The 69,292-nt window shown below is 56.1% G+C and overlaps 2 protein-coding genes across 3 annotated transcripts; one reads left to right on the forward strand and one right to left on the reverse strand.

Moving 5' to 3' along the window:
- Positions 1 to 6,075: 6,075 nt before the first annotated feature.
- On the reverse strand, positions 6,076 to 37,034 carry LOC128782071 (uncharacterized). Of its 2 annotated transcripts, XM_053932197.1 has the most exons (7): positions 36,967 to 37,034; positions 34,062 to 34,329; positions 21,555 to 21,697; positions 18,453 to 18,534; positions 13,052 to 13,182; positions 7,803 to 7,863; positions 6,076 to 6,622 (listed from the first exon to the last, which is right to left on the reverse strand). In XM_053932197.1, the coding sequence occupies exons 3-7, from the start codon at positions 21,573 to 21,575 to the stop codon at positions 6,234 to 6,236; spliced, it is 684 nt and encodes a 227-aa protein (XP_053788172.1). In that variant the 5' UTR covers positions 21,576 to 21,697; positions 34,062 to 34,329; positions 36,967 to 37,034; the 3' UTR covers positions 6,076 to 6,233. The 2 variants fall into 2 exon arrangements, with proteins under 2 accessions (XP_053788172.1, XP_053788173.1); XM_053932198.1 differs by lacking the exon at positions 36,967 to 37,034 and having other exon boundaries at positions 34,062 to 34,391.
- Positions 29,525 to 32,361, forward strand: LOC128782070 (serine/arginine-rich splicing factor 4-like). The gene is made up of 2 exons (XM_053932196.1): positions 29,525 to 31,879; positions 31,991 to 32,361. Exon 1 carries the CDS (start codon positions 29,658 to 29,660, stop codon positions 31,311 to 31,313), a length of 1,656 nt encoding a protein of 551 aa, XP_053788171.1. The 5' UTR covers positions 29,525 to 29,657; the 3' UTR covers positions 31,314 to 31,879; positions 31,991 to 32,361.
- Positions 37,035 to 69,292: the final 32,258 nt, after the last annotated feature.

Here is a 69,292-nt window from a genome sequence, read left to right on the forward strand (position 1 = left end):
TGGAATTGCTGGCACAGGGTGCCCAGAGCCAGCCCGAAGCATTCCCTGATTCCATGAAAGGAGGCCCTGAGTGTCCCAGAGGTGCCTGGCAGGGACTTGGCAGAGCTGGCACAGCCTCTGTGGCACCTCGTGCGGCAGAGCAGGAGCCAGATCCCTGTTTGCCTTTTCCCTCTCCGCTGCCCACGAGTGCAACCCGGCAACTGCTGACTGGAACGTTTCTATTGTGGAGTTTATGCTAAATATGCATATCTTAATTGCATTAGTCAAAATAATTAGCTAATATATTTTTGCATAATGACGAGGTAAGCAAATATCACCAGAGCTCAGTGCTTCGTGCCTGAGTAAATTTGGGAAATTAATAGACTCCCAATTTCCTAATTATCTGTCTTTTATTCCAAACTCAAACAATGAAATGCTCCTGCGTTTTGTCATTTAGTTTGCGCCTTGGAAAATTTTAAAGCACCTGTTTTTCCAATCTTTCCCCCTCACTTTAGCAAGGAAATGGGAATGATCCTTCCTCCCCTTCTCTGTTTTAGGCACTCAGAGTGGAGGATCACAAAGACCTGAGTTTCCTGATTTCCAGGGACACTGGGAAACACCCCGACAATTTCAGAACCAGGCAGTGTGAGCAAAACCCCTGCAAACTCCTTCCCAGGGGAGGTTCAGGGAAATAATTCCCTCCTGAAAGAGCGAGAAAGCCTTGGATCAGGCAGGATTAAAAGCCCTGTGGATGTGGCACTTGGGGACGTGAGTCAGTGCTGGGAATGGTTGAACTTGGGGCTCTTGGAAGGCTTTTCCAACCTGGACAACGGAGCCCCAGAGCAGGAATCCCTCTGCCTGGGGGCCAGCCGGGTTTTCCAGGCTTTCTGCAGGAATCTGGGGCCGCTCTCCTCATTGGATGCAAACGCTCCGCAGGCCCGTGCTCGGGATATCGCTGTCAGGAACCGTCTCGGGAGCTCGTGCAGTATAAATGAACCAGCTGGCATTAGGGGAAGTGTGAAGCTCCTTTCCCTCCGTGGGGCTGGGGGAAGGGAGGGGAGTGGGTGTGCTTCGAGGTTTGAGCAGAGATGCCGTGCTCGGGAACGTCGGGAACGCGGCTCCGCCACAGGCCGGCCTGTTCGGAGGGGTTTTCTTGCTCCACCAGCGGGAAACGTGCTGATCTGGTCGCGCGCTCACTCGGCAGCTGTTCCTCAGCCCTGCGGCACGATTCCATGGCTGAGGTCTGCTGGGAATCCCGCTGGGAAGCGCGGCCCCGCCGCCCAGCCTGTCCAGGGACCCTGGGCATGAGCTGGTCCGTGCTGTCGCTGCTTTTGGGTCGTTTCCTGCTCTGGGAAAGCCGGAACAGCCAGTCTGAGCAGGATGTTCTGAGAGAAAACCAGAGCTGAGGGTGGAGATCTGGGGCTGAGGATGCTGTGGATGCACAGGGAGGTGCAGGCCCTGCCCTCTGCAGGGGGATCTCCTTTGGATCTGCTCTTCCTGCTGCCGTGGAGAGATGCTGGGTGTCCCTAAACCCAGCAGTCACTGGCTGTTTTCCTGCTGCCGTGGAGAGATGCTGGGTGTCCCTAAACCCAGCAGTCACTGGCTGTTTTCCTGCTGCCGTGGAGAGATGCTGGGTGTCCCTAAAGCCAGCAGCCACTGGCTGTTTTCCTGCTGCCATGGAGAGATGCTGGGTGTCCCTAAACCCAGCAGCCACTGGCTGTTTTCCTGCTGCCGTGGAGAGATGCTGGGTGTCCCTAAACCCAGCAGCCACTGGCTGTTTTCCTGCTGCCGTGGAGAGATGCTGGGTGTCCCTAAACCCCGCAGCCACTGGCTGTTTTCCTGCTGCCGTGGAGAGATGCTGGGTGTCCCTAAAGCCAGCAGCCACTGGCTGTTTTCCCGCTGGGACAATCAGCACAGGGATTAAAATGCTCCACGCTGCTGTGGGGGATCCACACGGGGGTTGCCTCCAGCAGGTCCCTGTGGCTCCTTTGGGATGCTTGTGCCATGCTCTCCATCCCAACTTGGATGCGATGGCTTTGTCAGGTGCTGGGTGGGACAGAGCCCCGTGGAGCTCCTGGAGTCACAGCCCATCCCGAGCCCATCCCGAGCCCATCCTGAGCCCATCCTGAGCCCATCCCAGCAGCCCTGGCTCTGATTTAGAGGCGGCTGCTCCGATGCCTCCACTGGAAGTGGTGCTGTCAGCAATATCACACGAGTGATTTCTTTATCAAAGGTCATTAGCAATTATTTTGTAAAGAACTGACGCTTCGGTAATGGCCTGATTCGATCTGGTTTTTATGTAGGTCATTTATATTTCATTATTGTCGTGTTATGGCCTATCTGCTCCCGACGAGGCACCCATTAAACACAGCGCCGTCGCCTCCGTGGCGCGGTTATGGCCTCGTATTTCATCTCCCACTTTATCTCCTGCTCTGGAGAGCATCACTCCCTGTTAGTTAAAGTGCTGGATAAACACACACACTCCTGCCAGTGCTTGCCCTCTGCGTTTCCCCTCCGTCCCTGCGGCCAGCAGCGAGGCATTTCCCACTGATTCCCAAGGCAGGGCTGCCTGCAGGTGCCTGCATGTCCCTACGTCACATCCCTGTGAGAGGAGCCCCGTGCTCCCACAAGGAAACGCTGCAATGCTTTTGGCTTTGCCTGTGGGATGATGGGAATGTGATTTATTTTGTTTAACCCTTGGCATAACCACAGGTAGGTCCTGCATCCCCTCCGTTTTTGGGGTGCTCATACTGCTGTGGCCAGGGCCTGTCCCCATGGGGCCACTTTTCCAGTGGGAAACTGAACACAGCAGCAGGCCACGGACAGAGCTCTTCTCCCAGGATTTCTGTGTGTGGCTGTGGCAGGGGAAGTGCTGCTATCTGCTAAAGCATCCCCACGGATGCACAGCCAGGGAGGAAAATAGCTCCCCACACACACGAGTTCTCAGGCCCAGCTGGGATCTCTCAGCTAAAAACAACAGCGACAAACCCAAAAAAGCCCCCCCCAAGCCAACCCCTCAAATCTCGGGAAAGACAGTAATTCCCACTGCAATCTGTTCTTTCCGTGCTGCCTGGTTTATTATTAACCACCACCACTCCTGATTTCTCGTGGCATCGCACCGAGTAGCGATTCCCTGAAGGAATGTCTGGGCTTGGAAGCTGTGTGTGAGGTGTATGCAGGGGGAAGAGGGCCAGGCTCCCCCTCTGACCTGCTGTCACACTCAGGGGTTCAGGACAGAACCCATAAATGTGTCAGCTCCGTCCTTATGAAATCCTGCTGCCTCAGGGACTGCTCTGCTGTTTCTCACACGGTTTTCCAGCTTATCCTGACTGTCTCCTCCACATATGGGGGAATGAGTGTGGAAGGGAAATGGACTCAGGCCATAGATATCATTTCTGGGGTTGTTAAATGAGCACACACAATAAAATGTATTTATTTCAGGCGCAAAGCAATCAGAGCCAAATCCTTTCCCTTTGGCAGCTTCCTCCTGGGTGGGGATGGAAGGGTGGGCATGGAAGCAAGTGCCCAGCTGCAGCGAGGGAGAGCAGCTGAGTGCTGCAGAGAGGGCAGTTATCCCAATCAAGGACAGATCTCAGCAGAGCCCTGCTCGTAGGCTCACTGTGCAGTGGGGCTGCTGCTGCCAGCATTCATTCCCCCGCTGCTGGCGGAGTGTTCAACAACCTAGGGAGCATTTCATTGTCATTCCTGAGGAATTCCAGCGCACTCAGCAGGTGGACAGCAGCACCTGACAGGGCCTGGCATGGGGGAGCTGGGGCTGCCAGCAGGACGGGGACTGGATCCCGATCCGGGCAGCTCCCGGTCCCTGAGCACGGCTCGGGGTGCCTGGCCCGGCCCCTGCGCCCCTGGCTGGGGTGACACGGGGTCCAGCTGCCACCCACATGTGCATCTCCCAGCATCGCCGCGCTCCTGTCACTGCTCCGAGCGGTCAGAGAGTTAATTAATAGCAATTCTGATTAGGCACGGGAGCAGCCCAAAGAGGAGCTGTGACCTCGCCCTTCCTGCGGCGGGGCGCCAGGCAGGGACATCCAGGAGCGCTGGCAAACAGCGGGAACGGCCGTCTTTGCCAGGTGTGTGCCCGAAAGCCCGGCGATGTGATGTGATGTGACAGATAAGGCGGCGTGGCGGCTGCCCCGGGCCGGGCCGGGCCGGGCCGAGCCGCTCGGCACGCCGGGCACGCAGGGCTGGCGGGCCCCATCAATCAGCGGCTCCCTCGCAGCGTGGCGGGCTGTGCGGAGCAAACAGCGCAGGGGTGAGCTGACAGATGCCGGGAGAAGGTACGGAGCCAGGCTGCGCGTGATGGATGCTGCGGGTGCCAACGGGAGACGTGAGACACGACACCGGCTGCGGGAAAGGGGACAACGGCTCCGGCGGCGCGGCAGCCGGGGACACAGCCGCGGGGAGAGGGACAGGGGACACGGCCCGGCCCGAGAGTGGCTGCGGGACAGGGGAGTGGGACAGGGGACACGGCCCGGCCCGAGAGTGGCTGCGGGACAGTGGAACGGGACAGGGACACGGCCCGGCCCGAGAGTGGCTGCGGGACAGGGGACACGGCCCGGCCTGAGAGTGGCTGCGGGACAGGGGACACGGCCCGGCCCGAGAGTGGCTGCGGGACAGGGGACATGGCCCGGCCTGAGAGTGGCTGCGGGACAGGGGACATGGCCCGGCCTGAGAGTGGCTGCGGGACAGGGACACGGCCCGGCCCGAGAGTGGCTGCGGGACAGGGGAGCGGGACAGGGGACATGGCCCGGCCCAAGAGTAGCTGCGGGACAGTGGAACGGGACAGGGACACGGCCCAGGCTGGGAGTGGCTGCGGGACAGTGGAATGGGACAGGGACACGGCCCAGGCCGGGCGCGGCTGTGGGACAGTGGAATGGGACAGGGACACGGCCCAGGCCGGGCGCGGCTGTGGGACAGTGGAATGGGACAGGGACACGGCCCAGGCCGGGCGCGGCTGTGGGACAGTGGAATGGGACAGGGACACGGCCCCGGCCGGGCGTGGCTGCCGGCGCGGTGCCGGCGGATCCCGGGGGGCGGCCCGGGGATGGCCGCGGCTGCCGGGCACTGCGGGGAGGCTCATTTTATGCATAGGTGACTCTGCCAGACACGTCTCGTGCTCTACTTAGCATTTCGCCTCCCCTGCCGCCGTGGCATGTGCGGGCGCAGATGGTGCCATTTATCTTTCATTCCCTTTCCCACTGGCAGCTAGGGCGGGACACGGGACACGGGACACCGGGCCCGGCCCCTCCTGGCCCTGCCCCTGCAACGGGCCCTGCTCCTGCCCTGCTCCAGACAAATCTCCTCTGGGAAAAGTTGTCCTAACCCAGCGCCACGTCCAGGCCTGCCCTGGACACCTCCAGGGCCAGGAAGTCCCTCCCGAGCCTCCTTTTCTCCAGGCTGAGCCCCTGCCCAGCTCCCTCAGCCACTCCTGAGGCTCCAGCCCCTGCCCAGCTGTGTTCCCTGCCCTGGACACCTCCAGGGCCAGGAGTTCCCCCCTGAGCCTCCTTTTCTCTGGGCTGAGCCCCTGCCCAGCTCCCTCAGCTGCTCCCGGGGCTCCAGCCCCTGCCCAGCTGTGTTCCCTGCCCTGGACACCTCCAGGTCTGCCCCGTCCTGAGGAGCCCAGAACCACCTGAGGCTTGGCCTCGGCGCTCCCTGGGCCCCTCTGGCCTCACAGTTTCAATTTCCACGAGACAGCCCTAGAACACACACGGGGCTGTAGATAACAGCACCTCACTTCAGCTCGGGCAGGACTGCGGTTGTTGCAGCTCCCAAACTTTGCAACTAACGCAGCAATTTCCCTGCAAATGGGTCCCTGTTTGATAACTTCATGAAGGCATTTACCCAGCTTAATTAAAGCAGCAGCCGTGCCTTGTCCACCAAGTAAGGCAAAGAGTTTTCAAATATTACACTCAATTATACTTATAAATCTTGCCCAGGTAATGAACATATTCTTTGGATTGCAGAAGAGCCGGACACTTATCTTACTCCTAAAGATAAACCACCACATCCATATAATGCATTGCTAAGCCTCCCTCTTCCCAGCCGCAGCGCCCGGAATCCCATTTTCTATTAAATAATAATCATTGTAATTAATAGACTGGTTATTTTATCTCCCTAATCTGGTTACAGCCATTTATCAAAGGTATGTAAATGAGGGCGGCAGAAAGCCGTTCATTATGATTTTCCAAAGGGCCCGTGTCTCTCGCTGGAGCATGGAAAATGTAATTCTCTTGAACTTAATAAGATACTTGACTTCGTGTCATTCCCGGGAAGCAAATCCAGTCAAGACTTGGCTTTTTTTTTTCTGTCACACTCAATTTGTTTGCCTCGCAATTCTCCATCAGTTCAGGCTGTTTCCCACGTGTGCTTCCCTTCCCGGGGCTGGCAGGGCCGGAGGGAGGGGATGGGACAGGCCAGGGCTGCTGCGGTGTCCCAGGGGAAGGGCATTCCCCGCGTGCCAGGCTGGCACAGCCTCTGCCAGGCTGGCACAGCCATCCCTGGCAGCGTTCCAGGCCGGGCTGCACAAGCTGCTGCGGTGGAAGCGTCCCCAGCCCAGAGCCCCCGGTGACCACTGCGTGTGTGTGTGTGTGTGTGAGAGATTTCCACGCTGTTAATTCCAAAGCACCTGGGAAGGAGAAGGAAAACATTCCAAGGTGTCACAGCTCCCGCTGAAAGGGAGCTGATTAATGACAGCCCCGGAGATAAGTGGCACTTTAACCAACTTTCCCTGTTGATGTATGATGACATAATGTCCCCTCCAATTAATGACAGGGACATAAAACACCTGGATCGAGTGGAGCAGATGTTGCTTTCCTGGTTTAGGGCGTGCGGAGATTGGCTTTTAAAGGATCAGTGGGACCATGGCTGGTATCTGTTCTCTCCTTACTCCCAGGAGCTCACCTCGGAGCACGAACAGACCCTGCCACGGATCTCCAGAGGCTTCTCTCCCAAAGGAGCCCCGAGCCACTTGCAGAGGCGTGGAGAGGGTTTGAGACACCTCCAGGAGCGGCGTCACCCGGACAGAGCTGGGAATGCCCAGCCTGGGGAAGGGAAGGGAAGGGAAGGGAGGGGTGCCCAGAGGATCCTGCCTTGTTTCTGCAGTGTTTGTCCCCAGCAGAGCCAGCAACAGCGCTGCATTTCCCCCCGGCAGGCAGCGCTGTCCTTCCCCTCGGCTCGGCGCTGACGAGCAGCCCGCACTTGCGGGAGTGCCCGCGCCGAGCCTGCGGCGCCTGGGAGCGCGGGAGCTGCAGATGGGCTCCACCAGGAGTTATTTACAGAGCACGAGTGCTCCCAGCCCTCCCGATGCACTGCGAGCCGTGCCACGTTAGGCTCAGCTCTTAGAGGCCCAGCTTCTGAGGCTCCCGAGGGTTCGGGGGAACCAGGAATGTGGAGCAGAGGAATGCTGCGGGACTTTTCCTGGGAGTGCAGTGACCCTTCCCTCCTCCTCCTCGCGGCATCACAGCAGTCACCCCTGGCTTATGTCACCTCCAGCCCGGGGGCACTTGCAGTGGCACCAGCTCAGAGGTGCTGTTCCAGACCATTCCTGCCAGGATTCTTTGGGAATCACTCCCTGAGGAGCTCTGAGGGCTTTTCCGCGGTGCCACTGCCCCAGGATTGTCCCCATTAGTGAACCCCTGTAACACCAAATAACCTGGAATTACCTGCCACTGGATTTGCCCCTTTTGCCTTGGTCTCTGCCACAGAATTCGACACCAAGGGTAAAAACTTTTCCTTCACTCCTCTGCTGGATCCAACAGGCAAAATCACAATTTGTTTTGGGGTTTGCCCCGTTCTGCTGCACTCACCCTTCGCAGATCCCGCTCCAGCACCTCGTGGAGGCCAGAAAGCACAGGAACATCCCAGCTCCTGGACAAGGAACAGAAATCATGTCCAATTATCACAGCTTTCCTAAAGAACCTAAAATACTGCTTCCATAAGTCAGGCTGAGGCAGAGAATTACATTCATTTCAGCCTCCTGAGATTAGAGAAGAAGTTCAAGTTTCTGGTCGAGATAAATAAGATTTCCTTAAAGCAGCTTAACAGCTGCACCAAAAAAAAAAAAAAAAACTGGGAGGAAAAAAAAAAAGGGAGAAGTGAAGACATCCATTTTCTGCAATCAGTGGCAGGTGCAAGTCAAGGGCATGGCCTTTAGCAGGACCCAGGGCTTGGCCGGAGCTCTGCCAATTAATCATCCAGCAAAATGCACTTGACAGCTTGGAGAAGGCTCCGATTCCTTTTCTCATGATTGCGCTGCTAATTCGGTCTTGGAAGTTACGGAGAGCAGCAGAGACTCGGGGAAAAGCTGTCAAGGGCTTGGGTACTGGGGGCTTTCAGCATTTTGAGCTTCCTCAGGCACTCAGAGCCCACTGGGGAAGGATTCCCCCGGAGCTGGGAGTTCTCCCCACTGTTAATCTCTGCCAGGTTTCTCTTAGGAGTGACAGAATTCCCTCTTTTGGTTCATCCCCCTGTTTTATTTCAGAGCTGCTGAGGGCTGATTCCCGAAGGCACAGCTGGAGTGCCACAGGCCAGGTGCAAAGGGGACACGCCGCTTCCAAGAGGTGCTCAGGTGCTCTCTGAGGCATCCCTGAGATGGATTCCAAGGAATCAGAGCTGCCTACAGACCAGTGGGGATCCCAGGCTGTCTCGTGTCCCCCTAAAACTCACGGGAAAAAGAGGAAGCAGCCGCTGCTGTGTGTGAGTGGTCATTGTCACACTGAGAGGGGCAGCTGAGGGTGAAACTGGGCTGCAGTCCCCATATGGGAGTGGGGTCGTGCTGCTGTGGGTGTCCTGCAGGACTGTTTGTGTGCAGTCCCACAGCCCCGGAATGCCCCGTTACCTGCTGGGAAAGCCCCCAGGGGAAGCTGAGGGCGGCTGACCCCCACGCTGCCCTCTCTCCTTCCCCGAAGCTGTGCGGTGGAGCGGCTCTCGGGGGACTGGGGCAGGGGCTGGCACATGGCGCTGCTGCTTTATGTAAGGGCTGGCTGCAGCTGCTATTTTTAGGCCCGTTAATAAAAAGGATTGTTCATCATTATAGCGGCTTAGCGGGCACAAATCACAGCGCCGGCGAATCTTCGGGGGAAGCGAGGTGATCCATCCCACTAATCCCGCAAAGTCCCCTAAATCCCGGCTCCAGTAAGTGGGTTGGAGGCCGAGACCTCCGGCTTCCTCTCTCCACCTGCTTTTTGGGATGGCAGATTTCCTACTTGTGTTCCTATTTACCCCCCAAACGCAGAACCCGAGCCCTATGGCACCACCTAAACCTGAGCTTAACTGAGTCGAACATTCCTAAGGTGCAGCGTAAAGAAGCACGGGGAGGGAAAGCTGCTTTTTTCCCTTCAAACAGAGAACTAAAGATGAAAAATGCTTGGCGCAGCAGCAGTGAATTATCCCGGCAGCTGGGCAGGAGGTGGGAATGGGGCTCCCTCCTCCCAGGGAAACACGGACAGCCAGTGGGGCAGGAGCTGGGAGGGCTCAGAGGGAGGGAGGGAGGGAGCTGAGGATATTTACTTTGGCACCAAGGCAGATGGGTGACTAAATGACCTGGGGTTGTCTCCGAGGCTGTTCTTGGTGGAGATATCCAAGTTTCCCACTCACCTTCCAGCTTCCACCAGGACCCATGCCCTGGGGTGAAAATCCACCAGTGTCCCTGAAATTCCCTTTCTGCCCCACGTGCCCAGCAAGGCTGTGGGGTCACTGCCATGACCTCGGGAACACAAAGGGAATTTCTGGGAAACCCTTTCCTCCTGAGCCCCATGGCTGTGCCAGCACCACATGGAGACCTTCCCAGTGCAGCCCTGCCCCTGCGCCTCCCTCACCAGCTTCCAGTCAGGATTAAATTAGGATTACATTTCTCAGCCTCTAAAAAAAACCCAGGAAAGGATGAAATGTGGGATTAACAGTCTGGGGAAATCTGTTGGTTGCTCAAAGATCTTGACCGGGTAATATGGAGATTTTGGGAAATTAGGAGTTTGAAGTGCTGCGGAGCAGCCTGAGCTGGGTTTACAGCTAAACCCCCTAATCCCTCTGATTCCCAAGTCCACGCGAAGAGCTGCAAGGTGCTGCAGGATCCCCTTTCTTCCAGAGCTCTGTATTTTTTATAGGATGCTGCATTTCCCTGTGTGGTGGCTGTGAGCACTCGGGGGCTTCTGGAGCAACCTGGGCTGGGGAAAGGCGTCCCTCCATGTGTGGGGGAGGAATGAGGCAATCCTTAAAACCCCTTGCAGCTGAAACCATTCGGGGTCCTGTGGCTCGGTGACCTAAATCCATCCGCAGTCCATGAAGCGGTTAAACCCTCCTCTGCCTCATTACCAGCGGCTGCACTGCGGCCCCAGGGCAATGGTGATAATGACAAGGATAACAGTAACAGAGCCCAGGTGCCCGGGAAGGGGACATGGACGGGTATGGATGGACAGGGATGGGTATGGATGGACAGGGATGGGTATGGATGGACATGGATGGACATGGATGGACATGGATGGGTATGGATGGACATGGATGGACATGGATGGGTATGGATGGACATGGATGGACATGGATGGGTATGGATGGGTATGGATGGACATGGATGGGTATGGATGGACAGGGATGGGCGTGGATGGGTATGGATGGACATGGATGGGTATGGATGGACAGGGATGGGTATGGATGGACATGGATGGACATGGATGGGTATGGATGGACATGGATGGGTATGGATGGACATGGATGGGTATGGATGGACATGGATGGACATGGATGGGTATGGATGGACATGGATGGGTATGGATGGACATGGATGGACATGGACGGGTATGGATGGGTATGGATGGACATGGATGGGTATGGATGGACATGGATGGGTGTGGATGGGTATGGATGGACATGGATGGGTGTGGATGGGTATGGATGGACATGGATGGACATGGATGGACATGGATGGGTATGGATGGACATGGATGGACATGGATGGGTATGGATGGACATGGATGGACATGGATGGGTATGGATGGACATGGATGGACATGGACGGGTATGGATGGGTATGGATGGACATGGATGGGTATGGATGGACATGGATGGGTGTGGATGGGTATGGATGGACATGGATGGGTGTGGATGGGTATGGATGGACATGGATGGACATGGATGGACATGGATGGGTATGGATGGACATGGATGGACATGGATGGGTATGGATGGACATGGATGGACATGGATGGGTATGGATGGGTATGGATGGACATGGATGGGTATGGATGGACAGGGATGGGCGTGGATGGGTATGGATGGACATGGATGGGTATGGATGGACATGGATGGGCGTGGATGGGTATGGATGGACATGGATGGGTATGGATGGACAGGGATGGGTATGGATGGGTATGGATGGGTATGGATGGACATGGATGGGTATGGATGGATTTGGATGGATATGGATGGGTATGGATGTGTCAGAGACTGGGGCCCTCTTCCAGGTCAGTGCTGGACACTGCCAAGGAGATGGGGAATTCCAGATGTGCAGGAGCTCCTTGGCACCTGCTGTGGGGGATTCATGGAACACACACCTCCAATTTCCTGATTTCATGGACTGAAATCTGCATTTTATTTGGTAGCTAAAAGGAAATTCCCCCTTAATGCAGGATTACAGAAAGGAGCCCTAGAGTCAGGGAAAACAGCAACCATTGTGTTTTTCCTTGGAGGTTCCCTTAAAAGGTTTAATTTCTATTTTTGATGATGAGTGATTTTTTTTTTCTTGTTTAAAAAAAAAAATTAATCAGCTGTCAATGCTGCAAATTTAAATTCTCCATTCAGTAATGTTTAATAATCCCATTCCAGAATAATGCATTAAGGAGGAAAAGAAGCCAACCCTCTCCATGTGGCTTTGGTCTGCCTGGAGGACTGGCACTTGAATGCTCCAGATGAAAGGCTCCCACTTTTATCCCTGCAACTACTGCAGCAGCCCCTGAAACTAAAGGACTTGAAGGGAATAATTGGCTCTTCAGAGGAGCAGAGCTGAACAATGTCCTCGCTGCCTCTCGAGCTCTCTCCCGCATCTGTCTCCGCGTTCCCTGCTTTGTATAAATAAATTAAATAATGGGACCTACAGGATTAGATCACAAAAATATTCTCCCTTTACACTTTGCTCCAAATTAATTTCCAGATGTCTGTGCTGGCTGAGGGGAAGGAGAGGATCCCAGGCTGCGTGGACCAGGCCTGGGAGGGGACCCCTGCCTACCTTTGTCCGGATTACTTGTCAGGACAGCACAGGCTGCTGTCCCTAAAAACCCCTGTGAGGAGGGGGCTGCGCTTTCTTCCCGATATTCTAAATTCGCGGGGCAGAGGGGAAACACGAGGAGCCGGAGGCCGCATCCTGCAGCCGACCGGCCCTTCCTGCCCGGGATGTGCTACGGGAGCGCCCCGACTGCGCGGGACTCACCGCGGGATCCCTGCTGGATCCCGGCTGGAGCCAGGCACCTCTGCCAAACCCGCTCAGGGCTCGCTGCCAGCCGGGCTCCGCCGGGCCGAGCGAGAGTTCAGCGCTCGCTGGAGCCGCAAGCATCCCCGCGCTGGCAGCACGAGCTTACCGCCTACTTAAGCCCTGCTTTAAGACTGGAAACGGGGCCTCAGTGTCGTGAGGGCTGAGTGATGCCCTCAGGACAGAGGTGAGCTCCAGCCCAGGTCGCTGGGAGCGCTGCAGTGACTTTTCCACTCCTTTTTGAATTGCCTGCGTGCACTCCCCGTTCTCCATTCAGCGCCTGCACGCCCCCAGCCATCGGGATTTTTTCCTGGGACGCCTCTTAAGCTCGGAAGTGACTGAGGCCCCAAAGCCAGGGGAGCTCGGTTCTCCTCTGACACCGAGGGGCCCTGGGCTGTGAGTGCGTGGCTGCTTTTGTTTCCTAGCTGGATGTGAACTGGAGCTGCTCTTTCTGGCCACAGCTCTCCAAACAGGAAGCCGGCATAATCCGAAAAGGATGCTTCCCCCGCCTCCCTCCCGACGGGGAGGGACGGAAACCAGGCCGCGTGTGAGTGAGGAGCCCTAATGGCTCCCAGATGTCCCGAACCAAGCCCTTCCTACCTGGGCGTGGACATCAAAGGCTCTGCCGGGCCGGGACCACCCGTGTCCGGGGGCTGCGTCCAGCGGCGCTGCCTCGGGACGCGCTCGGCTGCGCTTCCAGCACATCTGGAGCAGCTGGAGCCGAGGGGGACCTGTGTGCACAACAAACATGCAGCCTAAGTGCTCCGATTGCTCGCGGGGCACCAGCGCTGCTCCCAGCGCTTCTCTGCTCGGCTGGGAGGCGCTGCCGCCCCCGGCAAAGGCTCCGAGGTGCGTGCCGCCGTTCTGGTTCTGGGACGGCAGCACCCGCGGGGTGGGGGTGGCGAGCCACGGCTGACCCCTGTGCATCCACGGGCGACACACAGGTGGCTCCTGCCGTCCCTTCGGACAGACCTGGGCCTTTAAACACGGCTGGTAACCGACCGAGGAGTAGTTTTTTTACATTGCTGACAAGTAGGAACTCAGCTCGAACCCCAGATTTCGAGAGGTCTAAATCTCAATTCCCTCTGCTCCAATGCTTCTGTAATATCCCTTGATTTCTCCCAAGCATTCTGACGGCATGTGAAAGTCATTCTTATTTTTACCCTCCTTCTCCATATGAAAAAGGAAACACAGTCCATTTGCTGCAAGCCCCTCAGCATCTGCTGATTTGTCAGTTTGATTTAGCTGAGAAGCGTTCACGGTGGCTGCAGAGGGGCTGCTCAGGCAGCCTGGCTGCACAAAATTCCTGCTCCTCTCCCATCAGGAGCGGCTCCGGTGGGGCACCGATGGAGCTGTGCTTTGCCACGCTGACGTGTCCCAGCAACGCTGGGGAGCTGGGCACTTCAGACCACGGGGGCTCCAAACCTCCCCGGGCAGTTCCAGTGCCTGAGCAGCCTTTCCATGGGGAAATTCCTGCTGATCCCACCCTGAGCCTGCCCTGGCCCAGCCTGAGGCCATTCCCTCTCCTCCTGTCCCTGTTCCCTGGAGCAGAGCCCGACCCCCCCGGCTGTCCCCTCCTGGCAGGGAATTCCAGAGAGGGAAAAGACCCCTCTGGATCCTCTTTTTGTCCAGGCTGAGTCCCTTCCCAGCTCCCTCAGGAGTTCTCCAGCCCCTTCCCAGCCCCGTTCCAGCCTCTCCATGTCTTCCCTGTCACGAGGAGCCCAGAAGCGTGCCCAGGATTGGAGACTGGCACTGCCCTGCTCCTGCTGCCACAGGGGGTGACACAGCCCAGGTGCCATCGGCCTTCTTGGATGCAGGCACTTTTTTCTCCACCTTATCCCATCCTTCAGCCGGTGCCTTGTCCCAGCTCTGCCTCCCTCTAGCTGCAGTTTTATTTTCGGGGTGCTGCGCTATTCCCTGTGGCTCTAATCCTGCCTGGGCCTCCGCAGCCTCCTGGAGCACTGGATCCCCTCCTCAAAGGAGCTCAAAGCTGCTTCTCCCACTGCAAGGATTTACTCAGAGCGTCCTCTCCAAAGCTCCTTTTTGCAACTGCCTTGGGAAACGCCGGTGTCCAGTGGCAGTAACTGAGGATGTGGCAGCTCAGGGCCCGGGATCAGCTCCCACAGATCCTTCTCCTGCTGTTCCAGCCCTCTGCCATCACCTGCCTGTGAGCAAAGGCCTCGAGGGGCTGCTGAGCCACGAGGTGACATAAAAATAGTGCTAAAACCTTAAAAACAGCTGTGGGGCATTTACCCCAGAGAAGAAATAGATATAAAACAGACAGGGAATCTTATTTCCCTTTGCATCCGTGCTTTTTAAAGCCAAAAAAAAGAGGGAGCTGGCCTTTAAGCCTTCAATTAATTGAACAAAGATTTCAAAATTGTTCAATTGGTTTCATTAGGAAGTGTATAATAGAATAATAAAGTAAAACAAATGATATAAAGCAGACCCACTAATTAGCTCTACATGATTGATACAGCTTTGGACGAGGCATTTGATCTCAAACAAAATGCAGTTCCTTGTTAAGAGGATTTTTAATTGATGTGCAGAGAGGTATTAGATGATGTTGGAAAATAATTACTCCAAAGCTACTCATGCATTTGGCTGAACATAACAAATGAAGTTTGGGCTCTGGATCTGGCGGAGTGGACACGTGCTAATTAATAACGAGAGGAACAAGCATCTTCCAGGGGGTTTAACCCAGTGTTTACCAGGAGATTGCGTCGCAATTATGCTCCATAATGAGCTTGTCATGCCGGCGAAATGCACATTACTCAGATGTCAGCGGGGACGGGGCGTGGCTGCGGTTCCACAAGGCAGCAGGGACCGGCCGTGCCCGGGAGCGCTGCCTCGGGACGCTCCGTGTGCCTCTGAAGGGCGGGGACACCCGGATCCACCCCGAAATCTGCCCCTGCCCCTCGCCTGGGGAGTCCTGGACAGGGCCATGGCAGCCTGCCCTGGGCACGGCCGGACTCCGGGGCGCCCCGGAATCTCGGAATTCTCCGCGGGAATAACAAAGCCCAGTGGGGATTACAAACCCTGTCAGGCAGGGAGCTCCGCAGACAGCCTGTGCATTCCCACCCTGGGAGTCCCAGGCCAGGCTGGATGGGGCTCGGAGCCCCCTGGGACACTGGAAGGGCACTTTGGGCCCCTTCCCAGCCCAGCACAAACCATGGAATGGTTTATTCCATGACCCACTGGGCGATCCCTGGGGATGGCTCCTCTTCAGCCCTGGCAGCAGGAGCAGCCAGAGGTACTTTCATCCCTGGAAATCAGGCCTCAATCCTCGGGGGCCTGCTGGCCCTTGGAAACCGAAGCGACTCTTCAAACTTTGCTGCTTCACTTACAAAATCCCATTTGGATTCAGAATGGAGTGAGGAATGAACAACGCCCGAGCTAATCCCAGAGATCCCTTTGGGCCTGGGTGCTCCGCTGGCAGCATGGAGCCGGACCTGGCGCCCTGGGACAAGGTGTTTGGAAGCGCCAGGAGGGATGAGCTGAGGCCAGTGGAGCTGCTGCCTGCAAGGATTCCGAATCCACTGGCTGGCCGAGCGGCGCTCCCGCAGCTCCAGACAATCCGCAGCCCGCTCCGGAGACAGCCCGTCGGATTTCGCGAGCGATGCCAAAAGTCTCACTTTTCCTCCTTCGAAGCAATGCCTCTGACACTTCCCCGCCATGGCTTTCTATTTGTACTGAAATGTGTGCTTGGTGGGTGAGAGCGCGGCGTGGTTTGAACAGTTGTCAGAAGTTTTATTTTGGAAGAAGACAGAGAGGATTTGGTGAGCTAATTAGGAGTTTGCGAAGTTTCCTGGAGAAATGAGAAAGGCCCAAGCCTGCTCCAAAGCGCATTTTCCGCTCCGTTCCTCGTTTGCCACCTCCTCCTCCTCCTCTAGTTTATAAATCTGTTAATTAATGGTGTTTATTCTCCTCCCAGCCCCGCCTGAGCCATGGCTTGGTGATTATATGATTAGGCAGCGATGATAACGCATGTGGGAAAAGGTATTTATTGTGTGTGTGGGCTCCCCATCGCTATGGAAACAGGCAAATATTTGCAGACCTCCACTCCTGATTAATACCTCCCCTATTATATAAAGTCTGGATGGGGAGAATTCCCGGTGACAGTTTCCGTGCGTGTGCACCAGGCTCGTCAAACTCCGGTAATTTAAGGCCCCGGCACATCGGAGCCGTTTCATCAGCGTGTGCCTGCAACGCCAGTCCTGGGAATTATTTTTAAACCTCTTGGTTCCCATCTCAGGGAGAGGAGTGCTGTTCCAAGCAGCTTTCTCCCTGGAGGGGAGCTCTCGTGATGGTGCCCCGCCAGGAGCACCCCTGGAACCTTCTTCTGCCTGCAATTCCCTATTGCAAGAAAATCTCTGGGAAAATCTCCATGACCCGGGCTGGCAGCTCACAACCCCGGCTGGAATTCTCTCGGGGAGCTGGGAAGCAAGCTGCAGGCCTGCCAGAGCGAGGGCCTGTGGCAGGGAGGGAGGGAGGGAGGATGGCAGCAGGTGGAGAGGGAGGCTCCAGGCGCTGCCGAGGCTCGGCCAGCCAGGCAGGATTCCTTGGGATGCTCCGACGGGCAGCGAGGCAGAAGGAAGCGCTGCAGGAAGTGCGCGGAGCCCCTCCTGGTGATCCGCAGGGCCTTGGGGCATCTCGGAACATCTGCAGGCACCTCGGGCAAAATCCTCTCCCCTCCGAATGGAAAATTGGCCGTGACCTCGACGTGGCCACGGCTCCGTCCGGAGCTGCCGGGCTGCGGCACGGGGACGCGGCGGGGACCACGGAAGAGAAGGGCTGCAGGTGTGCAGCTCGCCCTCGCTGCTGTTTGATGGGGAATTTGTCCCCGGGGATTCTCTTTTGAATCCAGTTGGGTTTCACACGTGACAGCTTAGTGGCTGTGCCCCAGGTCCTGGGCCAGGCTCAGTGTGTGGCACAAAGCAGCCTGTGCCAAAAGGATCAGTTGTGCCCCGTGCTGCCCCCGGGATCCGGGCACTGCATCCCACAGCTGATGCCAGGGGTTTCACTAAGGGTTTCTTCCCTCCACCAAGGAACCTGCAGCTTCTCCATTCCCTCCTTGAGGAACCCGATCACCGACTTGCAATTTGTCACAATGACAGAGGTGGGCTCCTGGATGGGGAATGTTTAAATCAAGCAGCAATTAATGCATTGTGAAGCACTTGAGGTAATTGTGTAATGAGCTCCGCATTACCTGGAGTAGGAACGCATTCCCAACGAACGCAGCAGGGAAACAATGTGGCCTTTGCCGGGTGATTTTCGGGCGTGAAGCTCTGCTGTGCCAGGGCTGTGAGCCCATATCCTGCAGAAATCCCATCGTGGCTGAGCTGTGTGAGAGCCCAGCGCTGTTCCCGATCCAGGCTGTTATCTGACAGCACAGCCCCAAGCTCAGCCTGCTCCATCCGGCTGGACTTTATTTGCTGCTTCGTGGAGCAGGTCCCAGAGAGAACAGCCAAAGAAAAATCTCCTCAGTCCGAGGGGCTTGGGGAAACCCTGGAGGTCTCACAGGACACCCCAGGGGCAGGGGGACATGGGAGGAGTGCGGGCAGCGCCTGCCCTGCTGCGCGGGGAGGAGTTTCCCACCGCAGGGCAGTGCCCGGCTCTGCAACGCCGCTGTCCCAGGGGCTGCCGGAGCCAGGGAGCAGAGCACCGGGCCCAGGGGCCCCAAAACCTCTGTGAGGGTCACTCCTCACTTGCAAAGATGGACCCAGCTCCCCAGGGCAGATAACCCCGAACCCCTGCAGCAGCAAACACCCCTGTGGGAAGGCAGAGCACGGCTCGACCCTTCTGTTTGCTGTTTTCTGCCGAGGGGAAGCTCCCCATTTGAGCTTCCAGGACCCTTCAAGGCAGCTCACCCTGGACTCTCTGGCTCTCCAGCCCCTCTCTGCCTTCCCCAGAGCCAGCCCAACTTTAAGAAGAGCCACCAGCCCATGAGGTTTGTGCCCCCGGAGCTGCTGAGCAAGGCGAGCCCCCCGTGTGCCTTTACCTCTGAAAGATGCTGATCCCATTTTCTCCTTCAGCCTGCTCCTCTCAGCTGCCCGCGCCCGCCGTTTATTCAATTCCTGGCGCTGCACAATAAAAATCAATAAAAAGCATTTATTATAAAGTACCAGAGATTCAAATAACTGGCAGAGCAAGGATGCACACTTCACACGAAATGTGATTTATGCTCTGCAGAGGGGAAAACATCCAGTAAGCAGAAAAGGAACTTTTATTGTCTTGCCATTGAATCGCTGTCCTGCTTTAGCTACACTTAGCAGACAGGAAAATGTTATTTAATAACATTCACTTAGCAGTTTATTATCGATAGGACCGAGGTAAATAATGAGCATTTCTCCTGCCAGGAGGGACTGTAATCAGGTCAGTACAGTGGCTGCCTCAGTTTCCCAGGCTTCCACTCATTCCCCAAGGCAGGAGCCCGGAGCAGCTGGGGCTGGAGCGGGCTCGGAGCAGCCTGGCACCCTGCCGTTCCTGGGGGCTGTTTCTGGCCGGTTTGCCCCACAAAGGCAGCCCTTTTTCGGGCTGTAAATACGCCTTGGCTCCGCCCGCCTGCTGCCGCGGGCTCCTCTCTGGCTCCTTCAACATTTATGAGCCCTCATGAATATGCAAATGACAGCTAATGGCTGCAGACCGGTGCTGAGCCCGAGCGCTGCGTTAATATTTCATACGAGGATGGGAGCAGACCCGTGCCCATCAATTTGGGCCGAACACGGCCCTTCATTAATTAATCATGGGTTAAAATAAGGCATCATTTGGATTTGGCATTTCCCAGGAAAAGGGGCGTTTGGGAAGAGGCTCGGCAGTCTCCGGGATGACAGAGTTCTGGATTTGCTGTGTCTGGAAGACCAAGGGGTTTCTCCTGAAACCCTGGGGATTGCAGGTGCTCCACGACCCGCTGGATTCCCGCAGGGAATGGGACGTGCCTGTGCTTTGTGCCCATGGTTATTTTATCCCTCCCCTCCGGGCGGGGAGCTTTGGGTATGAGGATGGGCTCTGACACGTTCCCTGCGATGCAAGCAGCCGCTCCTCTCCTCAAATCCCTTCTCCCGCAGGTTGTGTGGAGATCTGACAGCAGGCACGCCAGGAGAAGTGGCTGAGGGTGAGGAAGGTCCCTTTTTGTGGGATTTGGGTGCCCAGAGCGCAGCCAGAGCTGCCCTTTACCCCAGGAAGGGGAAGGGCTCGGGGCCAGGCAGTGGAGCCTGGTGAAAGTCTCCCTCAAAAAGCCTCTGGTTTATGGCTCTCAGTGCAAGGGGCAAGGCTTTGATGAGGTGCATGGGCAGCGACCTCATAAATTGCTGGATAAAATGTAAACATGGATTGGAAAAAGGCTTTTGGAAACCTAACTTTAATAACAATTTAAACTGCCTTAAATATTTATGTGCTTGGTCTCAGCACAGCTTGCAATTAGAGAAGATTATTTCTCTTTTTGTGCATTTTGATGCATTTTGAGGCTGTGCTGCCACCGGGTTCTGACACTTCAATCTCGGCAGAGTTAAAAAAATGAAATAAAAAAGGGATAATTTCCTTTTTTCCCACCTTAATAGAAAGATAAAGCAGCGCCATCATTGCTGCGTTTGCCGGTACAATCTCGGGGTTTAGCGATGTTGATAATCTTCTTTTGATGCTAATTAATTACAAGTAATCATAAAAACAAATGAAAAGCACTATAGTTGCAGCAGGGTTTTTTATGCTTATGAAATAATGCATCTTTATGCATTTGTTTATTTGCCATGGAAAAAATGTAATCTATATTCATAGGCAAACAGCTTCAGCACGTGGCACCGGGGCTGCAGAGCACTCCCAGCTCCAGCTGCTTTCCCCTTTTCCCACTGGCAAATCCCAAAGTCCACCCCTCCAAGGGGTTTGGTGCTCCACTGTGTTTGTCCACGGGCTTGGAACAGGGATTGAAAGGAAATGCCATTTGTCTGCAGCTACATATCCATCCAGAAGGACTGCAGATGGACTCCAGGAGTAACTGGGCAGTCACAGCTAAAAGGAAGGGGGACACGGGACCCAGGGTCACGTCCCGCTGCTGCCTCGGCCATCCCAACCTTCTGTCTGCCGTGCCATCATCCCTGTCTCGGAGCTTTCGGGAGGGAAGGGCCTCATTTCCCACCCTGCCCGCCCCCCATCTCCTCCTGGCTTCAAATAAATTGGTTTTGGGGAAGAGGCTCGGGGCTGAGCCAGGGTTTGGGTGGCTGCAGCTGCTCCTTGGGATCCTCTGGGATGTCTCCGGGAGGAAGGAGCAGAGCCAGGTGGGAGAAGTTCCCCCTGCCCCGGCCAAGGCTGGGGCTGAGTCACCGACAGCTCATTCTGGGGACTCTGTGTATTGACCTAATTGCTGGAAGTGGCCCCGAATTCCTTGGCAGCTTCCAGGAGTGAGAAACAGAAGCTTTTATGGGATTAGAGGTGACAATGAATAAAGCAAGGCCACGGAGGCCTCTCTGCAGCTCTAAAGGCAGTCTGTTCCTCACGGTTCCCCACAGAGCTGAGTTTGTCCCGGCAGGAGAGCGGGGCCCGGTGCCACGGGCCCGCCTGGGGCTCCTGCTGCTCCGTGCCCGTGGCCTGTGTGGGCTGCAGATTCCCACCGGGAATTGCCCGCGGGCACCGCCACCCGGCTGGGGCAGCCGCGGAGGGCACCAGAGCCCCGCTTTGGGACGGCCACCTCCGCGCACCGCGTGCTAGCGAGCAGCGCCGCGGCGGGCAGGGCGCGGCTCCGGCCCAGACAGGGATCTGCCGAACGGCAGAGGTGCTAAAGCTCCCCAGCACGTTCCCGTTAATCAAACGATACGGAATTAACAGCGGTACAGTAATTGCCTTGTTAGATGGAAATGAAGCCCTGCTCGAGACACGGAATCTGGAGTGTGACTCACTGTTCCAGCCACATTTAGATTGTTGTCAGTACAATTAGGATTTGGAATTTACAAGTGGAGGGGGGGTTTATTTTATTTAATCAATCGCTATAGCAACGGCAAAATTCAACAGGAGATGTTCCCTCTTCCACGTCCAGGGGGTTGGACTCGTTGCTCTGGCTGGGGGAAAAGCAAACTTCAAAACTTTGAGAAAACCAGCTTTTTCAGCAGCTTACCCTGCTGCTTCCGAAATCCATGAGGGATTCCAGGCCTGCTCCACTGTCCAGTGGAAGAGATCCTCAGGAACCCACAGCTTCCCTCGAGGTGGCCATCTCAGCCCTCCTGTCTCGGGAGTCTCCTGGGAATGAGGGATCCTCCTCTGGAAGGGAGAAAAGCTCTTGTGAACTATTCACATGGACACGGGAGAAAGGAGCAAAGAACAAGGGAACTGATTTTCCAGGAATGCTTTCCCTAAACAAACCAACCAACCCAGAGCCATAGCAAAGCTCTGTGCTGCCATTCCCAGCTGGAGAGGGAGCTGTGGAGTCCAGGAGAACACACATCCCTACATCCCTGAAAAGGTGACCGTCAGAACTGCTTCCCCTGTTCCCAGGGATTCTGCTTCCCTCCTGGGGTCTGTCCTGGCCGGGTGGCTCCACGCCCTGCTCGGTGACCTTTCCCGGGATTGTGCCACCCTGCCTGGCATCCCTGGGAGAAAGTCTCTGCAAAGGGGCTCCATGGCAGAGCTATGGGTCTGCTCGGGGGAAACACCCCTGGCATTTCACCCAGAATCCAAGGCACGGCTTTGAAGCTCACACGGGTAAATATTACGGCATGCCCCGAAGCTCAGTGCTGCACCAAGAGGCGGTCCCAGGCTGCACACAAACCGCGGTGGCTGCGGGGGTGACTGACTGCAGCCCTGCTTCCTGGGCAGGAGCGTTCCCGAGCTGGAGCAGCACCTGGCCCATCCATCAATAACCCCTTCCTGGCGGGTTCCTGCTGACCCTGCCTTTCCAGGTGTAAGCAGCGAGGCACATGTGGCAGCCAGATGTCCTGCACCTCGGCGCTCCGCTAATCCTGAAATATTCATCAGGAGCTGTGCCTCGCTAGTAGAGCCCCAGTCTTGCACGTCAGCCTCAACAGATGGAAAAAAACGGGGAAATGTATTTAACATTCCTGCTCGTTCCTTAAAAATAATTATCTGATTAAATGTGCCAAATGTGATTTTCATTTTTCCGTCCTCGTCGTCCTGGTACAAGTGGAGTTCAATTGGCAGCGATGCAGCGCCGCTGAGCTCTGACAGGAATCCTAAAAGGAGCAGGCCAGGCAGGCACTTTGGAGCTGGCACGGAGGATTTAGGACTGGCCAGGCTGGGTCACGGACAGCGGGGGCTTTGTACACCGACCCTAACACGTCAGTGACACACGAGGCAAAGGGGCTGGAAACCCCTGGGAGTCTCAGGATCTGCAGGGCAAAGGGCTCTGGGTTCCTCAGGGATCTCCAGCCTGGAAAGGTGCTGGGAACCTCAGGATCTGCAGCCTGGAAAGGTGCTGGGAACCTCAGGATCTCCAGCCAGGAAAGGTGCTGGGAACCTCAGGATCTGCAGCCTGGAAAGGTGCTAGGGTTCTCGGGATCTCCAACCAGGAAAGGTGCTGGGAATCTCAGGATCTGCAGCCTGGAAAGGTGCTGGGAATCTCAGGATCTGCAGCCTGGAAAGGTGCTGGGAATCTCAGGATCTGCAGCCTGGAAAGGTGCTGGGCTCCTCAGGGAGCAGCAGCTGTGGAGGACAGCAATTCCCAGGGATGCAAACCCCAGGGATTGGCAGGAGCTGCTCAGGGAGGTGTGCTGCTGTCCAGGGAGTGACCAGACTCTGCTCTGGTGACCAGGCTGGACTCAGTGACCCTGGAGGCCTGGGGCTGCCACCCTCGCTGCCCAAGGCCTTGGGAAGAAGGGAGAGGGGCCGCAGGTGAATTTCAGCTCTCGCACGAGGATAAAGTGTGGCTGCTGGGGAGCTGATCCCGTTTTTTTGGGAAGGCAGCAGCACGGTGGGCTGCAGGCCCACCAAACCACCCCGTGCCTTTGACTCCCGCTGCCACTGCAGCCCCGGAGCTCCCGTCTCCCTGGACAAACACCTGTTTGGAGGCTTTGAAACGCCTGCTTCCCCAGAGCCGTGTTAGAATAAGGCCCGGCTTTAATTGCAGTGAGAGGAGGGGGGAAAGGTATGATTTCCAAAAGGACAGAATACTCGGGATATTTATGGCCCCATTTAGCGCGTTGCTTTGCCTTAAAGAGGTGGGGATTCACATGTGTTAAGTGCTCCTACAAATCTCCTTTACCCTTTCCTGGAAAAGGGCAACACAATAATAATTGTTAAATTTATGTGTTAACACGTCTGTACTGTAGAGCTCGGCAAACGGAGCTCCTCAGACTTCCTGCCCCCCACTCTGTCTCCCTGCAGCGCCTCCATCGGAACTCCTGACTGTCCGGGATCCAAAGGAGCGCCTGCCGGAAGCTCGGGAACTTTCCATGCCTGCAGCTGGAATCACGGAATGTGATTCCATCACTCCTAGAATCCTTCGGAGTCGCAGGAGCTGAGGCTGGAACAGGCCTCCAACACCACCGAGCCTCACACCGCGCAGGTCACGGCTGCGGCGAGCACAGGGCACTTAAATCCCGCCAGGAATGGGGATTCCAGCTGTGCCACGGAGGGATTTGCCCTGAAATCCCACCTGGAGCCGCGCTGAGATGCGGCGAGTCACGGGAGCAGCTCTGTAGGCAGGGTGCAGGAAATGTCAGAGGCGCTAATCAGGCGCTAATTGCTGGCTGTGTCTCCCTCTCCCGAACCCGCCGGGATGAACTTCCATCCCTGCCGACAGAACCTCCCCGTTTGGATGCCAGGGCTGCAAAAGGCCCTCGTGTTTGTGTTCCTGCGCTCCGCGGCGAGCCCTGGAGAAAGCGCCTTTCCAAAGGCACTGATAGGCAGTCATCTCCTCCGGGAGAACGGTGTGTTCCCAACCGAGGCGTGTGAGGCTGCGATTTATCACAGTTTGCTTTTTGGAACTCCTGCCTCGCTTCGCTCTCCCTGCTTTCCCAGCCCCTTGCTGCTATTCCGAGCGCCGCTTCCCCGCGGGTCACGGCGGAGCGGCACCTACCTGTGGATTCGGGATGCTGGAGGTGTGTGCGTGGGAATGCCGCGCCTCCGAGCCGGGAGAATCCCGGCAGGAGCGCCATGGGGCTGCCTGCAACACTCCCAGGGAGCCAGGGGGCTTCTCGGGGAAACGTGCGCGCCCCTCCCAGCCGGGAGCTGCTGCCCTGCAGCCCTCGGGCCGGGGAAGCCGTTCCCTCTGCAGCGCCCCGGGGCACTGGAAGGGGCTCTCCCTGGAGCCTTCCCCCTGCTCCCGTCGCACACAGCTACGCTGGATGTCCAGCGCCAGAAAAGCCCCCAGGTTCAAATCCCACTGCAAATCCCTGTGAGTGCCTGGCTCCCGGCCCGTGCTGAGCACACATTTGGCAGCTGTTTGCCCCCAAAATGCACCAAATCCATCCTGTCCTGGGCAGGTCCCCACTCCCTGCCCCAAATCCCCCCTACAGTCAGGGCAGCAAACCCGTGGAACAGAGGAGTTCAGAGTTATAAAGGCAAAGCCGTGGCAGGGCTGTTGGAAGGATCCCGATTAACCCTTTCCAGGCCGGGAGCCGGGATGGAGACCCTGCCGGGGTTCAGGCAGGCTGCCTGGGCTGGAGGCGTGCAGGAAAGGCTGCTCAGGCGCTGCTCCACAGGCACACCCCGAGGGATGCCACCATCCCCAGGGTCTGGGTTTATCCATCCCCGGTCCCAGGCCCTCCTCTCCTCACTCGCCTGCTTATCTCCAATCTGTCTATTTAGATTCTCCCTAAACAAGACGGGAATATCTCGGTGCCTGTTTGTGAAACTATTCCTCATCCATCTGTTATTTACATCATTCGTTTTCCTGAGGTGTCTCCAACAAATCCTGGCTGCATGCTCTGGATGTGTTATTAATAAAACAGCTGTAAAAATATTAACTGTACGGCCTAATTGTCAGCCCTGACCGGGAGCCAAGTCCATCCCGGCCGGATGCTGGGCCCTGGAATGTGGCTGTTCTCCAGAGCCCACCCCTGCTGCGTGCTCTGCTCCTTCAGCACTGCCACTGCAGCCCTGCAAGGGACCTTGAGGCTCACTCCTGCCATGGCAGGGACCCCTTCTGCTGCCCCAGGTGCTCCCAGCCCTGTCCAGCCCGGCCTTGGGCACTGCCAGGGATCGATCCAGGGACAGCCCCAGCTGCTCTGGGCACCTGTGCCAGGCCTGCCCACCCTGCCAGCCAGCAATGCCAGGATCAGAGGTGTGGGATCGCCTCCCCCAACTCACTAAAGTTCTAAAGCAAGACCCATTCTAGGGAAAACCCCGGATTTAACCCACCACGGGTGTCTCAGCTGGTGCCTCTTTATTCTGAGCTGTGGCCAGGTCATGGCCCTGCTGTGGCTGACTGAAGGGCATCCCATGGAAAGGGATGAGCAGCTCCAGCTCCTCCCAGGGACACTTCCAGAGGAATGTCACTAGGTTTGCTATGAAAACGATAGTTTTCGGGGTCTATGGCTATCCAAGCTGCTGAAGGGAAAGGGCACCAGGAACTGGGCTCATTCCAGGAGCTATGGCTGTGTTTTACCCTGAGCTGTGCTCTCCTGGGAGCTGGAGGCTGAGGATGAGTGTTTGTGGCATTTTTGATGTTTCCATGGGGATTGCTATAGAAACAACTCTGCTACCCCTTCATTTATTAATTTACTTTGTTAGGAAACCAAAGGTAAACCACAGCTCCAAAGAAACAATGGCTTGAAAGAGATTTCGCCGGCTCCGCCATCCTTGTTTTCCAGCAAAAGGCCTTGAGTTTGCGTTTAAAGGACAACATTTGCAGCTAATTTAATCCAGTCAAAGGCATGAGATTCCACAAGGTTTCCTTTGAGACTGGAAAACAACAGCTGATCTATGTCATAACACATTACAGCGAGCCGTGCTTCAGCTCCTGCTGCGGAGCATCCTTGGCACCGAGCTCCGGCCTCCCCGGCCCTGCGGAGGGCACGGACAGCTCCTGAGCCCTGCAAGGGAGCTGCCATGGGCAGGGACAGCTCCAGCAGCCCAGCTCCAAACCCTGCTTCCCTGGGCAGGGACAGCTCCAAACCCTCCTTCCCTGGGCAGGGACAGCTCCAGCAGCCCAGCTCCAAATCCTGCTTCCCTGGGCAGGGACAGCTCCAAACCCTCCTTCCCTGGGCAGGGACAGCTCCAGCAGCCCAGCTCCAAATCCTGCTTCCCTGGGCAGGGACAGCTCCAAACCCTCCTTCCCTGGGCAGGGACAGCTCCAGCAGCCCAGCTCCAAACCCTGGGCAGGGACAGCTCCAAACCCTCCTTCCCTGGGCAGGGACAGCTCCAGCAGCCCAGCTCCAAACCCTGGGCAGGGACAGCTCCAAACCCTCCTTCCTTGGGCAGGGACAGCTCCAGCAGCCCAGCTCCAAATCCTGGGCAGGGACAGCTCCAAACCCTCCTGCCCTGGGCAGGGACAGCTCCAGCAGCCCAGCTCCAAACCCTCCTTCCCTGGGCAGGGACAGCTCCAGCAGCCCAGCTCCAAATCCTGCTTCCCTGGGCAGGGACAGCTCCAAACCCTGCTTCCCTGGGCAGGGACAGCTCCAAATCCTGCTTCCCTGGGCAGGGACAGCTCCAAACCCTCCTTCCCTGGGCAGGGACAGCTCCAGCAGCCCAGCTCCAAACCCTCCTGCCCCAGGAGCGGTTTGCATGCCAAGGTGCAAATGCTGCACACTGCAGGTCCCTAGTAAAGGTGGGCTTGCTGGGAACTGCACTTCCCGTGCTCCTGGAACATCCTGGCTGTGTTCAGGGCAGCTCCCAGTGCCCTGATAAGGCTGGAGTTTCCTGGGAGAACAGAGCTCATTGATTGCCTGACACGCAAGCCCCCGCCCAGGGATGGATCTCCAGTTCCAGCTGACAGAATCCAGAATCCACCCAAGCCTCCGTGGATCCCATATGATCCATGGAGAGTTCCGTGGAAGTGCTGCTGATGTAACCCAATGACCAGAGGGCCATAAAGGGCAAGCAGCAGCTAAACCCCCTGAGTGAGGAGCTCAGGCTCTACAGCAAGAGCAGGAGCTGCTCCAGGGCCACAAAGGCTCCTCAGATCACTTCATCTTTATGGTGGGACTGTAAGAGCATCAGAAAGCCCAGCCTGACATTTGAGAGCGGTTTAAACCTCACTGCAAAGCCCCACTCTGGGCTCCAGCTCCTCCCAAGGTCTCAGCCCACGGTGATTGTTGTGTCTCTGTAGCTCAGCTTGTTTTCCTCCTGTTCTTTTTTTAACCGAAGAGTTTTATTGATGTGCTTTTTTAAAAAAGAAAGAGACATTTTCCTCTTTTTATTCCACCCTGCCTCAGCACCCAGAGCTGCAGCACAGAACCCTGCAATGGTTCGGGTGGGGAGGAAGCTGAGGCTCATCTCTTCCTTCCCTTGCCATTGGCAGGGACCCTGCACTATCCCAGGTTTCTCCAAACCCTGTCCTGGAGCTGTGCACTCAGGCAAAGCAGGCAATGTGACTCTTTGGGATGGCAAAATGTCCCTGTCCCCTCAGCCCTGCCCTGCACACACACAGCTGGCCTTGGCAGCAAAAAACCTGCTTTTCCCTGTGCATTCCGGGCTCACGGCACAGGTGGAACAGCCAGGGGACAGCCAAGGTGAGCTGGGAGCAGCTGGATTCTGCTCCCTTCCAGGAGCTCAGCCCGGAATCCTCCAGGACCCTGCGCCTCCCAGGGGAGACAGAGGAGCTGCAAAAGGATGAAATCCCTAAGAATTGCCCTGGAGGCCGCAGAGCAGCAATCCATGGGAAAGGGATTGGTGCAGGAATGGCCAGCACATCTCCATATGGCAGCCGGCTTCTCCTGGCAGCCCCAAATCGAGTTAGGATGAGTAGCTGGAATTACATTTCATTGTTATTTTTAATATTTGAAATGTAGCTTCGATTGCAGGCCTAGTGCTGCTCCGGGGGGAGAAGTATCCACGGAACAGAAGCCTGGGATAATTTCTCTGGTTTGGAGGGACCAGGAGAAACGTCAGGAGGAAAAACATGTTCCAGGAAGGATTTGGTCTTAGATGGGAATGCTTTGAATCCAGGGTAGCAAATTCTATCAGTACCCTATTTGGAGAGTGAGGATTCTTTGGAAGGGGAGGGAAAGGTTCCCGTGTCAAATCCAAGGGAAATCCAAGTGTCCCGGTGCAGAACCCCACCGGAGCCGCAGCCTCAGCCTCATCCGGCACTGAGAGGATTTGTCCCGGAGCGACGTCGATTGGAACAGACCCTAAACCCAATCCTATTCCAACAGCTTCCAGCAGCCCAGGCTGCTCCGAGCCCCGTCCAGCCTGGCCCCGAACACTTGCAGCTCCTCTGTGGGCAGGCTGTGCCCTGGCACCTGGCCACCCCCAGGGTTTCTGCGGTCAGTGGCGGGCAGAGAGCCCCAGGAGCACCCCGTGCAAAGCACAGCCTCGAGGAGCAGCAATCACCCGGTGCCTTGGCCAGCCCGGCTCCTTGTCTGGAGAAAGGACCTGCAGCTCCTGCAGATGAACTGACGTTCCCTGCCCTAGTTAAAACTGGGGCAGATTTCCAAAAACGTTTGGGTATGAAAAGACGCGGGTCCTAGCAGGCAAGCGGTGACACCTGTGACAACGAACGAGCAGCCTGCTTCCCAGCGTGTTCTCAGGTGCCTGCTGAGAAAAGGCACTTCCCGAGGCGTGATCCCACATCCTCGGTGGTATTTTGGGACCTCTGAAGCCAAGAGCCTGGCCAGGGCTGTTTGAATCACCGTGGAATTACGGAATGCTTTAGGCTGGAAGGGATTTTAAGCTCATTCCACCCCATGAGCAGGGTGCTCCAAGCCCCAGTGTCCAACCTGGCCTTGCTCACTCATAGGAGCCCAGGGGCAGCCACAGCTGTGCCAGGGCCTGCCCCCCCTCCCAGCCAGGAATTCCTTCCCAATATCCCATCTAAACCTCCCCCTGTCATTGCAGCAGGTCTCCTCTGCCATGGGTTCAAAGGATTCCACGCCTGGCCTGCCTTTGCCCCAGAGCTCCTGAAGAACTCTGAGCACTCCATGTTTTCCCTCTGCCTTTGGCAATGGACTGAATAAACTCTTGCCCCACTTGAAGGTTTCTGAAAAGTGGTCACTTCCCAACCCTCGATCTCGTTTATGGAATCTGTGGCTTGAGAGGCCGGGGCAAGGAGGGATTTCAAACTCCCCCCGACCACTTTCATGGTGATAGTGAAGTCACAGTGATGGGGCGTGTGTCTCTGCTAAGTGGAAGCCCAGGGCAGGAGCAGGAAGGAGTAGGGAGGGAGCAGGAGCAGGCAGGAGCAGGAGGAGGAGAAGGAGCAGGAGCAAGCAGGAGCAGGCAGGAGCAGGAGCAGGAGCAGGAGCAGGAGCAGAAGCAGGAGCAGGAGCAGGAGCAGGAGCAGGAACAGGAGCAGGAGCAGAAGCAGGAGCAGGAGCAGGAGCAGGAGCAGGAGCAGGCAGGAGCAGGAGCAGGAACAGGAGCAGGAACAGGAGCAGGAGCAGGAGCAGGAGCAGGCAGAAGCAGAAGCAGGAGCAGGAACAGGAGCAGGAGCAGGAGCAGGAGCAGGAGCAGGAGCAGGAACAGGAGCAGGAGCAGGAGCAGGAGCAGGAACAGGAGCAGGAGCAGGAGCAGGAGCAGGCAGGAGCAGGAGCAGGAACAGGAGCAGGAGCAGGCAGGAGCAGGCAGGAGCAGGAGCAGACAGGAACAGGAGCAGGAGCAGGAGCAGGAGCAGGAACAGGAGCAGGAGCAGGAGCAGGAGCAGGCAGGAGCAGGAGCAGACAGGAACAGGAGCAGGAGCAGGAGCAGGAGCAGGAACAGGAGCAGGAGGAGGAGCAGGAGCAGGAACAGGAGCAGGAGCAGGAGCAGGAGCAGGAGCAGGAACAGGAGCAGGAACAGGAGCAGGAGCAGGAGCAGACAGGAACAGGAGCAGGAGCAGGAGCAGGAGCAGGAGCAGGAACAGGAGCAGGAGCAGGAGCAGGAGCAGGAACAGGAACAGGAGCAGGAGCAGGAGCAGGAGCAGGAACAGGAGCAGGAGCAGGAGCAGGAGCAGGAGCAGGAGCAGGAGCAAGAAGGCAGGAGCAGGAGCAGGAGCAGGAGCAGGAGCAGGAACAAGAAGGCAGGAGCAGGAGCAGGAGCAGGATCAGGAGCAGGAGCAGGAACAGGAGCAGGAGCAGGAGCAGGAGCAGGAACAGGAGCAGGAGCAGGAGCAGGAGCAGGAGCAGGAGCAGGAGCAGGAGCAGGAGCAGGAACAAGAAGGCAGGAGCAGGAGCAGGAGCAGGAGCAGGAGCAGGAACAAGAAGGCAGGATCAGGAGCAGGAGCAGGAGCAGGAGCAGGAGCAGGAACAAGAAGGCAGGAGCAGGAGCAGGAGCAGGAGCAGGATCAGGAGCAGGAGCAGGAACAGGAGCAGGAGCAGGAGCAGGAGCAGGAGCAGGAGCAGGAGCAGGAACAAGAAGGCAGGAGCAGGAGCAGGAGCAGGAGCAGGATCAGGAGCAGGAGCAGGAACAGGAGCAGGAGCAGGAGCAGGAGCAGGAGAAGGAGCAGGAAGAAGCAGGCAGAAGCAGAAGCAGGAGCAGGAGCAGGATCAAGCAGGAGCAGGAGCAGGCAGGAGCAGGAGCAGGAGCAGGAACAAGAAGGCAGGAGCAGGCAGGAGCAGGCAGGCAGGTGCTGTCCCTGCTGTCCCATGTGGGGACAGCTCCCCGTGTCCCCGCTGCGCTGCCATGGCAGCAGCTCCCGTCAGACGGAGCCTGCAGCTGCAGCACGGGGAACGCACAGGATGCCGTGTCACACATGAGTGACTCCCGGGCAGCCCAAGTGACAGATGCATTTCCTCGACTCCAGGCCAGGCTCCAGCACAAACCACTCTTCATTTATCAATAATTGGGCCTTAATTTCATTTGGCAGCGCTGGAGCAGCATGCTCAGCTTCCTCTCCAATAGACTCCCGCTAATTAGGCTGGCTTTGGGCATCAATCTCTTGATTTGAGCCTCTAATAATCAACCCAGATCCTGCTTTTTGCACAGGACGTGGTGGCTTTATCCATAAGTCATTATTAGCCATAATGGAATGGGAACGGGAGCCGTTCTGTTATTGATGGCTCCGAGAGGCAGGAGCAGGGATCCCGCTCTGCCTGTTCACACGGAATCAACGCCTTGACTCCTCTGGCACCCCTCTGGAATAAGAAATGTCGTGTTCCGCAGGCCTCAGGCACAGAAAAGGGTGGTTTTGGTCACTTGCAGTCCATGTGTTGGGGAGATTTTGGGGAAGGGTTCATACAGGTACGGAAGTTTGGGTGTGGGCTGGCCGGAGAGGCTGGGATCTCCCCATCCCTGGAAGTGTCCCAGGCCAGGGTTTGGAACAGCCTGGGACAGGGGAAGGGGTCCCTGCCCGTGGGAGCTGCATGAGCTTTAAGGTCCCTCCCATCCCAAACCATTCCCTGATTCTGGGTGAGTGAGCAAGGCCAGGTTCCTCCATTTCCCAGGAAACGATGGCCAAGTGTAAAATCCAGCAGGGACTGACCTGATGTCATTTTTCCCTCTCTCCCACCCCACAAGCAGCCCCTCCCCACGGCCTGCGGGCTGTGCTGCCATCGCCAGCTTTAGGGAGTGTTCAGCCCCAGGGAGTCTCTCCAGGGAGGGGCTCCCAGCGGTGTTGTTCTCGCTCTGAGTGTTTCCTGGCACAGCCCAGCTCAGCGACAGCTCCTCGGGGCTGATTGCCGTGCCCAGATGAGCTCTCGGAGTTTGCTGCGCAATCCAATCCACGGCATAATTGAAGAGCATGAGGAACAAAATTCCTCCTTGTTTCACCCCAGTAACTCCACCAAATTCAGCGGAGAGCGCTCCATATGGTCCCGCACGAGTCGGGTAATGTGTGGATTGTGCCAGAATAAATGAAATCTCCCATGTCTTGGTGGCTGGTTATTACTAAAGATCTGTCCCAGCAATTCATTGGGATTGGAAGGGACTGCAGCCTCTGGAAACATGATGGATAGTGCTGCTGCGCAGCTCGGAGAGGGATGGAAAATCTGGGCTCGCGGTGCTTGGCTGAACAGCACCGTGCCCACGTGTGTGCCCTCCACTTCTGGAATAGTCCAACCTCCCCGCTTCAAAGCCACTCATTTCCAGGAAGAAAGCAGCTGGATTTCAAGGGCCTCTTCCCAAATGAGCCGTGCAAGTCCTGGGAGACAACTCCTTCTGGTGTCCCTTGCCCCGGGCTGCAGCCCTGCCACTTAAAAAAGATTTGTTCTGAGGCTTTCAGTGGCCCCGGACCCTTAACATTTCTTTTGGCCTATAAACAAATTTTATCGTTTTATTGGAGTCAGGAAAATTGCTGCATCCATCTTGGAATGTGGAGCATTATCCCGTTAAAGGCAAGGAGCTGACTAATAAAACCAGGCTTTAAAAACACTGCTGTGGAGTATAAAGTTGCTAAGTTTGCTTCCACTGCAGGACCTTTCACTTACTTGTTTGCTCACGTCCAAGCCCTCGCCCTGAAGCTGGGAGAGGCCGGGCCAGGGAGATGTGGGCTGCAGAGGGAGGGGGGTGCTCTCCTGTTCCCAGCTGGCAGGATGACAGGATTTCCTGGGGTGAAGGCCCCCCTGGATGAGGAGTGCAGCTCCTGGCCCCGCCCGGGGCACCCCAAATGGCACGGCCCCGGGAGGTGAGCCCGACCTCCGTCCTGCCCAGCCCGGCCCCCGGAGCTCCGGTGCTGCTGGAACCCATGGGAAAGGTGCCGCAGCACCCGGCTGGGGGCCGGCTTCCAGCCCCTCAGGGCCTTTTCCAGCCCATGCCACAGGCTCTGCAAGCGCAGGATCCCGTCCCGGGGTGTTCATCCCAGCAAGCCGGGAGCCTGCAGCAGCAGGGCTTCCCTGGAGAGCGGGGCAGGCTTGGAGCACGTCCCAGAGCCCTCATCCCCCGGAGCGGCCCCGGCCCCTTCCCTCCGCTGCCCCCACGGATCGATCCCTTCCTCATTCCCAGACTTTTCTGGGCGGTTACCATGGCAATGCCTTGCCTCAATAGGGTCCTTGTGAACTTGTTTACCATCCCAATTATAACATTTTCCAATCCCGGCTCGTTCTGACAGCTCCGTGTCTCCCATCTGTGCCTGATCCCATCAGCGCTTCCCCGACAACGGCCCGGCAGCTCCCGCGCTCCCCGCGCCCCGCCCGGAGCCGCTCCTCGGCCGCAATTGCCACCTGCAGGAAGCGCGGGGCTCCGGCCGGCAGGGGCCCTGGCAGGGCCCGATCCCCCAGTTCCCAGTGAAGAAGGGGAACTGGGAAGAGCAGCTTTTCCGGTGGGATACGGCAGGATGGAGGGGTGGGAGCAGCCTGACCTGCGTGGGGATGGCTGGGGAGGGCAGTAGGGCTGGGGGGCGGCCGGGAACTGCGGGCTGCAGCATGCCCGGAGCACCCAGTGCCCGAGGGTGCTCTGGATGGAGCCTGCTCCCCTCTGGTCCATCCAGGCTGGGCACGAGCCGAGTGTGGACATTGTGGAGACCAGGGAGGGGTCAAGGAATGTGTGGTGTGTTCTCCACCAGGCAGCACCAGAGCACCAAAATTCCCTAGGGAAAACCTGTTCTTTTAACAGAAAGCACAGGAAAAGGTAGGAGAAACCAGAGGCTTTCACACACCTGCCAATGGAGAGATTGGAGCGGATCCCTTAATCCTGCAGGCAGGAAGGCACTGACATCCACAGGGGAAGCTGCAGCCAAATAATTTCAGGCTGGAGATAAGCAGGCTTGGGGACAAAGTTCCAACTGGGATGAGAGTGCAGCCACTGGAAGCTCCAAGTCCCCAGATGAAGACCTTCTGGAAGTTTCCTCTGGCAGGACTGGGCCAGTGCAGCTTTTCTGGGGCGGAGATGAAGTTCAAGCTGATAAAGGTCCCTTGTCTCTGGATCTGGAAAAGAAAAGTGCACTTAAAAAAAAAGGAAATCTGTGCAGGGCTGGCCGCTGCCAAGGCGTGACTCAACCCCAACAGGCGCAGATTCCTCCCAGCTCGGGAGTTTTCCAAATAACTCCGTGTTCTCAATGGCTCCATTATGAGCCTCTGAAAGAGCTTTGTGGCCGCGGGGCTAGGACGGAGCCTCGCTCCCCGCGCTTCCGTCCCCATCCGGGGGCGCTGCCTCGGCCGCCTTCTGCCGAGGAGCAGAACGCCGAGCTGCTGGCAGGGCGTGCCTGCTGCGGGAGCCGGGCTGAGAAAACCCAAAGGGCTGTGGCAGAAAAAGCGGCGATGGGAATGGTGCAGATGGCCGGGAGAAGTTCCTGAGGCACCAGGGAAAAACAACATTGCTCTGGGAAATAGCAAAACAAACAGAACACAACAGGAATTCACAGTCCCTCAAAGGAAACATTGGAATCTTCCCCAAGGATCACATGAACTGCCTGAACACAGTGCCTGTTTTTTGGATGAGGGTGGGACAGGAGGATCCCAGAATCCCGGGGTCAGTTCAGTTGGAAAAGAGCTCCAAGACCATCTTGTCCAAGCTGCGCCTGGTCCCTACCTTGTCCCCAGCCCAGAGCACTGAGTGCCACCTCCAGTCCTTCCTTGGGCACTCCAAACCTGCCTGGGCAGCCCCTGCCAGTGCCTGAGCACCCTTGCCAGGGGGAAATCGTTTCCATCCTTAACGATTCCCTGCCCAGGGAAGGGGGATATAGCCCTCCCCACCGGCCTGGAATGCAGCATGGATTTATTCTCTCAGCACAAACAGCACAGGAGACCAGACACTTGCACAGGCTTCCAAAGCACCATTTCTCTTTTTTCCTCATCTCATTTTCATCCTGTTCCTCTTTCTCTGATTCCAATTTGCAATCCTGGAACAGCAACTGAGAGACTTTTGCTTCTGAGCAGCAGCAAAAGGCACTGGGAACCTGCTGAGCATGGAAAGGGCCCAGCAGCAGCTCTGGAGTCCCAGTCTCCATCTTCCTGCCCGTGGTCATCCCACCCACATCTGCCTCTCCGTGTGCTGTGGGGAGCGTCCCTCTCTGTCCATTTGTGGCACTCCCGAAATGATGGCTCGGGGTCGCTGGGTGTTCCAGCTCCCCACTCTGCACTGCCCTGGCAGCTTTAGGCCAGCGCTGCCGTGCCTGCCAGGCTATTTGGGCTGGACTTGGCTTTTTAATCCCACTAAGCCGGGAACATCTTTCGCTCCGTTTGGAGCCACGGAGCTGGAAAAGGGAGAGCACAGAAGGCCTGTTTGAAAAATGGATGTGGCTGTGCCACAGGGATGGGCCCGGGTTGTCTGCAGTGCCGTGGACGTGGGCACAGGGAAAGGGCTCGGAGGAGCCTCAGTCACCCGGATCCTGCCTGGAGCTCACTGCCCAGAAATCCCCGTGGGACATAAATCACATCCAGGGGCTCTGGATTCGCTGCCCTCCGAGGGTTCCACGTGATTCCTGCCTTGGTGGGAAGAGGAACAGGCACCAAAGCCAGCTCCCGGTCTGCAGCACAGCCGGGGTGTGTGGATAGCAGCATGGTGTCTGCTTCCAACGGAGCTTCTCATCCCAGGGGAGCATCTCCTTCCAGTGGAGCATCACCCCCAGCCTCTCTCCAGCTGTGGCTCTTCCTCCCTCCCCCTTAATCCATGCTAGCTTTCAAACAACATCTATCCCGCTCCCCAGCTCCTCGGGAGAAGGGTTTGCTAAAACAGGGATTTAATATTCCACTTCCTGTACCATCCCCTCCTTTGGATGGTTTCTGATGAGGGAAGGAAGGAGCTTGGAGCCTGCTGGAATTTGGGAGACAAAGGGGGAAATTGTGCTTCTGGAGTGTTTGGTTTTAATGGGAGCAGCACCGAGACGTGAGAGCTGCAGCTCCAAAGGCTGCTGTAATTAAGTGGGAAGGGAGGTGCTGGGAATGACAGGTTTCCATTTGCAGTACAAACACTCTTCCCAAAATTACGGCTGCTCGGCAACAAATGTGCCACCTGCGTGAAGCCAGGCAGGAGCAGCTTCTCCCATCCATGTGGAAGGAGTGTGGAAGCACAAGGCAGGCCGAGCAGGGGAACGTGGAGTGCAGGAGGCTCTCAGGAGAGTGCCCCCATGGCATCCGAGGGGCTCTGGGCACTGGGGACTCGCTGCTGCCGCCGCCCTGCCCGGAGCCTGGGAGGGCTTCAGCTCTGCCCCCGGGCGCTTCCCGCTCGGCAAAGCCTTTGGTTTGCCCGGCTCCGGACTGCTCCTGCCCCTCTTCCTCCTGCTCCCGCAGGGGTGGAGGGAGCGGGGCTGGGAGAGCTGCTTCTCTTTCGGGAGAAGCAACAATTGCTTCCATTGAGCAGCTGGGAAGTGAATCCCGGAGCGGTGGAGGGATGCACGTAGCTCCCGGGACATCTGTGGCATCTCTGCCCCATCCTCCAGCCTTCCTCCTCTCCTCCGGGTCCTTTCCCAGCTCCTTGCCACCCTGAAGCCGGCGCTGTGCAGCAGCCTCTGGCTTCGACGGCAACTATTCCATGACTGGAAACTAGGGGGAAGAATTTCACCGGGATGGGAGCTGCCGGGAAAAGGCGGCTGGCGCGGGGAGGGAGCTGCTTCCCCCCCTTACCTCGTGCTTCTGCAAGTCACAACTTTGTCAGGCTGTGAATTCCCAAAGCCTGCGGGCTCCCCCTCTTTCCCAAGTCTCTCCGCAGCGCCGGCTGCTCGGCCGGGGGCCAGGGAAGCGCGGGGGGAACGGCATCCTCGCTGCAGCCCGGCGAAGGGAGCCAGCGGCCGCAACAACGCGGGGATTCACCTTGTCCCTGCAGGACAAGGGATGGGCCAGCGCCCCGACCTCGCGATGATCCGGTGACACGGAAGGAGGCCCAACCCCTCTCCAGCGCCCCTGGAGGCCCTGGGAAGGGCTCTGTCTCCCCGGATCCTTCCCTTCTCCAGGCTGGACGCCCCCCGGGAGCGCAGCAGGAGTCCCTGAGCGGGGCCAGGGACACAGCCAGGGGCGCCCGTTCCCAGTTTGCAGAGCCTCTTCGAAAAGAGGGAAAGGAAGCAGAATGAAATCCAGGCACTGCTGGAAGTGTCCCCATGGAGTGGCTGGAAGCACAGTGCACAGCTGCATGGAAGTGCAATCCTCTGGAAAACCAGGAGATCTGGAGCTGCCTGTGAGGCTTCCTCCTCCTCCTCCCCCTCCCCGTGTGATGCAGAGCTCCTTCCCTTGGTAGACACTTCTCCCGATCATTCCAAGCAGAAGGGAGCCATGGTGACTTGGCAGGAGCTGAAGATCCGCCTTTGGAGCATGAATCAGCCCCATCATTTCTGAGGAAAGGAACATTTTGGGAGGATTTATGGCATAGCACGCTCCCATCGGATCTGCTGTCACAGAGCCTGCTAAAGGCTCCAGATAAAAGGGTTGCAGTTTACAGCCCTGGAAAATTGGAATGAATTCCCTGCTGGGAGCACAGGGCGAGGACGCAGGGATGCTGCCCGTGGAGCAGGAGGGCTGCAGGAGCAGCTCCGAGGCCATGGGGGTGTAGCTGCTGTGCTGGACCTCCCCGCTGGCAGCTCTGGGATCAGCCGTGGCTGTCCCTACAGGCAGCTCCTAACCCCGACCCAGGGAGCATCAAGGCAGGGCAAACACTGGCAATAGTTTGATGTGAGCTTTATTTGGGGGAAAGGCTTCCTGCTTTTCCATCCAGGACCTCTGACCTGGCATGAAAATCTTTTCCCAGTTATTTATTTCTCCTTGTTTAAAGTTAGTATTTCATGATGCCCACAGACTTCTGCTATCCAGAATTCCAGTGTAAACCCAGCTCAGGCAGGAAAAGGCTGAATTTCAGGGATATTCCCATCCAACCCAGCCTCCACAGTGAGCCTCCTGATCGAAGTCCAAGTGATGAAATCCCATTGCTAAGCATCCCAAAATTTTGTTCTATCCAATAGCCCAAGCTACTCAAAATTCAAGAGCTGTACTTAAAACTGCCACGGAATCTGTCCCACACCTGGGAAATGCAACTGTTGGAACTCAGCTGGGCTCCTGAGTTTCTTCCAGGAGATCCCAGGAGGTTCAAGCTCAAAAGGCAAAGGAAAATTTCTCAAGTTTGAAATTAGTATCTTAATACATTGTACAAAAACAATTAGGAAAAAAAACCTAGGAAGTTTGGGAGAAAAAAGTAAGAACAAAAAATAAGTTTGTAGAACGAAATTTAGGAAGTTTGCACCAACGAAGTGAGGAAGACTGGAAAAGAAGAAGTTTGTACAAAAAGAAGTTTGCACAAAAAAATTAAGAAGTTTGTCACAAAATTAAGAAGTTTGCTGCAAAAGCTTCTCAAGTGAGAGCCCAGAATCTTTCGCAGGGAGGAGCTGCACAAAAGCAGCTCCCTGAACATGTTTTGCCTTTCCCAAAGCTGTTCCCTAAATGTCACTTTTATCGCCTTCTCTCCCAGCCTTTATGACCATATGTGTTTTTATGATATTCACAACATGCTTGTGCCACACAAGATGCAAATGCAATTTCCTGCTGGAATGGCTCAATATGCACAGCAACAACTGAGGGACACAAAGGAAGGAGAGGTGCCTGCGGGGCTGTCTGCCCCCATCCCCGCGGGGAATTACCTGGGAAAGGTTTGGGCCACACCTCGGCCCTTCCTCAGGGGAACCTCCTCCTCCTCCTCGTGGGATCAGTGAGCCTGGAAACACCTCCTGGGCCTCAGAGTCCAGCCTGTGGCCCTGAGTGCCTGTCCAGGACACCCTGGACACCCCCAGACCTCCCGGGACACCCCACGCCAAGAGTCCTCTCCATGGGGAAATTCCTCCTGATGTGCACCCCACACCAAGAGTCCTCTCCATGGGGAAATTCCTCCTGATGTGCACCCCACACCAAGAGTCCTCTCCATGGGGAAATTCCTCCTGATGTGCACCCCACACCAAGAGTCCTCTCCATGGGGAAATTCCTGCTGATGTGCACCCCACACCAAGAGTCCTCTCCAAGGGGAAATTCCTCCTGATGTGCACCCCACACCAAGAGTCCTCTCTGGGGAAATTCCTGCTGATGTGCACCCCACACCAAGAGTCCTCTCCAAGGGGAAATTCCTCCTGATGTGCACCCCACACCAAGAGTCCTTTCTGGGGAAATTCCTCCTGATGTGCACCCACACCAAGAGTCCCTTCCCTGGGGAAATTCCTCCTGATGTGCACCCACACCAAGAGTCCTTTCTGGGGAAATTCCTCCTGATGTGCACCCCACACCAAGAGTCCTCTCCATGGGGAAATTCCTCCTGATGTGCACCCCACACCAAGAGTCCTCTCCATGGGGAAATTCCTGCTGATGTGCACCCCACGCCAAGAGTCCTCTCCATGGGGAAATTCCTGCTGATGTGCACCCCACACCAAGAGTCCTCTCTGGGGAAATTCCTCCTGATATGCACCCCACACCAAGAGTCCTCTCCATGGGGAAATTCCTCCTGATGTGCACCCCACACCAAGAGTCCTCTCCATGGGGAAATTCCTCCTGATGTGCAGCCTGAGCTCCCCTGGCACAGCCTGAGGCTGTTTCCTTGTGTCCTGTCAAAATTGCACCTCTGTTCACTACTTGTCCTGTTACAATTCCAGAGAGCTGGAGAGGGGCTTTGGACCAGGCATGAGGTGTCAAATTCCATCCTGGGATTGATAATCCAGGATAGCAGCTCAGGAAATAGAAAACATCAGAGAGGGAATCTTGAAAACCAGAGCAGAGCATCCAAAAATAGGAAGAGCTAGGGAAATCCCATTTCCTGTGGAATTTTAAACACATTGGGGCTGCTTTTTCCAGCTGGGAGCAAGTGTCACAGTGCCTCCCAAAGTGCAGATCAGCAGTTTGGGTTAGTCCTGGCGGCACATGCAGGGAAAAATGGGGAATAGAAGTCGTTGTCCTTAAAATATTCATCCCTCGGCTCCCAGCCTGACACGTGTAGTGGCTGGGAGGGAAATTCCTCCGGGCTCCAGCCGCCTGCTCTTGGCCCGGCTCGGAATTACTCACGGAATAATAAATGGCCATGAATTATTTACGCCTTTCTCATGTACGACACCGCAGACAATTCCCACCTTGCGCTGCCTTCTTACCTTGGCTGCTGCCCTCTGGGGCTGTGGAGCCGATCCCAGGGATCCCAGCTGGGGCTGCCTCCATCTGTGAAGCCAGCAGGAGCTCCCGACCTGCCGTGCTGCTCCCGACCCGCTCCTGCCAACGGGAACATGCAGCAGAAATCCTGGGGAAAATCCCACCACTTCCTGCAAGAGCTGCTGGTGCAGCTACTCGTGGAAAGGGGGGGTTCAAGCTGATGCCCGTTTCCCAGCTATAAAGCAGCTCCCGGGTGGGATTTCCAGGGGGGCTGCTGCTGGGATTTGGGATGATCCCGGTGCGGATCCAGCCTGGCCACCAGTGGGACCAGGACGTGTGGCACCAGGGAAGGGACTCCTGGCACTGGGAAGTGTTGTGAGTTTATGGGGTTCTACCTGGCAAGGGGAATTTAGTTGACAATGCAAAGAATTCTGCCTCAAACACAGACAATTAATTGAATTTGACTGAAATAATCCAGAATCCCAGAGGGTGAGGCCACACAATTAGCTGGGAGCAGAGGAGCTGTTTCAGCGGGGCTGTGAGGGAGCGCAGCTCCTCTGGGAGGAATTTGGGATCTGCTCCCTCCCCTGGGCTGAGCTGGGGGACAATCCCCCCCCGGATGTCTCCATAATCCGCAGCGGGATTTTTCCCGACGTGCAATATCGCCTTGTCCTAATTTAGGAGCTTTTGTGCCTCCTCCCAAGGAAGTGCAGAACAAGAGGATTAAGGGAAGAACTCCCAGAAAATCCCAGCCCGTGGTATTGCTCGCTGCCGGCCGAACAATCCCGATCTAATTGATCACGGCATTAATTCCCCCTGATCTCTGTGTGCTCGGGCAGCCTGCTGGGAGTTCCTAATCAAATTACAACTAATTCCCAGCAATCTGACACTGCGAGGCTTTGCTCTCTGTTTTAGGGAGTCGGGGGATACCAAATGCATTTCCCACTGGAAAAGGCCTCTGCAATCAGGGCTCGCCCGCCGTGCTGAGGGGAGCACGGGACTCGGGGAAATGGGAGTGGAAATGGCAGCGAGGGTCACCATGGAACCACGGAATCCTGCATCGGCCTGGGCTGGGCTGGGCTGGGCTGGCTGGGCTGGGCCGGGCCGGGTCGGGCTGGGCCGGGCTGGGCTGAGCTGGGCCGGGCTGGGCTGGGCTTTGCAGCAACCTCTGCCCCAAGCTGCTCCAAGGCCGGCCCTGAGCACTTCCAGCGCTGATGGATTTGGGAATTCCAGGGCTGCTCATCCCTTCGGACTGGAGTTAAAAACAGGGATGGAAAGGCAGCGTTGTCAGCTCCCAGCCTGCCTGGAGCCCTCCCAAAAGGGCCAGCGAGGCCATGCGTGGCTCATGTGGGCTGCATCAGGCACTGCTGGGTTTCAGCCCGCTCCCGCCGCGGCGCTGGTGCCGCCGTTGCTCAGCCAGGTGCTCCCCTTTGACCCCAGGCTGTGAAAAGCTCCCCAGGTTTCAGGTTCCCTGTGTTTGGAAAACTCCAATAAAAGGTGCTTTATTGATTCTAATTAAATCTTTTTTTTTCCGAGGTGGAGCAGATCCCAGTTAACTTTAATTTAGGGCTGACATTTACCTGCTGCTGGAGGAGGGGGAATTCCAAGTGGACAATTCATTGCAATTTGAGGGAAAAAAACATCCCTGAAATGCCAGAAAAGTGCATATTTAACATTTGCACTAATTAAGTGATTTTAATTTAATAATAAATCCCTCTTGTCTCTATTTCCCCTCATCCCTCACTCCTGGCCTGGCACAGGGATTGAACTGCACTAATTCCTCCTTTTTCCAGTGTAAATAAGCTTTAATCCCTTTTTCCAGCCAAGCAGCGCCTTCATAATTTCACTTTTTGTCAGGAAATCCTTCATTTGGAGTTGGTTTCTTTCCTGCAACAAGTTTTTCCCTCTATCCTGCAAAACAAATCCAGACCATCCTGCACCTGGTCCGGGTGGGAATTCCTCTCCAGCACCATCTGGAATGGTTTTTATGGAAACACAAAGAAAATTCTGCCCTAACCCCCCTGGCTGCCCTCAGACATCCTCGAACTCTTTTCCAAAGTCACTTTTGCAGGGTATTTTTTTTTTCCTTGGCAGCAGCTGGGTTTATGGGATGCAACACGCAAGGGAAGAGATTTTGCTTTAAACGTTGGGATTTAAGGTGGGGATCCAGGGCAGGAGGAGCTGGAGTGAGTCTGAAGGGGGGCACGGAGCTGCTGCCAGGGCTGCAACCCCTGTGCTATGGAGCCAGGCTGGGAAAACTGGGAATGTTCACCTGGAGAAGAGAAGGGAGAGCTCAGAGCCCGGCTAAAGGGGCTCCAGGAGAGCTGCAGAGGGACTGGGGACAGCACCCAGGGAATGGCTTCCACTGCCAGGGGGGATATGGGCATGGAATTGCTGGCACAGGGGGCACAGAGCAGCTGGGGCTGGCCCTGGATCCCTGGCAGTGCCCAGGCCAGGCTGGACAGGGCTGGGAGCAGCCTGGGATGGTGGGAGGTGTCCCTGCCATGGCAGGGGCTGGGTGAGATGATCCTTAAGAGCCTTCCAAGGTAAAGTTTCCCTGAGGGGGGCACTGGACCCCCACCCTCCCTGCAGCCCTTCCCTTGTCCTTCCTGAGTGTCCAGCTGGAACACCTGCACCAGGCCCTCTGGAACGTGCCCTTCATCCATCTCCCTGTCCCCTGCCTTTGCTGACTGTGCCCCTTGGGCTCCATCTGTTTTCCCTGCCAGAGTCCTGGGGTCACCCCCTTTTGGGGGGGTTGGCTTAATGATAGCCATTCGTTAGGAGCTGTTAATGAAGTTCCTCTCCTAATGAAGCTGCTCCGCGGTGGTGGAGCAAGGGATGGGAGTCCCTGCCTGGGATTCAGCCAGGTGACTGCCATTAATAAAGGGAAGTATGGAAAGGCACCCAGGCTGCCCAGCCCCACTCCCTCGGATCCTGCTGCACAGGGACTTCAGGGATTTGGGCACCTGGATGAGCAGCAGAGGGAATGAGGGCTGTGCAATGCTGAGGTCTCACCCTGGCAAACCTCAGCCCTTCCCTGCTCAGGTTTGTCCTGTCCCATCCCATCCTGGCAAAACCTCAGCCCTTCCCTGCTCAGGTTTGTCCTGTCCCATCCCATCCTGGCAAAACCTCAGCCCTTCCCTGCTCAGGTTTGTCCTGTCCCATCCTCTCCTGGCAAACCTCAGCCCTTCCCTGCTCAGCTTTATCCTGGCAAACCTCAGCCCTTCCCTGCTCAGGTTTGTCCTGTCCCATCCCATCCTGGCAAACCTCAGCCCTTCCCTGCTCAGGTTTGTCCTGGCCAACCTCAGCCCTTCCCTGCTCAGGTTTGTCCTGGCCAACCTCAGCCCTTCCCTGCTCAGGTTTGTCCTGTCCCATCCCATCCTGGCAAACCTCAGCCCTTCCCTGCTCAGGTTTGTCCTGGCCAACCTCAGCCCTTCCCTGCTCAGGTTTGTCCTGTCCCATCCTCTCCTGGCAAACCTCAGCCCTTCCCTGCTCAGGTTTGTCCTGGCCAACCTCAGCCCTTCCCTGCTCAGGTTTGTCCTGCAAACATTCCCATCTTTCATGCTCCCAAGTCCCTGCTGTGTGGCAATGTCCAGGAATTTGGGATTATATTTCCCCCCTGTGATATTAAATTCTGCCCTCTGTGTGAATACAACTCTGAAAAAAAAAATGTATTAATCCCATTGTAAAACATTATATCCAGGTTTCCTTTTGGAATCACATCCTATCCCACGGGATTTATTCATCTACAGCCTCTGGCTGTGTATTTCCAGAGAGGATAAGAAATGTACCAACAGAAATATCTGTGGAACAACTCCTGACTTTTCAACTACGGCCAAGTTTGTTGACAGAGCGAGGTGAAAACCCCAAATATTTGGGATGAAACATGCCTGGCTTCAAGTGGAAACCTGCTTCCCATATTCCCTGTTCTCCCTAGTAGTTTTTGCTAGCAGAAACCCGCAGCCAGCAACCCCGGAAAGGGCTGTGGTTGGAACTGGGGAGTGTCCAACCACCCCAGCACCACCTGGGCTCTCCCCACCCCTCTGTCCCCTGGGATCTTCCCTGCAAGTTCCCAGCTTTGATTTAGCTCTGCTGGACTAAGCACATTATTAATTGGGTCTCTTTTATTTACAATTCCATCGCCCAGAATATCTGCTGGGGTGGGTAATTGAATTTGGGGAGCCCAGTAATTAAAAAAGTCCGAGGAGCAATAAACGGCGCGTCCGTAAATAAGGGCTCGGAGAAGGGCCATCCGTCACCCGGATTAAATGATTGCAGATCATACTGGAACTCCTTAGCTCTAATTTATGGCTTCCTGAGGATTTACAGCGCTGCTGACTCCCTTTTGCTCCTCCTTCCCCGGAGAAGCAGCTTTCCAGGAGCCCTGGGGTACGCTGGCTTGCCATCTGGGTGTCCTGGGATATGTGGGGGCAGCTCCAGGGAAGGTGTGGCAGCAGAGGCCCCGTGATTCCCGGCTGAGGGATGCACTCCCAGGCACTGGGAAGGGGACTTTTCCAGGTCTGAGGGCTGTGCCAGGAGCGGCTGTCACCCCCCAGGGAATTCTGGCAGCCTGTCCAAGGACATGTGGCATGGAGCGGGCGCCAGGGAACCTTACCTTTCCTTGGGATGCAAGGCAGGGATCTGCCCTGTAGGGAGGGCGAGGGGCAGGTTTGAAAGGAATGATTCCCACCCTGGCCAGCAGTAGGGAATTCTGCTGAGAAAATTCTGCCAGGACACTGGGGCTGTCATCCCCTGGGGCTGGAGTGCAACACGATGGATACTGCTCCAGTATTTTAAATTTTAGCCCACTTTTACAGCTTTCATTTTATTCAAGATTCCTGTAAGAAGGGAATTCCTGGGCTGCTGCAGCTGCTGCTGCTGTTTGGAGTTTATTTACCTGCTTTTCCCCAGCGAGCTGAACTTCCTGCCCTGTCCCTTTTGGAGCAGAGATCTTTCTGGAACGCACTTGCTGTGGAGAGCAGGGATCAGTTTGGGAGGTTTGCTCTCCCAGAATTCCCTGGTTTGCTGGCACGGGATCAAAAGATGACAAACATCCTGCAAGAAGACAGAGGCTTCATTGTTGCTGTCTGGGGGGATCGGCACGTCCGAGGTGGGGCTGGGATTTGGGATGAGTGATTCCAACCTGCATTTAATTGTGGCTTGATAATCCCGCCCGGTTTTGGGAATTAAAAAATCTCCATCTGGAGGGATGGAGGGCTGCTGCCGGCCACTCGCTGCCACGTGACAGCGCTGCTGTTCCCAAGCCTTTGGAAAATGTCATTTGGGAATGACAGAGCCACTGCCAGGGGCACCTCTTCACAGGAGGGAGGGGCACAGCTCAAAGCATCTCATGGAAAAATGGGGGGGGACCCCAGCTTGGAATGCTGCACCCACAAATCCTCGCAGGAGCAGGGAAAGGATTGGAAAATGCTACTGGGAATGTGGAAGTGTCTTCCCAGCCCCTCGTCCCGCTGGGTTATGGGGGATGGTGGAAGCACACTGGACACCCAGGAGATACCCAGGAGGGCTCCTGGGGCTGTCTGATGGGATGCTGGGCAGGATAATCCCAATAAAAAGCCTTGCACTATTTGTCTCCCCATGCAAAGAAACCCTAAACCACGGGAGCCGTTTGAACGCATGTTCTTCCAGGCCAGAAACGCTCGCATCCCACATCCAGCCTCCCTCTCCCGAGCTCCCAACAGCCTGTGCTGCGTCGTGCCAGACAGAAAGAGGCGCCAAGCTCTGCCCAAAAAAAACTGCACTGCAGGAACACCTTGCTCGTTCCCAGAGACGGGGCACATGGCAAAAGAGATGAAGGAAAGGAATCCAGCCCGCAGGGGGAAAAGTTGTTGATTCGGGAAAGGGCAGCAGGATGGAGGGATAGCACCAGGGGAGTGGCTTTAAACTGCCAGAGGAGCAATTCTCGGCTTGTTCAGCCTGAGGCCATTCCCCTGTCCTGGGGCTGGCTCGGGGACCAAGCCGTGCCAGTGTCCCCTTTCCCAGCTCGCCCAGCACAGCAGGCGCTGCGGAGCGCAGCCCCGGCCCGGGAGCCCTTCCCGCTTCGCCAGGGCTCTGCGCAGTTGGAAGGGGCTGAGCCCGAGGCTGCCAGCTCCGGGTGCAGCCTGCGATCCTTGTGCGGGGGCCCGGCGGCTTCGGGGCTCAGCTGCTCGCAGCGGATGCTCCGGAGCCTGCCTGCCAGTTCCATGTGAATATTAACCATCTGCAGCTCCCAGCTCCTTCTCTTCCCTGCTTTTACTGCCTGCGTGGAGCAAACCAGGCCACGCCCGCGCTTTCCAGGGGCTCTCCGGACACTTCTCCCCCTCTAGGACAAATGTTCAGCTTCCCGAGAAGAATTAACTTGGACAGAAAATGACTGTAGGTATTTGGGTGGGTCATTATTAGCCAGCCCACCCCCGGCAGTGCCCGAGGCCAGGCTGCTGGGATAGTGGAAGAGGGTGGAAGGGGATGAGCTGTAGGGTCCCTTGTGACCCAAAGGGGTCCTGGGTTCTGGGCCTGGCGTCCCCGTGAGCGCAGGGCACTGCCGTGAGCCCAGACGTGGGCAGGTCATGGCAGGAAGAACCTCTCTGGTGCTCAGAGGGAACGTTCCCCAGCAGGTCATGGCAGGAAGAACCTCTCTGGTGCTCAGAGGGAACGTTCCCCAGCAGGTCATGGCAGGAAGAACCTCTCTGGTGCTCAGAGGGAACGTTCCCCAGCAGGTCATGGCAGGAAGAACCTCTCTGGTGCTCAGAGGGAACGTTCCCCAGCAGGTCATGGCAGGAAGAACCTCTCTGGTGCTCAGAGGGAACGTTCCCCAGCAGGTCATGGCAGGAAGAACCTCTCTGGTGCTCAGAGGGAACGCTCCCCAGCAGGTCATGGCAGGAAGAACCTCTCTGGTGCTCAGAGGGAACGCTCCTCTCTGCAGTGCTGCTCACTCTGTGGCCATGCCCAGAACCCTGGAACTGGGTGCAGGAAGGCCCGTCCCCAGAGCCAGTGTGTCCAGCCAATCCTGGTTTTGCCAGGATTCTCCCAGGAGCTCGCCTGCCCGTGCCTGCCCTCCATCCCTCCGGTCTCCTCGGCATTCCCGATTCCCAGGAACTTTGCGGCCTCCTCATTACCAAAGGTTGTATTTAAGATTCCCGTGTCTCCAGCTTAATAACCCCCAAATGAGTCCCGCCGGAATTAGCCGTAATTAAGGACATTGTGAAATATGGCAGGGGCAAAGGGAATTACACTGTATTACTTTATTAATAATATTCCTTAACGACACTGAAAATTGCTATTAGGCCTGAACATTCCTGCCTGGATATGGAAATAGTCTTTTGCTATGCTAATCTAGCACAATTTTCTTTTCAATGTAAACAAATTATGCTCTATTAATATGCTGTTCTCCTTGCATAGTTAATTATTGTAACAGTAAGGAATAAAATGCTCCGGCTTTCGCTGTTTCGGATGGAAAAAGGGCTCCATAAATACTTTAATAGGGAGCTAATTATGCACGGAATTCCAATGCCGAAAATGTGTTTGTAATTGCATTAAAATGGTCTTCTGTTCAAATATTGGGAAGCCGGCTAATTGGAGGTAAGCTGGAATTTCAATATTGTGAATCAATGATTTCCATCCGCTCCCCGTTGGTTGTGTCTCCCTCCATCTCTGGCTCTGGGAACGAAGGGAATGTTGAACGGTGCTCGCTGTGAGCAGCTCCGGGTTTCCCAGCCATGGAAAGAAGGGATTTCAGAGCTTTGGGCCCTGTGGATTTGGGTGCTGCTCCCAGGGCAGCCCCCGCAGGAGAGAACAGGTGGGGTCAGCCTCGTCCCCAGGGAACGGAACGGACACAAAGGCTGTGCCAGCGGAGCTTTAGGCTGCATTTCAGGGAGAAGTCCCCCATGGAAAGGGTTTGTAGCCCTGGCTGGTGGAGTTCCCATCCCTGGAAGTGCTCAGAAAACACAGGGCTGTGGCACTTGAGGACACGGGTGACTGATGCTCTTAAAGCTCCTTCCCAGCCTTAACAGTTCCACGACTCTGTCCCAGGGGAGACACTCCGGGGCAGCTCCCACATCGGGATGTGCCACAGCCACGGCACAGCTGGAGAAGGCCGGGCTGGGCACAGCGGGCACGGCAGGGACAATGGGATCTCGGGCACGGCGCCGCACCGCACCCGAGGACGGGCTCGGAGCGGGAACAGGCAAACAGCTTGTGGCACAAAGCAAAGGAGAGAATTCCAAATGGCTAATCTCCAGCCACCCACACAAGTTTTGTCTCTCTTTAGCACCTTTCCCTGTTGCTAAGTCTCGCATCCAAAAAACCGGAGAGGAGACACTCCAAAGACACTCCAAATTATGCAGCAATATTGTGTCGAGCAGCTGAAAACAGGCTGGGAGCGAAGCTCGGCAACGCGGCGCTCCTGGTTATCTTTAGGAAATGCTGATTATCTTTAGGAAGTGCTGATTGTCCTCAGGGAATGCCCATTGTCCTTAGGGAATTACCCTCAGCTTGCTGACCCGGGGCTTTATCCCTGACATGCTGCATGTGCCCCTCAGATGAAACAGGAACACCTACGGTGGGTTTGTGTTCTGCCACATGAGTGACCCGAGCCAGGTTATTTTCATTTCTGAGCCAGAAAGTTCCTTAAAACACACCTGAAGGCACAAGGCACGGGCAGAGGAGAGCCTTCCAAGTGAAAATTCCCGACAAATTAGCTCAGGCCAGGAGTTAGCACTTCAATTTTCATAACAAATACTTCAGCAAACCCAATTCCTTAAGCTTGCTCATAGGAAGCCAAAGAAATCATCTGCTTCAGGGGAAAAAAAAAAGAACAAATGGGAAAAAAAGCCGGAAAAAAAGACATGTCAGATCCCAGCTATCCTGCCAAAATCCCCAAACAGCTTCCTAGCTTTTAAGGGAAGAGCATTTGAAATATCTTTGCCGAGTCGTGTCTGTTTGTCTGACAGATGTCTGCAATGTTCTGGGAGCTGGAGTCATGCTCCGAATGTAAATAAGATTATGGGCCTCGCAATATTCCCATTCCCTCGGATTTACCTCCACGCCGAGCAAGAGCAAACGGAAGGCAGGTTTTTTCCCCAGCAGGTTTTTTCTCTCCCTATCCCACAAGCAGGATTAACATTTTTTGCCTTGTCAGTTAAATACCCAGGTTTGTCCTTTAATCCAGTGCGTACTCCAAAGGATCCAGCTGTTGGACCAAAAGGGCAATTTTTGGCTAAAACCAGAAGTTATTCACTGGGAAGCATCATCTCCTTTCCCCCCCCCGGAATGAATAACCGAAGGAAGTCTCAGGAATGGAGCTTAGTGCTGCAGTCCCAGGGATGTTCCGGCCCTGCAGCGATGCTCCTGGGGACAGGCAGGGTGTCCCTGCGGTGGGAAGGGGCAGCTGCCCTTTGCAGGAGGCAAATGCCCAGCCCGGGGAGCACAGGGCCACTCCCGCTGTGCTGCCGGGACACCGAGGAACAAGGAGCAGCTCCGGGGCCCCGTGGCAGGAATTGGTCATTTTGCCTTTTGCACCCACTGCAAACTTTCATTCCAGAAATGAATTCACCACAATTCCTACAACAAAGCCTTTCTTCAGAGCTCCAGTGCACCGGTTTGCCCTTTCCCTGCCCTCTCCCCGAGGGACCCCCAAGGCTGTCCCAAACACCCGGCGACGCCGGCCTCGGCTCGGGGATGCCAGGAGTCGTGCCGATGCTGTGGCTGAGCAAGACATCCCTGAAAGCAGCGCTGGAATTTGTCATGGGAGCTGCAAAGTCAGCCCCGCAATTGGTCCCGACTCCGACACGGAGCCGCGCGTGCTGGGCCGGGCAGCGAGCGGGAGAGCGGCGGGAACAGCGCGGCTTTGGCCCGAGACAAAGGAGGTCTAATTAGATTAATCTGCAAACCTTGCATGATTAATGAGCGCCTTGCCCCGCTCCCAGATCAGAGCCGCGGGTCCTTGGAGGGATTTTAGGGCAGGGAGAGATTTCCCCTCCGCGCCTGGCGAGGGAGCGGAGCCGGGAGCCGTCCTGCTTTTCCGAGGAGCTGAGCTCGGATGGCGCGGGTGTCAGACGGACACTCTCCAGCTGTTCGGGAACCATGTGTCAACATTATTTACCAACCTAATGTGATGATAATTATGGAATAAAGTGCGGGAAGAGCGCACGCGGGCAGGATGGCCATACATACTTAATGACGGCGCTCTCCTGCCTTTGCAATCAGCCGGAGCCCAGCCCGTCGCTGGAGACATGTGGGAGCGCAGCGCAAGCTGTCTGTGCGGGGTGCGGGGCCGGCTGCACGCGGCAGCGCGCATTCCGAGTAAAAAATTCATTTCCAAATGGGTTCCAGGGTTCCCAGCAGATGGAAGAGCACGGAAGTCACGAGCGGCCCTTCTCTGCCGTTTAACCCTCGCGCCGCCGCGGCGGGAGCGGGCCAGCTGGGAGCAGGGCGAGCTTTCGGAAAGGGCTCCTTTAAAGCCCGAACACCTGTACTTTTACTGCCGCAGCACCACACGCGGGAGGCAGATGTGTAACCCGAGCCGTCGGAGCCGCTCGCAATTAGAAAAACATGCCTTGCGAAGGAAGGGAGGGGGCGAGGCGAGGCGTTTGGGAGCAAGGCTTTTATTTCGAGATCAAACCTCGAGCTTTAAAGAGTTTCCTCGCGTCACCTCCAGCTCCTGCTGAGCGCCGCTCTCCCCACAGCCAGTCCCAGCCGTGGGCAAAGCGGCCAATTAATTCCAAAGGCTGCCGCGAGCCGGCGGGATCGGGCCCTTCGGCCAGCTCGGCTCTGGGGGACGATTTCTCCGCGGAAAGGGCTGTCCCACCCTGCCACAGGTGCTGGGGAAGGGCTGGACTCAGCGGTCCCCGCGGGCCAGGCCGCTCCCAGGCTGCCCAGCTTCCCAGGAAAGCTTGATCTCGTCCTGAATGGAATTCTTCCGGCACGAGGGCCGAGCTCGGCCCGCTCCGGCCTTTGCGCAACGCCCTTGTCAGATATCCCGAGCCCCGCGCCCCTCCCTCTCCCCGTTCGCCGGGCATGCAAAACCCGAACGCGCCCCGGAATTCTGAACTGTTGCTGGAGGAAAAGCCGCTTGTCCCCGGAGAGATGAGCGGCCCTTGCCCTCGCATCTCCTGCCAGCCTCCCGGGAGCTGCAGGGCAGGGGGCGAGGCGGGCGGGCTGGAGGTGGCACCTCTGCATGGGAAGGGAGCCGGCAGGTCACCCGTGCCATCCCGGCACGCTGCTGCCGGCCTGGGACACCCGCGAGGCTGATCCCGGCTGATCCCGCACCCCACAGGGTCTGGGGCAGGGAAAGCTCCTGCCAGAGCTGCCCACGCTTCCCGCCGCGCTCCATCACGGCCCCTCCGCGCTGCTCTGAGCACGTCCGGGGTTTTCACCCCGCTTTTTTCCCTAAACACTGCACAGAATCTGTTTTTCCTGCAGCCCTCTTGGGATTATCCCGAGGCTCTGCAGAGTGACCTGACCCCAGTGCCCTCGGGGTTTTTTTTCCCCCCCTTTTTTTCCCTTAAGTGTGAGCTCATTTGAAAATTCCAATTTCTCCAATAATTCGCTGCAGCTGCCGAGATGTTCCCGTGCTTTTGATCACTGTTATTAATGATGTGCTGTAACATATGCAAGGCTTGCAATCCCAGCTACTCTTTCTTACAAAGATCAGTTTGTACTTCCCCCCCGCTCCCTTCTCCCCCTTCCCCTCCCTTTTCCCTCCCTCCCTCGGCTCTGATGGAGCTCATATGTTTTAGGAAGTTCATCTCCCAGCTATTAGTCGGAGAATTAGGAAATGTGTGGGCAGCTCCTCTGTGGTACAAAAGACATTGGAGGAAGAAGCTGTTCCCTTTTATTCCCCAAAGAAGGATTTTGGCTTTATTTCGGGGTCTGAGTTTGCCGTTAAAAATGTTGTGGCTCGTTCCTAATGTTGTCTTATTGACTTCCATGTTTGGAGCGAGCTTTCCAGCTTTGCATTTTTTATTTCTCAACCACTCCCAGCCCAAACGGAGATCTCAGTGCTGTAAACACAAATTCCAGGTAATTCCACGGCAAGCTGTGTGTTTGTGCCCCGTTTATAACACCATGAGAAGGTGAAAGCTAGGACTGTGACACTGTCCAAGCTATTGCAAGGCAGTTGAAATCTGGACAGTTTCACTCGGTTTTCATTTACCTCCTGTCACTGCTAAGGACAGTGTATAAAAGCCCCCAGATGAGGAATTCTTTGGCAGCATTCCCAAGGACACGGGATGCACTGAGGACACTGATCCCACTTGCTCGAGGCCACGAGGACACCGGAGGGACAGCTCCAGGTGTCCCTGTGCCGATCCAGCGCCGCCACCCTGTGCTCCACCTCGGGGACCAGGTGTCGCCGTGCGGCTCGCTGTCACGCCGGGGCAGCAGAGCTGCGCTGCCCTCCTGCCGCTGCCCCCCCAGCACGGCGGGGACCCCGAGGTGCCCCCCGAGGTGCCCCCGCAGGGCGGTGTGCCCGAGCAATGCCCTGCCCGGGGCTGCCGAGGAACGGCGAGAGCAGAGCCAAGTGAAGCAAGCCCCGGGGCCCTGGGGCTGGAGGAGTGGTGGCATCCTATGGCACAGACCCCCCCCGCCAGGACAGGGGGTCACCCCACCCCGTCCCCTCTTTCCGGGCGCGTTATTTCTACGCAGCACAATGAATTCTCTGCAGTGTTTTAGCCCCAAACTCGGGGGGGGCAGGAGCTGTTGGAGGCGGGGGCTGCCCCCCGAGGCTGCTGAACGCCTTTTTATTCCTGAAGCTGCCTGCGGAGTGTTGTATTCCCTAAATTTCTCCCCCCCTCTCAGCCGCGAGTCGGAACAACCATGAAAAAATAACCCAGGCTGCGCTTCCCCCCCCCCCCCCCTCCTCCTTTCGCGTCTTTTTTTCGAGCAGGGCGAAACAGGTGCTGAAATGTGAAACCCTGCTGAGGGATTTCCTCGGCAGGCAGCGCGGTGGGAGCGCGGACCTGGAGCGGGATGTGCTCCCAGGGCCTCCGGAGCAGGCTGGGAGCGCCGGGAGCGCCGCGCTGTCGCTTTAAGAAAAAATAAACTCGGCTCTGAACTACCCAAAACCCTGCCATTTCCAGCCTGGGCTTGATTAATGATTTTTCTATCTAATAAAAGGTTCACAAACCATCTGTTTTTCTCCCTAATGCCTTGCCCAAAGGTTTTTCGTTCCTATTTCAGGCTTGGGGCCAACTGACATTCCCCTCTTTTTTTTTTCCCAGCCTTGTAAACAAACCCTTCTCTCTTTTTAATCTTCCAGGGCTGTTTCCTACCCATCGTTATGCATATTCATTGCGAGTAAACATTTTTAGTGTCTACACTTAATCTCTTCCACTGGCAATTACTGTTCTATGCTGTTTTGTAATGCAGAAGGGCCAACGCTTTCCCTTCTAATAACAGCTGGGTCGCAGATGGGGCCTGCAGTCATTGTAGAAAATAAAAATTTACAAGATGCCAGTGGAATTTATTTCAGTTTTATGGAGTCACAGGAGGAACCTTTCTGTTATCCGCCTTCAGTGCAATCTGCAGGCACAAGGCAGGCTTTTGACATTTAATCAAAGGGGGGTTCAGGTAGGGGCTGGAACGGCGCGGGAAGAAAGCAGGTGGATCCTATTAGGCAGTGCCATGGTTAATTTATTTGGGAGTGATTGGCTGAGATGCGTGCAGCCAAGCTTTGACATCCCGTGTATATCTTGTTTAGCATCCCGCTCCCGAGCCGGCGCCGCTGGCACCGACCCCGCTGCCAGCTGCCTCTGGGGCGGGGGCACCGTGGCACCCTCCTCGGGGCGCCCTTTTCTGGGGCACCCTCCTGTCGATAGCACCCTCCTCTGGATGGCACTCTCCTTGGGGGCACCCTCCTCTGGATGGCACCCTCCTGTCGATAGCACCCTCCTCTGGATGGCACCCTCCTCGGGGCACCCTTTTCTGGGGCACCCTTTTCTGGGGCACCCTCCTCTGGGGCACCCTCCTTGGGAGCACCCTCCTCTGGATGGCAATCTCCTCTGGGGCACCCTCCTTGGGAGCACCCTCCTCTGGATGGCAATCTCCTCTGGGGCACCCTCCTTGGGAGCACCCTCCTCTGGATGGCAATCTCCTCTGGGGCACCCTCCTTGGGAGCACCCTCCTCTGGATGGCAATCTCCTCTGGGGCACTCTCCTCTGGATGGCACCCTCCTCTGGGGCACCCTACTGTCAATAGCACCCTCCTTGGGGGCACCCTCCTCTGGGCAGCACCCTCCTCTGGATGGCACCCTCCTCTGGGCAGCACCCTCCTGTGGGACAGCACCCTCCTCTGTGCAGCACCCTCCTCGGGGCAGCACCCTCCTCGGGGCAGCACCCTCCTCTGGGCAGCACCCTCCTCGGGGCAGCACCCTCCTCTGTGCAGCACCCTCCTCTGGGCAGCACCCTCCTCGGGGCAGCACCCTCCTCGGGCAGCACCCTCCTCGGGGCAGCACCCTCCTCTGGGCAGCACCCTCCTCGGGGCAGCACTCTCCTCTGGGCAGCACCCTCCTCGGGGCAGCACCCTCCTCAGGGCAGCACCCTCCTCTGTGCAGCACCCTCCTCTGGACAGCACCCTCCTCGGGGCAGCACCCTCCTCGGGCAGCACCCTCCTCGGGGCAGCACCCTCCTCGGGGCAGCACCCTCCTCTGGGCAGCACCCTCCTCGGGGCAGCACTCTCCTCTGGACAGCACCCTCCTCGGGGCAGCACCCTCCTCGGGGCAGCACTCTCCTCTGGGCAGCACCCTCCTCGGGCAGCACCCTCCTCGGGGCAGCACCCTCCTCGGGGCAGCACCCTCCTCTGGGCAGCACCCTCCTCGGGCAGCACCCTCCTCGGGGCAGCACCCTCCTCGGGGCAGCACCCTGGTCAGGGACACCTGGCACTAGCCCAGGCTGCTGCCAGCCCTGGCCAGCCCCTCGGGCACTGGCAGGGATGGAGGGTGGCACAGCCCGGAGCCAGGCCAGCAGGTTGCCCCTGGGCCATCAGCTGCTCTGCACAGCCCCGCGTTCCTGACATCATTTCCCCATGGGCAGATCCGGGATGCACACCAGGAAATCAGGAGTAGGAGCGCTTTGGAGGGAACTCCCAAGAAATAAAGGCCGTATTTCTATGTAGGGGCATTGTGTGGGCATTTTTTCCATTTTTGAAGCAGCTGAATGAGAAGCACATAGCAATGCCACATCTCTCTTTTCCCCTGCCTCCCTGGGTTCCAGCATCCAGCAGCAGAAACGTATTGACCCGCTCAAGTTAATTCGATTTTAGGTGGTGTGGGTTTTATTATTCAAGCTTTTCCCTCATTTACAGCCCCAGGGTTTTCAAAACTCTCAGCTAAGGGCAACAGAGCTTTTCCAAAGGATTCGAATTTTTCCTTCCCAGAAATCCTGATTCAGGTGTTGGAATGAGATGATCTTTATGGCCCCTTCCAACCCCAGTCATTCTGTGGTTCTGTGTGGAAAGAAAACACAACTTACATGGGGAGAAAATCCTTCAGTTTGTTCTTCCCTGGCAAACATTTCCCAGACGTTGGATTTGGGAAGGGGGAGAAGCTATTAATGTGTGTGGCTTAGCTCAAACTTTCCCTCCTCCCTCCCTTCTTTCAAAAGATGATATTGCTGTTTTTTACATGCAAACTCTGTTGAGAATATTGAATTTGGTACATTAAATACCAGAGATGAAGGTCTTAGTGGCTTTTAATGAAGAGGATAAATTCTCCCAGCTACATTTCCCTGTGTATCATCCCCAGTCCCCTTTTCCCAAGCCTTCCCCTTCATTTACAAACTCCGAAGCTGCCAATAAGTTTGTTAATCTCAGTGAAATGCTGTTCCTACTGCAAATATTAGTAAAGATCAACTAATCCCAGTCCCGGGCTGGGAGAGGGCCCGGTGGGAGCCTCAGGGTATCCAGCGTGCAGATCCAAACTGGATCTCTGTAATCCCAGCGGGGAGAAACTTCCTTGTGGCGATCTGGGAGCCAGCTGACAAACGGGAAGGGGAACAAAGTGCTAATCCATGGAAAGGCTCCCCAAGGCAGGCCAAACCGAGCAGCCAGAAGGGAAACGAAGCAGGCATGGCAGCTGAGGAGAGGAGGTGGAGAGCCCGGCCTGCTCCGGGATGCACACACAGCCCATCCATGTTCCACCTGGGAACACCCAGGGGTTGTGGGGTGGGACAGCCCTGGCAGCTCCTTCCTTTGGGCTCACATCCCAACACCAGAGTCCGGCCCTGAGCCCAGATGGAATCCTCCCATCGAAATGATCCCAAACACAGAGAAAGCCAGTACAACCCCCCCGCCCCTCCCCGGGCTACTCAGGAGTGATTTCTGCTCTGCTCCTGCAGAAACAGCCGGAAGAGGGGCCACAGATTAACTGGGATCCTCGGAGGCGACAGCTCCGACGCCAGCGCCGAGGCTGCTCACGAAGCCGAGCACTGGGCTGGGCCTTGCAGCTCCGCTCTCACCAAAAGCAGGATAATCATTCCTGGCCGATGGAAAGAACGCCGGGAGGAGAGCAGAGGCTCCGGGCAGGAGCTATGGAGGATGGAGCACTGCGGCTTGTGCTGCTCCATGAAATATTCAGGAGCTGGTGTGGTTTATGGAATGGGCTGGGGCTGGCAGAACATCGCCTGCGTTCGCAGCCAGAGCCGCCTGTGGTGCCGGAGTTTGGGATGATGGGAGGCTCCTCAGCTCCCAAACTTTCCCGTGCTCTGCAGCACAGCACTAACAGGTGGCTGCGGCAGGAGCCCGCTGCAGCGGGGACAGAAGGGGCTCTGCAGCACAGCACTGCAGCCTTCTCCCAAAAACCCCATCCCACAGATCCCAACCCCATCCCACAGATCCCAACACCATCCCACAGATCCCAACACCATCCCACAGATCCCAACCCCATCCCACAGACCACAGCCATCGCTCCTGACTCCCAAAAACCCCATCCCACAGATCCCAACCCCATCCCACAGATCCCAGCCATCACTCCTGACTCCCACTTCCAGTGTAATTTTACACGGCAAAGTCTTTGGGGGGGGGGTATACCAAAATTGCCGTTTTCCATGAAAACATTTTCCCGAATTTCCAACCTAAACTCCCCTGCTGCAGCTCGAGGCTGCTTCCTCTTGCCCCGGACATCAACAAGGATATTTCCGTGCAGGAAAAGCCTCCCCAAACCAGGAGGGGATGATCCCTGTGGGTCCCTCCCAGCTCAGGATCAGCTCCCTGTGCTGCTGTTTTCCCCCTGGCCCAGGCTGCCAGCAGAGCGGGCACTGTCCGTGGCACGGAGCGGCTGCAGGGGAAGATGGCTGCTGCCGCCAGCCCTGCGGATGAGGCACGTGCGGGCCGTGGCCATCTGCACGGCGGCTCGGCGGCAGCCAGGCTGCCGTAAACTCCCTGGAAAAGCCACAGCAGCACTTGGACGGGTGGGATCGCTCCCTCCGCGCTCTGGCTGCGCGGCCCCGGCCCGGGCACGGCGGCAAACGGAGCCAATGCCATAAAAGAGAAGGGTGGGATGGATGTGCAGGGGCTGCCTTACGCCCGGCACGTGGCCGGAGGTTGTTTTTCATGGAATGTTCGCCTGCTAAAAGTGACTTTGGAAACGGGAAAGGGGGAGAACGTAAAATCCGTGGAGTCTGGGCCGTTTGTCAAAGCTGGAAATGTCTGAAGAGAGCCCCAGCAAGGCAGCATCTTCCAAAGCATCCGCTGGAGCACCTGGAGTTACTTATTGCAAAGGAATCAGCTGCTCGCAGGGTCTGGGGGGGCATTTTTGGGAAGGAAACAGTGAAGTATCAACAGAAAACTCGAACACAAAGATTTCTGAGGCACTGGCTCGGGTTTCCCAGAGAAGCTGTTCAAAGCCAGGCTAAAAAAGGATGAAAAAGAGTGGAAAATGAAGTCGACCCCTGGAATTTCCTCTAAATATTCAAGATGAAACCAGGAAATGATCAGCTCTGCTCCCCATAATGAAGCTGTCCATGAAATGATGGTCATTGTCCATGTGTTGCAATAGGGCTTGGACATGAACCAGTGTGGAGCTGGGAATGAGGGTGGGCTGGGGGACCTGTCCAAGTCCTTTCAGGCTATTTTTTGGGCAGAAACTTTGGGAATGTGATTGCAGAGCAGCAGGGGAGGTGGCTGGACATGTCCTTTTCCTCTCCCTATTTCCCTTCTGCATCTGACCATCCCGAAATCCATTCCCAAAAAGCTGCAGAGCACCGTCCACCCAGGAAACGGAGCGAGCTGTAGCTGCTGGGAGGTTTTCCCCGTTCTGACACGTTCCAATGGTCATTATGCCCTTCCCAGCCCGTTAAAAGCAGGCAGCGCCTCTTGACATCTGCACTCCATAACCCTCCTCCTGCTGCGCGGCGGCTCCGCACCGCAACCGCTGAGCCCGCTGGCACTCCCAGCCGGCCGGGCACTGCCAGCCCCGCTTCCTCCTGGCACCGGGCGGCCTTTGGAAAGCAGCAGGGCAGCTCTCCGAGGCTGCCAAGGGGCGCCGCACGGCGCTGGGCCGTGCCGGGCGCCGCAAGCTGCGGCCTTTGTGGCTGCTTCCCTTGCCGTGCCTCTCCTCCCCTTGCCTTTGTGCCCTTGGCAGCGGGACGGGAGCGGAGCGAGCGGCTGGCACGGCCCCGCGCCTCTGATTGCGCCGCGTGCCCGCGCCGCCGCCTCCCCGGCGCTCGCTGCCGAGCGGGAGCTGACTGTGGCCACTCCGAGGGAGCCTTTGGCAGCTGCAGGGCCCCGGTGCCAAGTTCTCCTGGCAGTGGCCTGCGGGTGTCAGCTCCTCTCCCTCGCTGGCATTTCCTCCGGCAGGGCAAGCTGCTCGGTGTCACTGGATGGCAGAGTTACCACCGGAGCACAGCAGGGAGAGGGGCGGGAGGGAAAACTCTTGTGAAGTTTGGAGGGAAGCGGGAAGATTCCAGGCTGTCTCTGAGCCAGGACTCGCCCAAACTGGCAGCAGCATACAGGAGCTGGGGTGGCTCCAGTGGCCTGGCTGGGCCAGGGCTTGGAGCAGCCCGGGCTGGGGGAAGGTGTCCCTGCTCACGGCACAGAGTGGAGAGGGATGGCATTTAGGGCCCCTTAAACCCAAATCGTTCAGGGATTCCGCAGTTCCATTGAGCCATTCAGTTGTGTTCGGAGCCTAAATTCCCAATGGTCACTTGGGAAGCGAATCCCAGTGCCTCAGGAGGCTTTTAGGAATTCCCAAGGATTTGGTTTAATCAGTGATCTGCAGTAATTTAATATATTTGCAGTGCTCTCTTCTTTAATACTTAATGAGTGATGATTAGGTTTGTGTATCAGAGCTGAAACCTGCAAGTTAGGTGGCAATTAATGTTTGAAGTGCTCCGTAACTCCAGATATAATGATCCTATTTGCCAGGTAATTATGGAATGTATGTGCCTAATAAACAGTAACACTCGGCTCCCGTGCTCACCTGAGGGGCTCCCCGTGGAAAAACACAGGTACAGGGGAAGGAAGGTGGGCCTTCCCTCCCAAGCACTGCATCCGTCCTGCCCTGGGCCTCAGGTCTGGGAGCAGGGCATTGGGATAGGACAGGACAGGGCTCTGAACCCTCCGGAAGGCGGATTTCATTGGATTTAAGGAAGAGGGTTCTAATGGTGAGGGTGGAAAAGGTTCCCAGGGAAGCTGTGGCTGCCCCTGGATCCCAGGCACTGCCCAAGAGCTTGGAGCCTGGATGGAGCTGGATGAGCTTTGGGGTCCCCTCCAAGCCAAGGCATTCCACCATTCTGTGAGTCCATGCATGCACGTCATCCCAAGGAAGGGGTCCCTAAAAAGGGTGAGCAATAAGAGACCCCCTGGCTTCCCCCTCCCTCAGCAGAGCCCAGTTTCTTGGCAGGAATGGGATGATGTAACCCAGCAGGGGCTGCGCTCCCTCTTTTCCATTACCCCGACTTCCTCCCTGCTAATTCCAGGCTGGCCTTGGTGCTTAATTAGCAAAAAGAACCATTACATAACAGAGGCAGCCAACCCAAAGAAAACAGCCCCACAAGGGCCATGTGCCACCGAGCCCAGGAAAATCGGGAGTCAAATTCCACTCCCTGAATTCTTTACAGTATTCCTCCTTGCCAAATGCAGGCGAATATTCCACTTGCTCCGGCTCTGCTCGCAGAGCTCGGACTGTTCTGCAAACGCCAGTTCACAATGGCTCTTTCAGCGAGCACGGAGCTGCACATTTCACAGTAATAAATATTCCAGGGGGATTTTATTATTCCAAAACCAAGGTTAGATGGAGTTTTCATGAGTCAAATACACCGAAAATGAGGCTGAACAAGGCATTTCCTCCCAGGCCCTGGAGTTTAGGAGCACTTGAGCTCCTGCATAAACACAACGAAGTTCAGTTGTTATTACTTTAATTTAATTCCCACCTTTTACTGAGATGGGGGAATGAACAATGAAATATTTTACTTCTGTTTGCTGGGATTTATCCTTTGGAATATGATTATAAAATGCTGTCCACTGCTCCCTGTGAGTGTGTGGTGTCTACAGCCACGCCACCCTGTATGTATCCTGAGTTTCAGTCATCATCCCATCTTTAAGCATTTCAGTTAAAGACTGAAAGGCAGGACATGGATTTCAGAACTGGGACCACGTCCTGGTTTTCTTCTCTGGAAAAGCAGGATAATATTTGCCTGCACCACAGGAAGCTCCTGAGGGTTGACTCTGACTATCCACCAAGGAAATCACGGGATAAGTTTATTTTGGAGAGACAGAGCTCTTACAGCATTTATTTGGTCAGAGTTGCAACGTCCAGCCTCCCCTGGGTGTAAAAACATGGCTGTATCTGTGGGCTGCTCAGCCTGAGCACAAATTCCACCTGTCCCAGGCCTGACCACTCCTTTGGCTCCTGACTCCGGGACAGCCAAACTGCTCCTGCCTTTGCAGCTGGCAGAGGAGTGTTTTCCCTGCATCTCCATCCTCCGGGTAGGTACGCATCCCAAAATAAACTCCTGGATGCAGCTCCAGGCAGGAATTGACAGCATGAATCATGCCGGGCAAACGTCATCCCAGCCATGGGAACAAGGATATGTGGGAATTCAGAATACAGCAAACAACCGCATCACGGGGCTCAGCGAGGAGCAGCGGCTCTGCCAAGTCCCGGGAAGCTCGCCCTGGCCTTTGCTGAGGGTGGCAGTGACCGTGCCACCCTTCCTGCACCCGTCTCCAGGTGGGATTCCCAGCTGCAGTCAGAGGGCAGCCGGGCTGGGCCGCTCCCAATGGCTGGGGCTGGCAGGGCCCTTAAGGAACTTCTCACTCCGTGCCCTGCCACCAGAGGAACACCTTTCCACTGTGCCAGCCTGGCCTTGAACAGCTCCAGGAACGGGGCAGCCACAGTTGCTCTGGGCAACAGGAGAGGCGCAGGAACGGCTTCCCCCTCGGTGGGGAACATGTGGCACAGCAGCCACCTTGGAAGGCTTTATTTGGGGAAGAGCTGTTTCACTCTGGAAAGTTGATCCAACCTCCACAGACACCCTTGGGAGCAAATAGAGACTAAGCAGGAGACACTTGACAGAGGAGCAGCTTGTGGCTTATGGAATCAGCCAAGCCAGCAGCACGGAGCCAGCTCCAAACACAGGGAATGTGCTCAAGTGGATCTTTATCCAGTGTGTGCTGAAAATCCCCCCAGAACAAGGGCACAATGTCCAGGTGTTCCGCGGCCACCGAGGCAGGAGCTGCCATCTCCCCCTGACCAAACCCTTTTGACATCTCTGGAAAGCACCACAGAAAATGGCAACGGATCCTGAGGCAGGTTTAGCTCCAGCCTGCAACATCTGAGAGCAGTCCCAGCTCTCCCCTTCCCCCTTCCCAAGTTTTTCACCTACTTGGCTGTGTCCCAGAAAGAGCCTGCACACAAGTGAGAGACCCTGGAGCTCGAAGCCTCTCTAAAGCTGGCAGCGGCGCTAAGATTAGAGAGCGAGAAGTGTGAGGGAGCTGAAAGCCTGTGAATCCTGCTAAGGATAGAAAGGCACGAGTAGGAGGCAGCCAGAGCCCATCCCAAGAAATCCGAAGTTGAGTGCTAAGCGGGATGGGATGTACGGACAGGCAAGGTAGTGCCTGGCAGGCAGGGCTGTGCTGCTGGGATCTGATAGCCTGCTTCCCGAAATAGCCATCAGAGCTCACCCTGCCGCAGGACGCGCTCCTCGCCGTGCCCCCAGGGAAAGTCCTGTCTCCCCAAGCCGGCAGGCAGCCAGCTCAGCTGGCATTCCCGGGCCTGCTGCAGCGCTCCGAGCCGGGGGACTGCGGCGCAGGATCTGCCTGCAGGCACAGGAGCAGCTCAGGGAGGCAGCTGAGCAAAGGGAATGCGGGGATGCTGCTGCCTCTCCCCGGCCGGGACCCCAAATCCAGGCGAAACACGGCCCGGCGAGTCCTCCAGGCTGCTTCCGGGGCCACCGCGCCTTTGCAAAATCCCGGGATCCCAGAACGGTTTGGGTGGGAAGGGACCTAAAGGAGCCTTTCATTCCACGGGCAGGGACACCTTCCACAATCCCAGGCTGCCCCAAGCCCCGCCCAGCCTGGCCTAGAACGCTTCCCGGGATGGAGAGGGATGGGATACATATGTACATGTATCCTCAGGAAATGTCAGCTATCCCAAATCCCGCAGATCCTACAATTCCATAAAGAGCTACTGTAACAACCCCAAATTACTGGATCAGGGAGGAATAAAGACAATTGTAAGACCTAAATTGTGGAAAAAATCAAATTTCCAGTTGCAAACAGAGCACCTTGGACCTGGAAGTATTTTGAATATAAATTCCCAAGCTTGGAATAAAGTTAGATAAAATATTCCAATGGAAGCCCTTGTCTAGTTAATGGAAAACAAAACAAGGAAACCCCCCAGGAACAGCTGAGTGTCAGGTTTTTGGAATATCTGAGGGCTGCTGGTGGCTCTTGGTGCACAGAGCACAACACCTGGGAAGGGCTCACAGGGAATCTGAGCTCTTCCTGCAGGGACGGGAGCACTCTGCTCCCACTGAACTCAGCCAGGGTTTTACTTCAATGGAGCAGAGTTAGGTTAATGCTGAGTGTTTGGAAAGCACCGTTCCCACTTGCCAGGCTGACTCCTCAGAGATCTCCCCATCATTAGTTTAATTCAGCCATCAGTGCTTGCAATGGCAGCCGAGGGATTCGGATGCTCCACGGAGTCAATTGCTGCCTTTGGAAATGGGCTCTGCTTCGTTCTCTGCCATGTAAAGCTTGCTCTGTGAACCTTGTTCTGACTCACTGAAACCCCACTTAGCAGTCCTGCAGGGAAGATGGGATTTGGGATGGCAGTGGCATCTCTCCCACCGTCCCAGGCTGCTCCCAGCCCTGTCCAGCCTGGCCGTGGGCACTGCCAGGGATCCAGGGGCAGCCCCAGCTGCTCTGTGCCCCCTGTGCCAGGCCCAGCTTGGGTGGGGCCTGGAGCAACCTGCTCCAGAGGGAACTTCCTGCTTGGAACGAGATGGGCTTTAAGGCCCCTCCATCCCACGATATCTGGGATTCTCTGCAAGAAGCTCCCACAGGGGCAGCTGAGAGCCTGCCTTTCCCATTTCCTGTTTCCCATTCCCCGTTCCCATTCCCCGTTCCCCATTCCCATTCCCCACTCCCCATTCCCATTCCCCATTTCCCATTTCCCGCTCCCCGTTTCCCATTCCCATTCTCATTCCCATCCCCATCCCCATCCCCATCCCCATTCCCATTCCCATTCCCACTCCCCGCTCCCCCAGTGACGGCTGCCCAGGGTGTGCCTCTGTGCACAGGTGATTTCCCAGCTCCCAGCCCCACGGAGGTGCAGGGCAGCGTCCCCTGCTCTGCACATTCAGCAGGGCACCCTAAGGAGCTGTGCTTCACTGAGGGCCCCCCAAATCCTTCCCCAGTGTTATTGTTTGCAAAACGTTGGATAAAATATAAATGATGCTTTCAATTTAAACCAAACCTCACACTGTTCCCAGCTTTAATAACAGTTTTGACAGATGAGATTTCCATCATCTGTTTTTGTCTTTGTCAAGGCTCCTCCAATAAATGCTCTAAACTAACAGATGTGACTATAAAGGCTGAGGCATCAGGAGCTGAGCTTTGTCAAGTGCTACCAGAGATAAATTAATTCCTAGTTTAAGCTTCCACCGAGCACTGGAACATCCCTTTCCCCTGGTTTTGGTGCCTGACCTTGTGCAGGTTTCCACCCAGAGAGAAACAGATCCTGGGAAATCACGACAGGTACAATTAAATTGTATTGGTGATTGGGGCACCAGTTTAGCCAGGGTAACGAACTGGGAGCCAGAAACCTATTGGAAATCTGATATCCATCGAAAGGCAATCCCAGCTCTGGTGGAATTCACAGCAATTCTAAAATACAGGTGAACTATCTCAATGCTAAAGTAGGTTTTAGGTGAGACTTTGAGATCCTGCAGCCTGATCTCCTCCCAAACATTCCTGCCCTGTGATCTCTTTATTCCCTTCCCTCACCAACCCCGCAGGCACCCTCACATCAGTTTAGGGCCATTTGAGCAACAGGTAAGCCGTGGGTTTTTTACCAGGAATTAGAATTTCCAGTGGGAGGAGGAATGCACATCCGTTGTTTCATCCCTGTCTCCAGATTTTACTCTAATACACAAAATAATAAATAAGACATAATTGGGTCTGGCCTCCTGACTCCCACTCTTGCAAAGGCATGAATAAATGAATTAATCTCAGCCACCAGGGTGAGGAGAGTGAAATCCACGGGGGAAAAAAGGGCGGACGGAATAAAAGTCCCAATGTCAGAAAAATTCCGCAATAAAGTTCTTTCCGAGGATTGATTTGATAAGTGAAAACTTAAATAAGACTTGGGAAGAGAGACGCGCCAAAGCCGCGGCTCCTCGGAGGGTGCGGCTGTCAGAGGCAGCCCAGGTGGAGCAAGGACGAATCCTCCAGCCAGGAACCTGGAATGTGTGTGGGGATCCTTGAAAAAGCACTCCAGGCTCAGTGGGACTTGGTGCTTCCTGCCGGAGTGCCAGGGACTCCCTCCCCTGGAATAACTCCCCGTGGCTGCAGCTCTCATCCCTCGCCGTGGCCCCGGCTCCGACCCTCTCTCCAAACTCTGAGCGCCGTTCATTAAATTCCTCCTTCTACGGAGCCATAAATGCCGTAATCGCGATCCTGATAAGGGCTCTAAAGCTATCCCACAGGATCCTTGTGCTTGGAACTGATGGAACATTAGTGTCAGGGAAGACTATTATTTGAGTCTCAATATAATTAATAAAGCTTTTCTCTCCCCCCCAGGAACGCGCTAAATCTCCGAGTCTTGTTTGCGTTCGGCACAAGATTTCCCTACCTCGCGCGGAAAAGAGGGATACGGAAAAAAAAGATGAAAAAGCCTTTAAATATTTAACAGTTGAAACCCGACATAAATTGGAGATTTGAATAAAAAATCAGCCCAAGTATATTTGTATGAAACTGGTGAACAGAAGGAATACACATGCTCCGAGGAATAGATTTTATGCCAAACATCAATCAATCCCGGCTCCGAAGCCTATTTATAATACTGTGGGGGTTCTGGACGGTTGCACTTCACACTGGGAGGACCAATCCATGACATTATCTGGTGAACAATTGAAGGCTTTTACAAATAATTAAAACTCTGCTTGGAAATGGGGATCTTGCCGCAGCTTTTGTGGCCACGCACCGGCTCGTGGCGATGCAGAGTGTAAATAACGAGTAGTTAATGTCGGATTTGCTCCACCATCCTCTGGCTGCCGGGCCTTTCTCCCTGGTTATTGATCTTTAGGGCACAAAAATGGCTTTACTTCCAGCTTTCCCTTCCCTCTCCCCTCACCTCCGTCCAGGACAGCGGGGTTAGATGGGATTTTGGGAGGAGATTCCTCCCTGGGAGGGTGAGGAGGCCCTGGCACAGGGTGCCCAGAGAAGCTGTGGATCCCTGGCGGTGTCCAAGGCCAGCTTGGTCGGGGCTTGGAGCACCCTGGGATAGCGGAAGGTGGCAGGGAGTGCAATGAGACGAGCTTTAAGGTGCCTTCCAAGCCAGACCAGTGTGGGACTGCAGGATTCCTGCCCTAAGGACGAGCCCTGCTTTGCTAATCCAGTCAGCAGGGAGAGCTGGTCACATCCCCGAGGAGGGGAAGGCACCACAGGGGAAGGCACCTCCTGCCGCGGCTGCCCCCGGGGAGCTCAGCAGCGCGGAGCTGGGCGATGGATCCGCTGGGAACCAGCTGCAGCCTCAGGCCTTTCCGACCAGCCCCGAAAGAGCTGGGCTTTGGGACGCTGCCCAGCGCCCACACACGCAGCAGCGCTCGGACAGCCCCAGCTGAGCCCAGCCCCGTCGTGCCCCGTGCAGGGAAGAGCCGCCGGGGCTCCTTGCGGAGCTTCCGGCCCGCGGCACCGGCGGGTGCTGGGTGCTGGGTGGCTGCGTGCGGCAGAGCAGCAGGGGGAGCTCAGACATCCCATTTGGCTCCCTCCAAATGTCATTCCTTAAGACCTTCTGAGCAATTAAACCAAATTTAGCAGGAATCAATCATACAGACACGAGGGTGGGAAATAATGAAGATGGATGTTGTTTAAAGCCTTCCAAGAGTTCCTGCCGGAGCTAGATATCATCCTGAGTAGGATTAGATTATCCAAGTGACCTTAGCAGTGTTCAAGTGTCCTCCCAAGCCCCACCAGTCCCTTTCGCCCTGCTCTGGTCCTTCTTTTCCAAGGTAAGTCCTTCCCTGGAGCGCTGCTGGCATGCCCGGGATGCACGGAGGCAGAGCGGAATCCCTGCCAGAGCAGGAGGAACACTCTGTTCTCCCAGCTCTTTTTCTACAGGCAAAATAAATCTTTGCTTTGAGACTGAAAATCCTGCTCTAAATCCCTCTTCCCAGGTGTGGGCCAATATATTTCATTTCCCCTAAAGTTCCCACCGGGATCCACCGGGCTTCTGCCTCTCCTCCCAGGAAACAGGTGGGTTTCAAACCTTCTGAAGACACCAAAGTGCTTCTTTACAAAGTGACTTGCAAAGCAAAAATATGAAAAAAAAAAAAAGAGAGATTTTTTTTTCCCTATTCCCCAGGGATTTTTGAGCATATGAAGCACAAAAATAATCACAGAAATGACGCAAAGGAAGAAAAAACCCAAGGATTTAGTCGGAGTCAGCAATCCAAAGGCAGCTCCCTGCTGCTGCTGCTTCACCCCCGCGACACAGACTGGATTTAAGGGACTCTTCTGCTGAGCAGCGGCCAAAGCCAAGACCTTAAATCCCTAGGAGCTGCTGGGAGCCGGGTTGAAAACCTTGGGATGCGCGAAGATGACGCCGTTGCGGAAGAGCAATGCTTACTTTGAATTAATTAGAATAAAGAGAGGGAATGACACATCCAACTGCACCTTCCCGTGCTCCGACTCCACGCATCACTCCATGCCCTGCTCTTCCTGGCCCCTTCTGGAGGAGCTGGGAGCCTCCCCCCGGAGCAGCCCCCCTTGCTGCTCTTGGACACACACACAGAGCCTTGAAAGCCAACACGTGTCTTCCAGACAAACCAGCTAGGTCTGGAATAGTGGGATGTCTGTGTCATCTCCAGCTGTTTCCCTCCTCTGCTGGAGCTTAAAGAAGTAAATATTGAAATAAAAACCCCTGGGCTCTCCTAAACCAATCCAGATCCGTTTCTCCCACCTCTGGGAAGACACGTGGAGCATCATGTAAATCCCCTGGCACCTCGCTTATCTCCTCCCAAGGCCTGAAATTGGGTTTTGCTCCAGAAATCGGAGTTTTCATGAGGAAATCTTTAAATTAGGAAAAAAGCGCCCCTGGGAGCAGCAAGCAGGGTTCAAGTGAGGGTTTGTGACCCCAAGCCTGAGCTCAGGATCTGCTGCTCCTTGTGTTTTCCTCCTCCCTCGGCTCCTGCCCACAGCCAGGCTGTGCTGGGAGTGCCTGTGCTGGCCGGGCACGGGGAGGAAAAGCAGGGCTCGGTGGCCAGCCCCCATTTTGGAGAGCACAGTTCCAGGACATCTTTACATGGGATTTCACAGGGCTTTTGGCTTCAGGTGCACGCTGCACATTTCCCCGGGGACTTGGTTGTTTTGTGTCGAGCTGAAACAAAAGTGGCAGAAAATCAGCTGAGCTTCTGCGCTCTCACTACTGGGGTGGGAAAGGAGGAAACTGGCTTTTCCTTGGAAGGAATGCTGCTGCTCTTCCCTAATTTCTCTAATGACATTTGATATTATGGTGATGAGTGCCTTGGAAAATACATATGATAATCATTATAATCAAGCACATGTGTCTGGAGAGTGTAATAGGTACATTCTATAAATTAGAAAATAAACATGTGTTAAGGAATGACTTTTAATATTAATTTCCATTTTTAGAAAGCTAGGCCCCAGATCCAGCTGGGGATTAAGCAGCCAAAACGGGATTTTATAGAATCCTGGTATCCCAGAATGGCTTGGGCTGGGAGGGACCCTAAAGCCATCCCACCCCACTGCCTGCCCTGGGCAGGGACACCTCCCAGTATCCCAGGGTGCTCCAAGCACCAGCCTGGCTGTGGACACTGCCAGGAATAGCCATGGCCTTGGAGGGGAGACATGCCTAAATCCCGAATCCAAATCCACAGCCCACCTGCCCAGCCGATGCTCGTTTGATGACTCAGGATGCAAAACATTCCCGTTCCTCAGCCACCTAAGAACTGTCAGGAAGGGAAGTATTCCCAGGGTTTGCAATGACACCAGGGCACTCCAGATCCCTCTGGCATCGGCCCACACTGCCCTGAAGCTCCAGATACTCCTCTACACTGGGATTCAGGCTTGCAAAGGGAAAGGGCTGCCCAAGGAGTGCCAGCCTGGACAGGGCTGGAAGCAGCGTGGCCTAGTGGAAGGTGGCCCCGCAGAGGCACCTGTTCCCTTCCAAGCTGCC

The sequence above is a fragment of the Vidua chalybeata genome, chromosome Z (assembly GCF_026979565.1).
Source record: "Vidua chalybeata isolate OUT-0048 chromosome Z, bVidCha1 merged haplotype, whole genome shotgun sequence".
Lineage (NCBI taxonomy): Eukaryota > Metazoa > Chordata > Aves > Passeriformes > Viduidae > Vidua > Vidua chalybeata.

Bases quoted from the DNA above. Each gene is read 5' to 3' on its own strand.
- LOC128782071 (XM_053932197.1), bottom strand. From the start codon at position 21,575: ATGGATTTCGGAAGCAGCAGG. The intron at 18,535-21,554 runs GTAAGCTGCTGA...TTTATTGTGCAG, and splicing joins TGGATTTCGGAAGCAGCAGG to CGCCAGGAATTGAATAAACG. The intron at 13,183-18,452 runs GTAAAGGCACAC...TTGTGCACACAG, and splicing joins GGGATCAGCATCTTTCAGAG to GTCCCCCTCGGCTCCAGCTG.
- LOC128782070 (XM_053932196.1), top strand. From the start codon at position 29,658: ATGGGGCGTGTGTCTCTGCTAAGTGGAAGCCCAGGGCAGGAGCAGGAA.